This window comes from Phoxinus phoxinus, assembly GCF_949152265.1.
Source record: "Phoxinus phoxinus genome assembly, chromosome: 4".
Classification (NCBI taxonomy): domain Eukaryota; kingdom Metazoa; phylum Chordata; class Actinopteri; order Cypriniformes; family Leuciscidae; genus Phoxinus; species Phoxinus phoxinus.
In genome coordinates, this window is record NC_136879.1 from 36919544 (window position 1) to 36988604 (window position 69061).

Genomic DNA, 69061 nt, shown 5'->3' on the forward strand with positions numbered 1-69061 from the left:
GATAGATTGACAGGAGTTTATACTGCGCTTACCTTGGTCAAAGAATCAACAGGCAGGGGGGTTTCCATCACCTCTAAAGTGATTTTTGATGTGGCAATACATCAGCTGTGGAATCACAGCACTCCCCCTTGCTTAACACAGTTGTGTGCATTTTTGTAGGGTGGAATGGCTCTTAAAAGAGCATTTGAGTTATAAAGTAAACAACAACAACAAGAAATAGATGAGAGAGATGGAAGACTAGAGTAAAAGTTAGAGAATAATTAACACAGCAAAACAAAAATTATATAAAGTAAAATAGCAAAAGAGGTACACATGGAATATAAATGGGGATGACAATGCCAAGGATCTGCAAAGAGAAGGAAGTATAGAGCATTAGAATTAGCATATTTTTCTTTTCTTTTTTTATTACTCTAGTGCAGGGGTGTCCAAAGTCACTCCTGGAGGGCCCACTGTCCTGCAGAGTTTATATCCAACTGGACTCCACACACCTGCCTGGAAGTTTCTATCTCTAGTAAGACCTTGATTGGCTGGTTTAAGTGTGTTTAACTGGGGCTGGAGCTAAACTCTACAGGACAGTTGCCCTCCAGCAGCAGGATTGGACAGTGCATATACTGCTATACAGTAAGTAACAGTATGCAATATATAAAACAAGCCCTACTTTCAAGGAGTTTTGATGAATTTGTATTACTATTGAATGTAGTTTCATGTTCCATTCAATAAATGCATACTTATTAATAACAATAATATCAAAATAGTTTACATTTAATCAATTTATTCATAGAAAAAAATGTCCTACAATATAACTTTGTATATTGTTACTATTAACTCTTAAATCCTATATTTCTTCTCCTGGTTCATTTTTGCCACTGTATTTATTTTTAAGGGCCTTGTTTTAACACTAACGTTATATCTAATCCCACCCAAACCCCACACACACACACACACGCGCGCGCGCGCACACACCTACGATGCTTTTGGGAGACGCTGCCCTAGTTATTTGTGTGATATGGTGAGTAAAGTTGCACGATTTTATTTTTACACCACTTAATTTTAACATCACACTAAATGCCACTTCAGAAATAACCATTGTAAATAAAATTAGAGTAGCTTGCCTGTACTCACCATGCAGCGACGAACAACGGAAATGAAAACATGCTAGATCGACGTCATGACTTCACGCCACTAACCAATGAGAAGAGATGTTAGCGGGAAGAGACGTGCAGCCCCGCCCCAGGTGCGGCCCCGCCTTGATCGACGTCATCACCTTGCCCCTAACCAATGAGAAGCATTATGGGCGGAGCTGCACGTGCAGCCCCGCCCCAGGTGCACCCCCGCCCAAATCTGCAGGCTGCAGCCAGGTGCTTCTCAAGGGTTCGGGAGAAACGAAGCTTTTCGAAACTCTGAATCATTTGAATCAATTGCTTGTCAAAATGATTCACTGAATCGAGGCGCTTCAAACACCACACACTGGCACATCTTTTTCTTGTCAAAACTGCGCAAACGCAGCTTTTACAAACCAATTGTTTTCATTAAAGTGTTATCCTTTAAATGCATTGCACAAATAATTAAATACCATTAAATATTAAGGTTCTGTAAATATTTTAGTTTAGTGATTAATATGTAGTGATTGTAGGCAGGACTTGGCAAACTAGGTCAATTAGAAGCAATTAAATGTACTTATTTTAGTATCAAACATGCAATCTTATTATGATGTGACCATTTTTCCTATTGTAAAACAGAGGTATTATTACCGAACCGTGACTTCTGTGTGCCGTTATTCCCCTAATTTTGGTTTGGTGTAAAGATTAGTTTCATGCATGCATAATTTACTGTTAATACTACAGAAGCTGATTCGCCGGTCCTTTCTTCTGGTCTCTGGCATGCACTTGACCAGTGTGTGTTAGCAAAAGCTGATTCCACATTGAAACTGAAGACAGCCGTCTCTGTCTGAACTGGGCTGGCACAATCTCAGCCTTGAATAATCAATCTCTTAATAAACTAAAAACGGTGGTATATCTCAGTGAATCATGTGGACACCTCAGTGCAGTTTACAGAGGTGCATTGCTATGTGTGTGTATTGTGTATAATTATTTTGTATATATAAATACACACACACGCATGTATATATTTAATAAAAATGTGTTATTTATATATAAAATAGTTCTATTTATATATAATATAAATCATATAAAAATATATATGCAGTATATAAATGCAAATATTTCTCAAATATATACATGCATGTGTGTGTATTTATATAGACAAAATAATTATACTCAATACACACACATATATTATGTAAACACAAACTTTTATTTTGGATTTCGATTAATCGCGATTAATCGTTAGAGCCCTAGGAATAATCCATATCCTTTCTGATGTAATTGTTGCTCTTGGCTTCATGCACAGCTATTCACCTCTGAGAGCTGAATAAAGTTAATTTAATCAAGTAATGCTTATATCACCAATTGATTTATAGTCAGGCTTAGCTAAAAACGCTATCATTATCATATCCGAGTAAACTTCAAAAACGTGAATTTGTGAAAACGCTGACGCCATGCGCATACATTATACGTGTGGGGACGTAGTGTTTCTTTACAAAGTGACAATACTAGCACCTGGCCTGGCAGCATACAGCATTTTTAATCATTTACACCGCCGACCTGCAATTACTGAAACTCCTCGTTGATGGCTCTCACGGGTTTGTGTCCAGGAAACAATGCAAAAATTCTCAGAAAGAGTGTGAGAGAGGAATTCTTCTTACCGCTCTGCATACAGTCAGTGGCCTTACTAATGTAACTGGACTTATTTCATATAACATCCTCAAAGTTATATAAAAAAAAACGACCAACAAATATGCATGTGGATATTGCAACAACAATAATAAAAACAAAGTTTTAAAATATGCGCAATGAATGAATGTACTGAAAAAAATGATTTACTTATATTTTTGTCTTGTTGTATGCATTCTACATGAGGAAAAATGACATAGCCTGAGGTATTTAGAGTTGTTTCCTGGTGAGGGGATCATTTAAATGCAGTTTTTCATATTTTGCAAATGATCTGCCAATGGTTTAAGAAAAATATTTATTTCCATCTGCATTTTGATTATTTTTCTTACCCCACTGGCAAATAACATTAACATTTTCATCTATGTAGATAACATTTTCTTTTCTTTTTATAAAATGCACTTAATTTAGATTTTTCCCACACAGGAAACAAGCCTAAATATACTTAAATAGAAAATGCATCTTGATTTAAGAATTTTTTTATATTTGTACTTGTAATAAAACAAAAATATCATTTTTGCAGGCCTCATGACACATAATGCGTTTCATTATATTAGAACTTATTAAACTCTGGAGCTGGTTAATGTGAAGCTCTGATCTCTCACATGAAGATGAAATGAACTGCTTGTTTTATTCTTGTCAATAGTCTGTCAGAAACAGAAGTGCTGAAAAGCCTCTTCTTTCATTCCAGTAGTTCCCTAGTTTCATTACGGTGACGTAGATCTTCTGTAAATTGGCACATTATATTAAGCACAATGCACTGTGTCAACAGGCTGAGACAAACAGGATCATGACTTATGAAACAAAATCTATTACTGTCTCTTAAAGGTACAATATGTACGAATTTTGTACCAAAATATCCAAAAATCACTTGCACAGTGTTATACATTTCTTTCAATTGTGTACTTTCATTATCCCAAATGTTTCCAAGAATTTGTAAATTCAGAGAAATCCCGACTGCTCGTCCCTTGTCGCCTGTCAAGGACGTAATATCCGCGTTGTCCCTGGTTACCGCTTGTACTGCCATAGTAACCATGGCGACAGATGTAGACAACTGCGTAATGTTTAGCGGCACGCTGTTGTTGTTTCGTTCAAACATTATGGACCATTTGGGACAAAGGAGAACTAAAACGAGGATTAATATCGGCGTGGTGTTTTCGAGATGCCGAGAGTTTCGCGGCAAACTTGGACTTGACAGAGACGCCGCTCTTGCACGCACCTTATTAGACAGGTGAGCAAATGTACATAAAAAATTTACATGCTAGTCTCATATAGCCAACAAACTAACACATATAATAATATAATAACTTTTAACACACTCAAATGCTGTTTAGTATGATAGTGTAACGTTAGACCAAGTGAAAAAGCGATGCGCTACCTCACAAGTTTAATCCGTCAAATAAACTGACCAGTGCGAGTGTAATTCAGGACTTGCGGGTAGTTCGGCAGAATTAATTATCTTTATTCCTTTATATCCACCAGGACTCGTGTGTGACGCTGATATCTGTCTCTCATTAGCAATCGCGCCCGGCTTTATACCATGATCATTTTAAAAAAACATGAATGTTTAACTCATCCATTAACATTATTAGATCCATCAGCTTGACAGCAAGTCCCAGCCTCAGCTTATTATTATTCCGCGTCATCAATCTACGCTTTTGTTATTGTAAGAGGTTAGCGACCCTAGCGGTGAAAAAAATTACATATTGTAGCTTTAAAATACTATAACGGACAAACACTACTTAAAATCACACATAATCAGAGATGTTGTCAGTGCAATCATTTTATTTTTGCCATCATACAGAGACTATAGACAATGTTTATGTTGCAGAGAAATGTCTAAATCTGTATAAACAAAGTCAATAACTCAAATTGAGAGAATCGTTTCAATCCGACATTACTCTTTGTCCACATCTTTATGAGGTGGCTTACAATAAAAAAATAATTTAAATACATAAATGTAAGATTAAAGTGATTTGGTAATTCAGAAAAAATATCTCCACACATCTTGTGGCATTTTCCAGAAACTCTAGTTTATTTTAGCTAACTACACACAACTACTTTAATTTAAATCTCACATTATTTATATCTGAGTGAAACGGCTTCTCGAACAAGAACAAATGTAGGGCGGGACTTGACTGTCCATGGGGAATTGATTGGATGGTTGTGGTTTGCTATAGAGGGTATGCGTGTGACGTCACCGTCGGCCGGAGTGACTGCGGTTACACACACTGAGTGGCAGAAAGACAGAGCGGCGGCATTCGTTTTCAGCGTGAATGTCGCCAAAAACACACAAAACACATCTAAAGAGGGAAAGAGCTTTTGCAATTGACTGTACAACTAGATTTGATAAAGAAATCCGAGGTTTATTTTTTACAGACTGTCGAAAGCTACAGAAAAGAGAAGCAAGTGGATTCCTGCAATTCATAGAAACAACTGGACTCCAGAAAGCGAAATGTGGATTTGTAGTTATTATTTTGTGTCAATATGGTGAATTTAGAAGTAAAATCATACCCTATATACTATTATATTGTTATATATTGTATTGTCAACTCATCAATTAAATATTTACCATCGTATATTCTGCATAATTGGATTTAAATAAACACTGACAAAAAATGTAAAAGTTATAAGGCTGGGCGATACGTTGATATTTATAACATTGATATAAGTGATCACATGGATTTAAACCTACCTACAGATGAAACTCGAAAAATTTTAATATCGTGCAAAAGTTTGAGGCATTAATTCATGCAAAAGTGGCCCAAACCAAGTACTGAGTACATGTGCATGATTATACTTTTCAGAGGGCCGACATTTCTGTATTTAAAATGCCACTGCCCGGCAAATTTGAAAGGCTGCACTGCACGGTACTTCATAATGCAGGATCATACTTATGCTGAGCCACAGGAAAAGGAATCCTCATCGGCAAAAAAAAAAAAAAAAGGGTAATTCAGAAAACAAGGGTAAATATCGGGATAGATTTTCCCAGGTGGAAAGAGCTAATGAAGGAGAAAGACTTTGTTACGGTCTAAATTACAAGCTTTTTTTTCATTGCTTGCTTGTGTAATTCATTATATAGGCAGCATAACAGTAGAACATGTCTAGTTAAACTCGATGAAGTGCTGTTGGAAGACATGCTGTCGTAGCTTCTTGGTACATAACGGCTACCGTAGTTGCATCACGCATTTGAAAAAGCGAGGCGCTAGAGAGCACCATTCGTTTGAATGCAAAATACAATTTCACCGCTGGAGAAACAGTGTTAAAGGTACACTGTGTACCTTTAACACAAAAGAAGATATTTAGGATTATATGGGTAACCAAACAGTTGATAGGCCTCATTGACTTCCATAGTATGGAAAAAAAAAATACAATGGAAGTCAATCAAATTTTTAGTGATTTGATTTTCATTTTTGGGTGAACTATCCCTTAAAATAAAATAATTGTGTGCACAAATAAATAATTAATAATAAATACTACAATATTCCATAAATATAAGAATTGTACATTTTGATTTCCTGGTGACTAATGCTACTTACTTTATATTCATCAGTTTTGTTTTTCTGTATATTGTTTTGCACTGTATGCAAAAACACTGCAATTACTTCGGCAATACAAATGTACAGTATTATTCATGCCAATAAAGCACTACAAACTAACTAACTGGATGGATGAATTTTCCTCACTGTGAAACTTTGGAAAATGCTTTTTCATATGATTTGCTACAGAGTTTGAATGTCTAAACCTCTCTCCACACTGAGTGCAGTGGTACGGCTTCTCTCCAGTGTGAAGGCGCTCGTGGGATTTCAGGTGTGCAGACAGAGAGAAACTCTTGTCACAGTATGAACACTTGAAAGGTCTCTCTCCAGTATGAATGATCTGGTGGCGTTTCAGTTGGCCAGGCGTAATGAAGCTCTTCCCACACTCACAACACACTTGATCTCTCACACCCGTGTGTATTTTCTCATGCAGTTTACAACTTTCCTGCAGTGAAAAACTCTTGCCACAGAAAGAACACACATAAGGCCTCTCGTTCGTATGGACTTTCAGGTGGTTTTTCAGATTTGATGATGAATTAAAATCTTTACCACAATGCTCACAGTTAAATGGCATTTCTCCAGAGTGAACATTCAGATGATTTTTGAGACCGGTTGCGTCTTTAAAGCTCTTCCCACACTGAGTGCAGTGGTACGGCTTCTCTCCGGTGTGAACTCGCTCGTGGGATTTCAGGTTTCCAGCTTGAGTGAAACTCTTGTCACAATATGAGCACTTGTACGGTCTTTCTCCAGTATGAATTATTTGGTGTTGTTTCAACTGGCCAACTGTAGTGAAGCTCTTCCCACACTTCGAGCACACATGATCTCTCACTTCATTATGTATTTTCTGGTGCTGTTTGCAACTGTCCAGCCGGGAAAAACTCTTTCCACAAACGGTACACAAGTAAGGCCTCTCGTCTGAATGAATTTTTAGGTGTTTGTTGAGATGTGACAATGAGCTGAAATATTTACCACACTGATCACAGTCGAAGGGCTTTTTTCCAGAGTGAACGGAGAGATGATTCCTGAGAGATGATTTATGTCTGAAACTCTTTCCACATCGAGAGCAGGTGTGCAGGTTTTTCAAGTTACAATGTTCCTCCTCCGCTTCATTCAGTTCTCGTCTTTGCTCTTTCACTCCCATCCAATCTAAAATAAAAAAATATTAAGTTCAAGTGAACCCTGATTTAATAGCAGATATCCATCTGTGAGTATCAAGCATCAGATCTTTGATAGGTCAAAGTTCGTACTCTCATTCTCTTGTCAATGCAGTTAAATCGTATTGTATAAAAATAATATTGTATAGCATAATATAGCATATAGCATAATGATATTGTATGCATTCAGATGCATTTTCTGTAGGGATGCACCAATATAAAAAAAAATTGCCGATACCAATAATCGATAATTCTTTATATTTGAAGGCCGATACCAGATATATTGGCCGATAATACTAAATCTTTATATCATTTTTGAGAGCCTGATTAAAAAAACTAAAGTATCACCATGAAATTCATGTCCCAAGCACACAATTATAACGTTCTCATTATAATTTTATGTAGCCTATATGACAGACTTGCGCTGCACATGTTGCACTTGACAGTATTTTTTCTTTTCAAAGTGATTCCAATCATATTTCAAGCAATTCAAAACCATCATGGTGAACATTGTGCATCTGAAGCGTCTCAGCTGAAGGAAACTATCCATTATTTATCGGCTTTAATATATCGGCCAAATTTTCTTATTGGGCAAATAACATTAAAAATCAACATATATCTGTCGAAACCTATATGGTAGGCGATATATCGCGCATCCCTAATTTGCTGTATCATTTACCATTCATATACTGCTTATTTCACTGCCACAACATCTGTTTTGTTAACCTTCAAGAATGGATACCAACCTGTTTGTTCCTCGGTATCTTCATGATCGATTCTGGATGGTTCTGAATCACTCGTGTCCTCAATCTCTACTTCAACAAACGCCATCTTTAACAGTCACACCGAACTCAGCTTTAACATCTGGAGTGTCCCTTCTCTTGCAGGATGATGGGAATATTCCCAGTTTTTAACGGTGATGTGTAGGGAGGGGCACCATATCTGGCAAATTAAAAATAAATAAATGAATGAATAAAAATATAACGTATTTTGACAGTTATATTAGTAGTCACATATAAAACAGCTCTATAGGAAGGTTGCTTATGTAACCAGGGATTTTAAGCATGAAACGGCACACGTTATATTATTCAATAAATACAGAAACGAATTAGAAACATAACATAGATTTACATTTACATTACATTAATAATGTAAAGAATTTCGTCACAAAGCCAAAAGTATTCTAGTGCGCAATGACTTGTAAGTTACACTCAGAAAGCTTGACTTACAGGTGAAATGCAAATAAAAGTTTTTTTTTTTTTAGATGTCCTATTCCTTTTATAGAGATCCACTCTATACACAACATGAACAGACTGAATAGAAGCTGATCAAGATTAATGACTAACGTGTTACATCTAATTCTACATTTAATTTACAGAAACACAAACATAATTCTTACATTAGAAAAGAGTTTCTAATAACAGTAATCCATAAAATTAAATCTTCTGTATTACAGAGAAATGTACACTCACTCATAGTCTCTGAAGAACTCTCTGCCAACATATTACACTCTAATTATTAATAACCCAGAGCTCATAATGCGTTTCATACTTCAACACTTGATCCATCTCTCGAGTTTCTCTCTGCGCATGCGCATCCTCTTGTTCATTTGGATTTGTATGGCAAACTCGAAAACCCTTTAGTGCATTGCTGCCACCTACTGGAAATATTTAGTCTGCCAATGCCACCCAAATGAAGAGATTTATGTAATGTCAGTTTTGTCTATCTAAAAGCTATTGTATCACACTGAGCTTTTAAGATGCAGATTTCAGGAAAAAGTGAATTGGGTGAAAGAAAGAAAGTGAAAGAATGCACATTTCCATGTATGCCCTATATAGTACTTTTATTTTTGTAGCAATGTGTGACATGTAAACAGAAAATTCACACGTGCGTGTAAATTTTTACACATTTCTTTCATGTAAAGTATACAGTGAACAGACAATTGCCATACAATGACATCCAGGTAGGCTCCAATGCTTCCACCCACCTAAACACACTTAAATATATAATATAATCTAAATATATATATATAGAAATAACATTGTGTTGTATTATTCTGGTATTAAAGAGCACATTTGAGTTTGGCATCTCACTTGGACTTTGCAGTGATGCATGTAAACACATGGGGCAGCGGTGCTCTTTATTTGTCTCACTTGAATACAGCATTCCCAAAATTAATAAAAATTCACACAAAAAAAATGGAACAGCCTTTAGAAATTACAGAGAATGCCTCAGCTAATGCCAAATTAGGTATATTTATTAACGCTTTTAAACTTGTCTAATAGAATAATGTGAGCACTTTGACAGCTCGAAAAGCTATTTTTATATAAACGTTACTGCTGTGACTTTGCTATTGTATAGCCAGTTTGCATATCTAATAATGACTATTAGGATTGGCTAATTGTAAATGCCAGTAGGTTTTACATTACTATTACATAATGAATATGTTTGTGAAACACCAAAGGACTTTGAAAGCTGAAGGGGACACCTTGTGGCTTTAATGATGAACTGCAATAGTCTTGTTATCTTTTATCATACGGGAGAGTGAAGAGTTGACAGGAAAGTGGAGGCATGACGCTTTGAGTATATCTATACCTTTAACAGTTTAGGAGATCTTGTGAGTCTATCATTACTGATCTAAATTCTCCTCTGCTCTATGATCCTGACAGCAGAACCTATACCAACCCCAAACGCAGGGTATAAGGGTTCAGTGAAAGTGCTCTGGACTCTGTGAAGGAGAGTCATTGTGTCAGAGACGCTGTAGAAGGACAGAGTTCCTGCTCTGTGATCCAGATACACTCCTATTCTAGAAGCAGCAGGGATTGGGACTTGCTTATTATCATGTCTGAAATAAAAATTCTGTTGAGAGCGGGGCAATCTCCAGGATTTGCTATTAAACCCTAGTCTGCAGTCTTTACTTTGTCCTTTACGACTAATTCCTATGTAGGAAACTGCTACAGACCAGTCGTTCCCACTGCACTCGACCTCCCAGTAACAGCGACCGTACAAACCCTCTCGACACAAGACATGACAATACCAATCAAATCGCTCTGGGTTGATCAGGATACTGCTGCTCTTCAACTAAATTTGATGCTTTTCTGTTCTCTTCTGACAGGATGAGGTTTTTGTGTGCTGTGTTTGGATCCAGTTGCAGTTGACAGAAATCTGATGAGGATGAAGGGACAAATAGATATTCAAATAAAGTACTGCCATACTTTCCCCTCACAATGTCATATTTGAATAGTTATTTCTAAGAAAAAAAAAGATATTTTTTTTTATATTTTTCAACAGATATAGAAATAGTTAATAACTATTATTAACTATCATTCCACAATTGTGTGAGAGAACAATGTATAAAAATAAAACTCAACTTACACTGCAAAAATCCATTTGGAGTTTCAGGTTCTGGAGACTCCGAGACATGGACATTTGACACTATAGGGGTAAGAAACACAATAGAATGCTTAATTTTTATATGAAATCTAAAATTTTGTGAATGAATCACCTTTTTTTTTTTTATAAAAAATAAATAAATAGACCTTCTCGAGATATTCTTGCTCTTTGTTGTTGACAGACGTCCTCCAAAATCTCCTTAAACGCTGAGATTGAAATGTCTTTAAAAGACAGATGTGTGTGTTGAGTGAAGCTGGGAACGTCTTCAAATGAAGGTGAAACACACACAGACTGACAGCTCTGAAAGGAGAATATTATTAAATAATTAAGACTTCATTTTTGAACCAGAACAGATATTTTCCAGAACATAAAACAAGCTCTGTATAATAGCGTTGTGGTGGCAATTTTATGATATTCATTGATCTTTAGTAAAGTATAGATGATTCAAAGAGTGTCTCTCACTTGTAGTGAGAGAAGGATTCTGTTTATGTACCTGGGGAGGCAGAAGGGGGAGACACTCCAGAGAACAGACGAACAAGGACCTCTGACCTAGATGTCAGAAGGTCATTTGGAAAAAGGGGGGCTTAGTGGGCCAACTAGTGACGAATCTAAACTATTGTTATGGCTTCTTTGTCTATGGAAAACTACTGGATGGAAAACTACTGGGAGGAAGGCTCTGGGGGAAAGAAGGCCTTGAAACTAAGATAAAAGCTAGTTGAGTCTGTCCGGGGGTGTGTCACTCTTCTGCACAGGGTAACAACTGTGTATTAGACTGCTCCTATTCTTGCAAGAATAAATACTTCTCTTTTTATAATTTGACTCTGAGTGTCTCTTACGCAGTGATGTTTGTTTGATGAATTTTTGCCACAACAGCGTTTCATTTTATGGACGTTTCTCAACATTTTTGCATCATTACCTTCAGACACTGGATCTGATCATCAGTAATCAGAAGTTTGTCAATCTCTGCTTGTCTTTTTCTGAGTTCTGTCAGCTCTTGATCCAGATGTTTGAGAAGTTCCTCTGCTCGATCTATCTCAGTCTTCTCCTGAGCTCTGATCTGCTCTTTAATCTCAGAGCGTTTCCTCTCAAGAGAGCAGATGAGCTCAGTGAAGACCTTCTCAATGTCCTCCATTGTCTCTAGCGCTGAAGTCTGTCGGAGACACAAAGATTAAGATCTAAAGTGATTATGCTTTCAGTCTAATGAAATTGGCAAGATTAAAATGTTGCCAATTTAAAACATTAAAGCATCTGTTGTGTTTGTGATTTGACCAGTCGTCTGGTCTTCATTCTGATACTCACTTTAAGAAGCTTCACAGCTTCACTGAGTTCCCGCTTTCCTCTCTCTCGCTCCTGGATCAGCTTCTGACACGACACCTTTATCTCCTTTAACTCTTTCTGAAGATGATCACATAAAAGAAGGTAATTAGTTCTCAGTAATTTAAATTGGTAATTTAAATAAATAAATAACTTTGACTAAAATTATCAACTCAAGAAAAAATTACACAAGCATTCATTACCTTTTTACTTTTCCATTCTGAATCCACAGACACCACATTGTGGTTTTTATGACCGTCAACCATACACAAGTAACAAATGCACTGATGATCATCCTGACAGTAAATCTCCAGAAGTTTTCCATGACTGAGGCAGAAGTTCTCCTGAATGTGTCTGGAAGCTTCGACTAGTTTGTGCTTCATAAACGCAGGAGATTGATAGTGAAGCTGCAGGTGAGTGTGACAGAAGGAGGCCAAGCACTGCAGACAGGACTTTACAGCTCTGTTCTTCTCTGTAGTGCAAACATCACACTCCACAGCAGCCGTTTGTAGGGACGTCTTCTGCAGCGTCTCCATCATCTCAGCTATCAGAGTGTTCTTCTTCAGTAGAGGTCTCTGACTGAAGCTCTCTCTGCATTGGGGACAGCGGTACGGCGGCCCCTGCTCCTTCTGGCCCCAGCAGTCAGTAATACAGCTCATACAGTAACTGTGTCCACAGGGAATCGTCACCGGCTCCTTCAGAGGATCCAGACAGACTGGACAGCTGAACTGATCCACAAACTGACTCGCTGCAGATTCAGACATTTCTTTGCAGAGAGTCTGTCCTCAAATAGAAACTGATCTGCATGAAGTAAATTATTAAAGAAAGAGTACATAAATCCACATGTAAATCATTCATGAAAGAGCATGTATAAAAATCTACAAAAATGCTTACAGTTTTATGTATTCATATAGAAGAATAATTTTATATGCTTAACCCATAACCAAAAAAATAAACATACGACATCTAGATTAACATCAAATTAATGGAATTATGATCAAACATACAGTAATAAATTATTGAATGCTCTTTTTTTCAATGCAAGAAAGAAGATAGAAAACCTAGTTAAAGATTCAATGACGTTCTTACCTGCTTTGACAGAATAAGTTAAATATTCCACAGAGTATTCCTCAGAGAGAGAGAGAGATTTTTATTTTATTTTTTCACAACTTTATTTAATCATAAGAGCAACTTCACACATAATAGATTTTAAATTATAATCTCTCTTTTTTACTTTATAAACAAATTTTTGTTTTCACACCCACTTATTCCAATACCAATGTAAAAAAACAACATTCCATCCACAACTGCAAAAAGCTTCATTATACCCCCACCTTAGCAAAAAAAAAAATTTTTTAAACCATCTTGACTTTTTGCCCATCTCTACCTTCGAACTTTGTTTTCCTTGTAACATAAATAGCTCATTTAGCTTGTACAATCAAAAAATTCAACAATTGCCATGACATGGACCAAGAATGAAACTCTGAATGGAGAAGTTTTCACCAAAATTAGAAAACATTAATTTAAGTCCACATTAGAATTAATCTTTAATTAAAATCACAAATGCATTAACAGCAACTTTGCCGTGTATTATTTTCCATTGATGATCAGCTGTACACTTTTCAAATTGTGATTTGTAAAGGATTCTCCATATAGGTTTTACTTCATCTTCAACCCGTCCTCTCCACACTGTATCTTTTTGTTACTTAAGAGTTTTTATTTAAAACCTTTACACAACTTTTATAAAACACTCAACTTTAAATTCAAATTCTCCAGAATTTCCAATTAAACACGAACAAAAACATTTAAGCCTTATAAATCAGGACTAATTAAAACTTTTGCAAATGGATCTAAATGAATAGGAGCCACCTTGTCATTACAATATTCTTTTAACATTTGTTATTCTGCCGTCAACCTTTACAAAAATAAATCTAACATTTTTCCAACCTGTCGTAAAATTTTCCATATAACAGAGATCATGTTCAGCAATGAGTGCATGCTAAGATGCAAAACGAGGCTTTTTTATGATTCCTATCTACTTTGTCTTTCGCTGTACAATTAAAATCACCTCCTATAAACATACTCTTGTTGTTTAAAATTTGAAAGAGCATCATTACATTTTTTTTTTATTATTAAAAACAAACCCTCTCAGGACCAAGAACAGGAATAAAAACTAAAACAAACTATTAAAATTTTGCTCTGAATTTCAATAATTGCCCTTCAACAATGTTCAACCTCATATGATAAAGGTTTAAAATGTTTTTGAAAAAGGACAGCTACACCAGCATTCAAACTTTTATGACTAAAAATAGTTTCTCCATCCCATTCTATTTTTCAGTCACATTCATTTTTAACATCACTATGGGTCATAAAAGGAAAATAAAGACCAAATATTAGCAAACCAGCCACAACTCATTCGGTTTCAAATTCATAGGCAATATTCAATTCCAGCTTTTGCACAATTAAATCTGTAAATTTCTTGATCAGTAAAGCTATTTGCACCCTTCTCTTTCATCGCCATTCTAGCTGAATGAATAAATAAACAATTCTCGATCTGTGAAATAATCTGCCACCCTCACTCCTTTGGTTGTTTGTAGGAATTTTCTCAAGTGTATATAAGCACTTTAACTTTTTTTGAGACTGAATTCACAGACACTTCCACTCTCTGGGGCAGACTCATCAATATGGCTAATTTCTGATTCAATCTGAATTTCCTGACATTTCATCTCCAGTCACTTTTCATTTCCTAGCTCTCTTCCATTGGGCTTGTTTTCTTCTATTTCCGTTTTATTGCAGGTGTTAAAAAAACCTTTCATCCTCTATCCTTTCCATGAGTCACCTTATAGCGACTCATTTGGCATCAGTTACATCACATTCTTCCACAATAGGCCTACTTGTTTTTCCAAGTTCATTCACAACATCTTCCAAGCTTTCCTTCCATTATCATCATTTCCACCTCTCCTTCTGTGTTACACTTGATCCTTCATCAGCTTTGGACTGTCTCGGACCGGTTACTCATTTCTTTCTACTTTTGTCTGCACCTCATTTCTATTCTCATTCAAAGGCACTACCAAATCTCCCTTCTCAGGACAAGCACGAATTTGTCCTTCCTGCCCACAGACAAAGCACTTCATACTTTCTGAAGTTGCAAAGATCGCACAGGCTAATCATAGTTGTCCACCTTAAATTTCATGGCTAAATTTAGCTCCTCATTTTCATGTTTTAGGGCTGCATAACGATTAATCGCAATTAATCGTTTGCAGAATAAAAGTTTTTGTTTACATCATATATGTGTGTGTACTGTGTAAAATAATGATGTATTTATAAATACACACACATGCATGTATATATTTCAAAAATATTTACATTTTTATATTTAAATATAATTTATATTATATATAATTATAAATACTTAATATATGAAATAGATTTTTTTCTTAAATTATACATGCATGTTTGTATATTTGTATATACATAATTATCATACACAGTACACACACATATATGATGTAAACAAAAAGTTTTATTCTGCAAATGATTAATTGCGATTAACCGTTATGCATCCCTAATCATGTGTCTGTCTTCTAAACGAAACCACGTGTCAGTTGAGGTGACCTGGCTGCAACCTAACGCGATCTTCTTTATTTTAGACACAATTTTACCATGTCTCATTAATTCTCTTTCAATCATGTCATCGCTGATAAAATGGCGGTAAGTTACATTTGAAAGCGTAGGCCTAATCCTTTTGGCCGCCTGGATGGTGGACCAAAGGCATGGGGGAAAACACATGCTTAACGACAATCCCATTCCCTGTCACTACAACGTCATTAACTTTCTCCACACTATTTAAAAAAATTATTGCACTATTTATTCTAGCCGCAGACAAAAAAATACTAGAGTAACTTAGGCCTATATCCATTCCAACAACTAACGTTACTGCAGTCGTGCAGTCCTCAACAGAACAACAATGCTCCGCTGTTATGACTTTAATGCCATGCCTCCGCGTTAAGTTATCCAAACTTTGAGGCGTTTTCGATCAGCGCCTCTATCCAAACAAACTATTGACACAAACAAGCCGTAAAAGACATAAAAACACTCACTCACAAAACAGCGTTTTCTTCCACTCACGCACGCACGCTAACTCCGCCCACTCACTTCCAACATCCGCTCAGAGAGAGAGAGAGAGGGAGAATTTGAGTTTTAAAACCTTTTTAATTTACACCATTTTCCAAAGCATTACAGAGCTAGTACATCACACACACACACACACAAATACATAAACAATAATTACATAAAATTACAATTAAAAAGCATATTTCCTAACTCGCTCATTGTCATCTCTCAGACCTTAACTCATTTAAAAAAAGGTACATTATCAGATTGTTTGTAATATACTAATTCAATAGCAACCCTAAATTCTACCAGTGATTTAAATAGAGACAACAAATCAGCATCTTGACCAGCATTTTTACATTGATGTGTTTCCAGGATTGCTAACTTAATTGGCCAATTAAAAAAATTGGCAAGCACACACTGTTCACGACATAATCATACTTACAAACAAAAATAAAAGTGTTTTTGTAAAAGAAATGTCCAATTTTATAATTAGTTTTTCCAAAAGTACAAAAAGTGGAACCAGCCTTTAAAGGGGCTATGTGGAGTTTTCAGCGGCATCTAGCGGTGATGTTTCAGATTGCAATCAATACGTTTACGTGCTCGTGCGCATGCTTTTTTTTTTGTTTGTATTATTATGTGGAGTTTGTGTTGGAGTCTGTGTTGTGCTGGGAGCAGGTCGTTTCTTAGTATTAGCAGACTCCATGTCATAAAGTTGCAGTGTCGTCGATGTTGTTGAGTGCAAAGTCAGTAGGCAAGGCGAGAGGCTCGGGAGCGCGCATCCAGGTCTCAGTCACGTCACTGGATTTCGCGGCAAATCCGACCCGGAGCATATCACATAGAAATAGTACAACTGTCCAAAGCCGTTAGCCGAGCAAAACAAATCTTTCTTCATCCTTTATCATTACTCAAAGTATAATAACAATGGGCAATCTGCATGGACACAATTCTAGTAGTGAGCCCACAGCTGATTGTCAGTAACAGTAACCATTTAGGTAGGCTATTATGAAAACCCAGTAGAAAATATATAGCCTACATCAATAATTAATTATCGGTTGTGATTCGGGGGAGCAAGTTGATCTAAATAAAGTGGGTACTGTTTTAAATCAAAGGGTCTCTGAATATAAAAGAAACCAAATATGCAGCACTCATTTTTATTCAAGAATATTTAGCCTTTAAACAGCTCATGTTTTATTTCATATTGTTTAGTCTATTACTGGTCTGTGTGAATGTTCTCCAGCTCTATGATCCTGACGGCAGAACCTGTACCAACCCCAAACGCAGGGTATAAGGGTTCAGTGAAAGTGGTCTGGACTCTGTGAAGGAGAGTCATTGTGTCAGAGACGCTGTAGAAGGACAGAGTTCCTGCTCTGTGATCCAGATACACTCCTATTCTAGAGGAGCAGACCGCGGGGATTGAGACTTGGGCTTTATCATGAATGAAATAGACATTCTGGTGAAACCGGGACAATCTCCAGGATTCTTTGTTGAAGCCGAGTCTACTGTCATCACTGCTTTTACGATTGATTCCTTTGTAACAAACTGCTATAGCACAGTCGTTCCCACTGCACTCAACCTCCCAGTAACAGCGATCATACAAATCCTCTCGACACAAGACATTAGGAAAGCTAACAAATCGCTCTGGGTGGTCAGGATATTGCTGGACTACATTTGTGCTTAAAATATTTTTATTTCCATCTGACAGGACAAGGTGGTTCTTGGCAGTGTTTGGATCCAGGTGCAGCTGACAGAAATCTGATTAAAATAAATTAAAACAAACATTAAAATAATGTAAAATAAAGTCAAAATAAAGTTTAAATAATACACACACAAACATATATCACAAACGAGTTTTAACCCTGGACTACATTTCCCAAGAACCCACATAGCCTACATGGACTGATTGCATCCACACCTGTTCCGCATTACCCAGACTATTTAAGCCCTCTGTGTTCATTCACTCTTTGTGAAGTCTTGTTTGCCCTGGCTACAATTCTGAGCATTACAATTCCTGCGGTGTTCTGCACGTGTTTGACCCTGACCTGTTAGGATTACGTTTGTATGCCTCTTTGCTGCCTGGATTAGTCCCATTGTTGTTTGCTGCCTTGCCCCGATCTTCAGCCTGATTATGACCATGTTGACTGTCCTGCTTTTGAGCTATCTCAACCCACGACTGTTTGCTGTATTTTAATAAACCGCAAATAGATCCCATCACTCAACCTGAGTCTTTGTTACAATATTTCAAACTGTCACATTTTAGAGAGTAAAATTTAGTGGGATGGGTTTGTGTTCTAGAGACAATTGAGAAAATGCATCTCAACTCACATTGCAAATGATCACTTGGAGTGTTTGGATCTGGAGACTGTGCAACATGGACATTTGAAACTAAAAAGGCAAAAACAAATAAAATTCATTGGTTATCTTATAAATACAAATTTTAATACCATACACAAACACACGTTTGTTTCACTATATTAGTAAGGACATTGCATAGATGATGTCCATTGATTTTATATCAGGCTTATATCAGATTAATAAAAACCTTGTCGAGATAGTCTGGCTGTTTGCTGTTGATAGACGTCCTCCAAAACCTCCTTAAACGCTGAGATTGAAATGTCTTTAAAAGACAGATGAGTGTGTTGAGTAATGGGAATGTCTCCAATTGTAGGTAAAACACACACTGACTGACAGCTCTGAAATTAGACAAATGCAGCACTGCTTATTATTAAGTATAGGAGACTATTTAAAAATGTGAAACGGTAAGAATATAAACATAACGGTATACTGATTAAAGGAATTTCATTACCTTCAGACACTGGATCTGATCATCAGTAATCAGAAGTTTCTCAATCTCTGCTTGTCTTTTTCTGAGTTCTGTCAGCTCTTGATCCAGATGTTTGAGAAGTTCCTCTGCTCGATCTATCTCAGTCTTCTCCTGAGCTCTGATCTGCTCTTTAATCTCAGAGCGTTTCTTCTCAAGAGAGCAGATGAGCTCAGTGAAGACCTTCTCAATGTCCTGCATGGTCTCTAGCGCTGAACTCTGTTGAACAGGAACAACAGCCTAAATACTCCATTTATAAGACCAATTTCAATTAAATTACTCCGTTATCATAAATCTTATCCAAATCCAGACAGTGATTATGCATTCTATCTCAGTGAAATGAACTGGTAAAAAAAAAATGTTGCTTGTTTATACTTGATTAGTTTTCTGAACATAGTTAGTTATTTGCAAACATACATTATATAACTACAAATAACTGGAAAAAAAAAACTTTTGTAAGCGCAACAACTACATAAACCAGAAAATATTTGTTTGCACATTTTTAGTTGTTGTTTGTATGAGTATATTTTCGCTCTTGTTTTTCCCCTCCAAATGTCACTTAAGATTCTCCATAGATCTGTAATAATACGTCACTTTTACAAGCACGGTAAACATTACTGTCAACTTCTGATACTCACTTTAAAAGACTTCACAGCTGTACTGAGTTCCCGCTGACCTCTCTCTCGCTCCTGGATCAGCTTCTGACACGACACCTTCATCTCCTTTAACTCTTTCTGAAAATGATCACATAAAAATAAAAAAAATAGGCAAAACATGGTAAAGGTGTGTAACAAGGTTAATTGAAATTACAGCCGATAAAATGAAATATAATAACAGTAATAGTACTAAAATAGTTTATGTATGTTTTTTTATTATTGCTGATTTTACCTTTTTACTAGTCCATTCAGAATCCACAGACACCACACTGTGTCCTTTATGATTATCAGTACACAAACAACAAATGCACTGACGATCATCCTGACAGTAAATCTCCAGAAGTTTCCCATGACTGAGGCAGATGTTCTCCTGAATGTGTCTGGAAGCTTCGACTAGTTTGTGCTTCATAAACGCAGGAGATTGATAGTGAAGCTGCAGGTGAGTGTGACAGAAGGAGGCCAAGCACTGCAGACAGGACTTTACAGCTCTGTTCTTCTCTGTAGTGCAAACATCACACTCCACAGCAGCCGTTTGTAGGGACGTCTTCTGCAGCGTCTCCATCATCTCAGCTATCAGAGTGTTCTTCTTCAGTAGAGGTCTCTGACTGAAGCTCTCTCTGCATTGGGGACAGCGGTACGGCGGCCCCTGCTCCTTCTGGCCCCAGCAGTCAGTAATACAGCTCATACAGTAACTGTGTCCACAGGGAATCGTCACCGGCTCCTTCAGAGGATCCAGACAGACTGGACAGCTGAACTGATCCACAAACTGACTCGCTGCAGATTCAGACATTTCTTTGCAGTGCTCAAAGATGAACAGATTCTTAGCTTCTGTAATAAGGGCTGTCTAGCCAAGAAAATAAGTTATTTGTCTTTTTGTTGTCTTTTAGTGTTCTACAAAGTTAGAGTATAACCAAAAAAAATTGTTTGAGTGAAGCCTAATCACAATTTTATTTACAATGTTTACATTTTTTAACTGAGGGGAAATAAATCATGTTCTCTGCTGATCAACTGCAGGCTGTAAATGCTGTCAATAGAGTTTAACTTGTATTTATCCAGAATAGTCTTAGTCATGATCACCACATAAATAGTTGTATTTTTAAAAAGTCTTCGAAATCGTAAAGAATAAAAAGTATAGTTTTGAGGTATGTAAACGTATTTCAATTCAATAGTAACTCACTTATGTTTTCATTAGACAACAAAATACAAAAATAATTGTTTAGCAAAGAAGTACAAAGCAAAATTGTGTTTAATCAGGCCTGTTACAGGATTAGAAACCCTGTACACAAACACACACAAATACATATTTGCACGCGATTTCTTTTTAAAAGCAGACATAACTTGATACAGTCATAACATGATAACGTCATAATCATTGGATCTTATAAAGTCCTTACCTCGACAGAAATACAACTCAAATATGATTTGCGTTAAAGCTTATAAGCTTTTGACACAAAGAACAACGGTGTTGATCTATTATAGAGGTTGAATCACTTGTGTTGAGAAGAAATAGCCTAAGTTTCATTTCTCTTGATTTCAAATACTTCCTGGTTCTCAGCACGTATCAAAATGGGCGTGTGTTCTGTGTGAGATAATAAGAGAAAGAGAAATAAATGTTTATATTGCCCTGATCGATCGACTGGTGAACATTATTTAACTGTAATTATTAAACTTAGACATTAAAAAAAAAATAAAAAAATCTAGACTTAAACAACGACAAAAAAGCCCACAGTTGAAGACCATGAAGTTTATCTCGTAGCTGGGATAGGTCTAATGACTCTCTAAGCTCTTGGGTTAAACTTATTACAACTGACATTTGATTTCTGCTGAATATATAAAATATGTCTGTAATGTTTGATGATCTAATGTAAAATACTAAATTAAGTAAATCTATGTATTTTGTATTTTTAGATAATTAATTGAACAAAGACAGATTAAATGACACAATCTCAGTCAAACAAATTACACTACAGTTCTCTAAATTATACATAAGCCTGTATTTTAGCCGAAGGAATGTCATAATAGTAATAAACTATGAATTTAGATTAAAAGATTGATCTCTCCTGGAGTGAAAAGCTCTTGGTGATAAAAACTGATCACAGCGGACATTTTATTTCTGCTGCAATTTGTCAAACATGCCTGATATCCTTTTTGATGATTTAATGAAAAATAATAAATTAAATATTCCATGTAGTAAATATATGTGTTTTGACAAGTTGGCTAAATAATTGAATAATGACAGACACATTAAATGACAAAATCTCAAATAAATCTGAATGACACTTATACATAAACCTGTGTTTTTAGCTGAAGGAATGTCATAACAATGAATCATGGATTTGTAAGACAATTTTTTCCCTAAAACAGCAACATTCTCACTTTGAATTAAAAGATCACGGTTATTAACACAAATGCAACATTTCATTTCATTTCATTTTCTCTGTATTTTATCATGATTACAGATTACATTATTAATTAATAAGTGGAGATTGTAAAATTGTTCAAATTTTCCTTCATAACTCACAGACTCTGGAAATACACTAGTTCTTTTGATACAAGAAACAAATAAGTGCACTAATTAATAATACAAATGATATATTTTCACTAATAAGAACAAGACTATAATATTAAATTAAGCTAAATGCAAGAAGTCAGAGTGTTGCCATTTACCCCTTGGTGGGGGTGTTAACCCACTGTATCTCAAATAAAAGCCTACCTCAAAATTATCACTTTACTGTTAGTATCTATGTGACTTAAGTTTTTTTTTTTTTGTATAGTTTAAATTATTTTAGATGTCAGGCATCATATGTAGCCTATTCAAAAAGCAAAAGTCTATTTCTATTTGTGCAGAAGACTAGGCAACTATTCTAGTGGTAACTATTTTAATTATTTAAATATATATTTTACTCAAATATATTAATCAGCTGATGAGTCAAGAACAGCCTTTAACCAAACTAATAAAATTGTACAAGATGGACATATTAACAGAATAACTCAATGAGATCATGTGGAGATAATATTCATTTTTTAATAATTTTACATAAAGAAATGACATAATGATTTGCCATACTTAAATTACACTGTTAAACTCTAGTGTGATTCCCAGTTGTGGCACATGTAGATGTCACTGCCATTAGTTCAGGCCAAGTGTGCCCATAGGACCAAGACAGATTATTATGAGCTGCAGTAAAGAAATCTTGCTGAAGATGAACAATTTCAGATGCCAAAATTACAGAATACACTAAATCAAAATCACTGTAATCTGATTTTGTAACATCTGATAATAAATTGTATATGTATTTACTAAATTCAAATTATGAGTGTCTTAAATGGGTGTTGTACATTCATTGATGGTGTTTAAGTTTGTTCATCCAAACTTCAAACACAATTTTTATTCAAATATACCAGCATACATTTTTTATTTTTATGCATTTGGCAGACGCTTTTTATCCAAAGCGACTTATATTGCATTATCCTATACATTTATACATAGGTATGTGCAATCCCCTGGGATCGAACCCACAACCTTGCATTGTTAACACAATTCTCTTACCACTGAGCTACAGGAAAGCTGTTCCTGTTCCTGTACATGTTTCAGCAATTGAATCTGAAATGTTTATGGTATGTCTGAACTCTCTTCTGCTCTGATCCTGACGGATGAACCGCCTAAACCCCCAAACGCAGGGTATAAGGGTTCAGTGAAAGTGGTCTGGACTCTGTGAAGGAGAGTCATTGTGTCAGAGACGCTGTAGAAGGACAGAGATCCTGCTCTGTGATCCAGATACACTCCTATTCTAGAGGAGGAGAAAACAGGGATTGAGACTTGGGCTTTATCATGAATGAAATGAACATTCTGTTGATAGCGGGACAATCTCCAAGATTTTGTGTTAAAGCCAAGTCTACAGTCATCACTTTTTCCTTTACGTCCAATTCCTTTGTAACAAACTGATACAGCCCAATTGTCCCCACTGCACTCGACCTCCCAGTAACAGCGACCGCACAAACCCTCTCGACACAAGACATTCCAATATCCATCAAATCTCTCTGGGTGATCAGGATACTGCTGGTCTTCAACTGAATGTGTTGCTTTTCTGTTCTCTTCTGACAAGATGAGGTTTTTGTGTGCTGTGTTTGGATCCAGGTTAAGATCACAGAAATCTGAGGAGAATGGAGGCACACAAACAGAATTATAAACTTTATTATTATTATTTTCTTTATATTTCACTTGACTGATATTTATCAATTAACATGTACAGCCTATATTTGTGTTTGTGAGCAATAGCTCAACTTACATTGCCAAAAAGTGTTTGGAGTCTTTGGTTCTGGAGTCTGTGCAACATGAACATTTGACACTGAACACATGAGAAGAAAATCAACAATAAAGTACATTTTTAGGTGTAATCATACGTAGTATAAATGACACATTTTATATTGCAAGAAAAATCATCAGACCTTCTCGAGATATTCTGGCTGTTTGCTGTTGACAGCCGCCCTCCAAAATCTCCTTAAACGCTGAGATTGAAATGTCTTTAAAAGACAGATGAGTGTGTTGAGTGAAGCTGGGAACGTCTTCAAATGAAGGTAAAACACACACAGACTGACAGCTCTGAAATGAGAATAATAATTCTGACTTAATTTGTGAACGCATGACACTTTTTCCATAACTATTTATGGTGATATGTTGTGGAAGGTTCACGGACAGATATAATCAATATAAAAAAAATACTTTTATTACCTTCAGACTCTGGATCTGATCATCAGTAATCATAAGTTTGTCAATCTCTGCTTGTCTTTTTCTGAGTTCTGTCAGCTCTTGATCCAGATGTTTGAGAAGTTCCTCTGCTCGATCTATCTCAGTCTTCTCCTGGGCTCTGATCTGCTCTTTAATCTCAGAGCGTTTCTTCTCAAGAGAGCAGATGAGCTCAGTGAAGACCTTCTCAATGTCCTCCATGGTCTCTAGCGCTGAACTCTGTCGAAGACACAAATATCTGATCATGCGGATCATTGTTGTGACTCAACAAAATGCAGGTAGAAAGTAAATTAGTGGCAGTCAAGCTCCAAAATGGACACTGATAATCAATAAGAACACTGTGAATTGTATGTCACGATTCATAAAGCAGTTTTTGGAACAAATTTTTGGAACTCAAAATCAAAGTTGAAGTTAGAATGCTGGGTCATCATGTACTTTCATATAATTTTTAAAATCTACTTTTTTGTGTCAAACAAATTTTAAAACGAAATAACACATGTAGAAACATACTTTAAGAAGCTTTACAGCTTCACTGAGTTCCCGCTGAGCTCTCTCTCGCTCCTGGATCAGCTTCTGACACGACACCTTCATCTCCTTCAACTCTTTCTGAGGATGATCACATAAAAGGAGGAAGGTTTAGGTATGTCAGTCATTTAAATTTGTAATTTAGAATAAATAAATAAATGTTACTATTATCAACTCAAGAAAAAAACTACCTAAACTGTTAAACTTTGATTACCTTTTTACTAGTCCATTCTGGTTCCACAGACACCACACTGTGTCCTTTATGATTATCAGTACACAAACAGCAAATACACTGACGATCATCCTGACAGTAAATCTCCAGTAGTTTCCCATGACTGAGGCAGAAGTTCTCCTGAATGTGTCTGGAAGCTTCGACTAGTTTGTGCTTCATAAACGCAGGAGATTGATAGTGAGGCTGCAGGTGAGTGTGACAGAAGGAGGCCAAGCACTGCAGACAGGACTTTACAGCTCTGTTCTTCTCTGTAGTGCAAACATCACACTCCACAGCAGCCGTTTGTAGGGACGTCTTCTGCAGCGTCTCCATCATCTCAGCTATCAGAGTGTTCTTCTTCAGTAGAGGTCTCTGACTGAAGCTCTCTCTGCATTGGGGACAGCGGTACGGCGGCCCCTGCTCCTTCTGGCCCCAGCAGTCAGTAATACAGCTCATACAGTAACTGTGTCCACAGGGAATCGTCACCGGCTCCTTCAGAGGATCCAGACAGACTGGACAGCTGAACTGATCCACAAACTGACTCGCTGCAGATTCAGACATTTCTTTGCAGAGAGTCTGTCCTCAAATAGAAACTGATCTGCATGAAGTAAATCATTAAATTAAGTAGGCTACATAAATCCACATGTAAATCATTAGTGAAAGAGCATAAACTCTACAAAATGCTTACAGTTTTGTGAATTAATATAAAAGAATCCTAAACTCTTCATCCATAACCAGAAGAATAAACATAAATCATTCAGATTTACATAGAAATATTATCAAATCCATACAGTAATAATTGAATGCCGTTTTTCCAGTGGAAACAAGAGGACATAAAACAATTAGTTAAGGATTTTATGACGTTCTTACCTGATTTGACAGAATAAGTCAAATATTCCCTCCTTTAGCTTTAGCCAAACTGGAAGAGTGTGGATCCTTAAGCAGAGGCTCGTGTAGCAGGGAAATAGGTTTCGTTTCTCTTGAATCCACAAACTTCCTGGTTTTCAGTGTTCAGATGAGTGTGTGTGTGTGTGTGAGAGAGAGAGAGAGAGAGAGAGAGAGAGAGAGAGAGAGAGAGAGAGAGAGAGAGAGAGAGAGAGAGAAAGAGAACAAACAGATTGTTTGTGAAGCCATGACTTCTCAGTTTTGTTTAGCCTACTTTGTTTAAAATCCTACCGTATTTCTTGACACCAATAATCAGTAGTTTAATGGTTTGTAATAACACAGAAAATTTGTTTTTTTGTTTAAACTGCTTCTAAGCAATCTGTGCGTAAAATTATGTTTTATTAACAAAGTTCCGGAGGAGCACGTTCAGATGATTAACCTATTAACTCAAGAGGAGCACACTCAGTTAATCAACCAATTACCAAATAAGAGGTATACAGAATTGGTGCAAACTGCTGTCCCACAACCAAAAAACACATAAAAAAAATAAAAATTAGTATTAAAATTTTTGATGTTTTCTAAGATCATTCTGTTATCTATTGAATCCCACAATAATATTTAAAATATAATTAAGCTTAATATATATAAAAATCATCATTTATTGGGTACTTTCAATTGGGAGGTGGCTGTCCCGAACCCTAACCCCTAAATTTCAACTTGTGAAAATGATATTGAAATGTTTTGTTTTTTGTTGTTGTTTTTTTTCATTATTGTTTTTTTTAAGTATATTTTTGATTTATTTTAAAAAGTGAAGTTAAAAAATATACATTTTATTTTTAAATCATGAAACTTTATGTAAAAAAAATGTGTCCCGCATTTTCATGTCACTACCGACTGATACCTACCCCTACCCCTACATTTCTGATCAGGAAATATTATTGTGTCTCTCTCTCTCATAGCCTCTCTTTCATTGTAGATTGGTCATCATGTTGAGGGAAATGTGTTCAAAAGTCTGAAAATCTGTGTGTTACTTTAAGGAACGTCACTACCAAACACTTTTTTTCTTCTTCTGCAATTAAGCAAACTTTTTGGGGTGTTATTCCAGGCTGGTTATTCCATAACATTTAGTTTTTATGTGTGTACAATTAACCATGTGCTGATTAGCATCTTTGAACTAGGCTCAAAATTATCTTAAATTGTCACTACCGAAACATGTGGTGAAGTTTCGGGTTGTGACCGAAACTAAAAAACTAATAAAATTTAGTTTTTGTACATGTGTGTACAATTGTTCAGAACTGCGCTAGTTAACTATGTGCTGATTAACATCTTTGAGTTAGGCTCAAAAGTACCTAAAATTGTCACTCACTCACTACACTCATGACTGAAACATGTCATTGTTTTGGTATAGTGACAAAAGGGAACACATAATCATTTATTTGGGGGAAATTAACAAAATTTTAGGACAGTTATGCAAATCATTAGTATCTTAGTATGTTTTAGTATGCGAGTCAAAACTCTGCAATGTGATGTGGTCGCTACCAAAACATTACTGTCACTACCGAAACGTGGATGTTTTGTCTAAAATAAAGTATATTGAATTATCAACAAATATGTTATTATAGTGTTTGGTTCAATGTATATTCAAACTAATGAATCCTTAATTTTGAAATCAGTATGATTAACTTAATGCCTTTTACAAAGAAAGATTGGATTCAAAATACAACAAATCTTATAAATTGCACTTGAAATATTGTTAAAATTATTGATTTACCTGTGAAAACTTTTTTTTTAAATGGCAAAAAATATATTTACAAGGTAGATGTAAACAGGATATTAATAGGTCGATATAAGCCTTCTTATTCAATTATTTATCATTGTGTTTCGGTAGTAACAAATTTGGAAAGAGGAAAAATATTCCAAAACTTTCTGAAAAAACAATATGATAATTACCTGCACTATTACTAGAAATGTGTACCTTGGATATTATACAATTTGCATATGGTACATACAAAATTTGTGGAAAAAGATAAAAAATTCAAGACATTTCCAACCCTTTGAACCAATTCTGTAGAATTGGCCATATAAGGCAGACTTACCTCCCTTTGTCAACAGTTTAATAGCATCTGTCCACCACCCCTTCTCCTCACTTTTGGAGGGGGGGGGGGGGGGGGGGGGGGGGGGGTACTCTGGGTTTGGGCAAAAATTCAGAGTTCGGAGCCCTCCCCTCAAACAGCATAACACATAATCTTTACTCCACTTAATACATGTAAGTGTGAACTCGTGAAATAATAAAATCATTAATGAGTTCATGCTTGTTGTACAATGTCATTAGCATCAAAGCTTTAACATGTGATGCTTCTTGATTATAAGAACAGCAGAAAAATGCATAATTTGATTTTCTCTTTATTTGATCATAACTGCACAATACATTATTAATTATACATTAAACCAAAGAAAAACAAATATAAAGATGAATATTTTAAAGGAACATTGCTATGTTCTGACAAAAATTAAGATCATTTTACAAATTAGGCTTAAAAAGCTTTTTGCTGTTTCTCACCTATTTGTCAAAAATCAAACAAGTTTAAATATATCTAACAGGTTTCAAGCATTTTAAGGCCTTTAAGCACATGCGCAAAAAGGTATTTAATATATGTTTTATTTAGCAATCCACCACCTAGTATCATAGACGGAAAATACCATTTACAGGCAATACAGGCAATTTAATAAGGAAATATATGTTTTAAAGTTTTTTAACAGTTGTCAAGGTTGAGCCAAAAACGTAGGACTAGTCCACAAAAGTGTTTTTTGAAATAATCTCCAATATTTAACAAATAATTAGATTGACAGTGGTGGTCCTAGAGGCAAAGTTGCTCAAAATTAGGAGGTCTATCATATGGTATGAATGCCGTGGGCATGTGTGGAAAATTGCGTGATATAAAATCCTCTACGCATGAGTAAAATGCAAAGGCACCCCCCCCGGTGGCCGGTTTCTTCAGAATTTCTCATAGGCCTCTGGGTCGTGACTCGTGAGTCAAAGTGAGGTGTAAGTGAGGCCAGCAGGGGGCGCTCACCCTGTGGTCTGTGTGGGTCCTAACACCCCAGTGTAGTGACGGGGACACTATACTGCCAAAAGAGCGCCGTCCTTCGGATGAGACGTTAAACCGAGGTCCTGACTCTCTGTGGTCATTAAAAATCCCAGGATGTCCTTCGAAAAAGAGTAGGGGTGTAACCCCGGCATCCTGGCCAAATTTGCCCCTTGGCCGCTGTCCATCATGGCCTCCTAATCATCCTCCTATATAATTGGCTTCATCACTCTGTCTCCTCTCCACCAGTAAGCTGGTGTGTGGTGGGCGTTCTGGCACAATATGGCTGCCGTCGCATCATCCAAGTGGATGCTGCACATTGGTGGTGGTTGAGGAGATTCCCCCCTTCTATGTAAAGCGCTTTGAGGTCTCAGATAAAGCGCTATATAAATGTAACGAATTATTATTATTATTATTAAACAGGCTGCAGCGAGTTTCATTAATCTTGTCTGACAGCATCCCGAACTTCATTTGTTGATGGCATCTGTGTGTCAAGATATGCAAATGTCCTCGTAGACAATCACAGCACCTTAGACAAAGCCACCGCATTAAAGTTTTCATGTCAATTGGACTGACTGTTGCATAGCTATATTTTTTCTATTTTTTTCTATAATTTTATAGAAAATGCGTTTTGTTTCTCTTGATCCAAGAATTCCAACTAGAAACTTGAGCCTTAAACGAGTTAGGCGTTATACTTTTGATCTCTGTAGCACCACCATCCAGTCGATTGGGGCAAGTAATACCACTCTTACTACCGAAGTTTCAAGTCTCTACGACTTACGGTTTGGTCTGGGCGATTACTTTTAGGGGAGAATGCTGATCCTTGGAAATTTTAACAATTACAACAGGGTTTCAGAGCTACGTGCTTCAACCCCTCATCAGGCCTCATCCGGAAGTCAACTCAGTTATTCTAATTATAAAGAAACTGTAAAGAAAGAATGTCCTACTAGCAGGTAGCAACTAAACAAACAAACTATCGTCTGCATTTAATACATGTAATATAACAATATGTGTGATGTGAAACAATTATTTTATCAACACCACGCTGTAAATAGTTAAATAGTTACTGTAAGCTACTAGGTTCCACAGCCGATTATTTTCCAAACCCTGACACTTTGTAGCTCGATGATGAACTGCATCATGGATTTAGACATGGATTATTATTATGAGCTGCAGTAATATGAAAGATGAAAGCTGAAGATGAAAGCTTTCAGATATCAAGATTACAGAACAAGCAAAATCAAAATCACTGTAATCTGATTTTGTAACATCTAATATTGAATTGTGAGTGTTTTTTTTAAAAGGTGCTTTAAATGTTGTATATTCATTGATGGTGTTTAAGTTTGCTCATCCAAACTTCAAATTACATTTTAATTTAAATATACCGGCATACGTGTTTCAGAAGTTTAGCTATTTCATTTTTTGATTTCTTTTTTTCTTGTGACATTTTTGATTTATTTTGCCTGTCTGAACTCTCTTCTGCTGTATGATCCTGACAGAAGAACCTGTACTAACCCCAAACGCAGGATATAAGGGTTCAGTGAAAGTGGTCTGGACTCTGTGAAGGAGAGTCATTGTGTCAGAGACGCTGTAGAAGGACAGAGTTCCTGCTCTGTGATCCAGATACACTCCTATTCTAGAGGAGCAGACCGCGGGGATTGAGACTTGGGCTTTATCATGAATGAAATCGACATTCTGTTGATCGAGTGACAATCTCCAGGATTCTTTGTTGAAGCCGAGTCTACAGTCGTCACTTTTTCCTTTACATGCAATTCTTTTGAAACAAACTGCTACAGCCCACTCATTCCCACTGCACTCGACCTCCCAGTAACAGCGATCATACAAACCCTCTCGACACAAGACATTCCAATATCCATCAAATCGCTCTGGGTGATCAGGATACTGCTGCTCTTCAACTGAATGTGTTGCTTTTCTGTTCTCTTCTGACAAGATGAGTTTTTTGTGTGCTGTGTTTGGATCCAGGTTAAGATCACAGAAATCTGAGGAGAATGGAGGCACACAAACAGAATTATAAACGTTATTATTATTATTATTTTCTTTATATTTCACTTGACTGATATTTATCAATTAACATGTACATCCTATTTGTGTTTGTGAGCAATAGCTCAACTTACATTGCCAAAATTTGTTTGGAGTCTTTGGTTCTGGAGTCTGTGCAACATGAACATTTGACACTGAACACATGAGAAGAAAATCAACAATAAAGTCAATATTTAGGTGTAATCATACATAGTATAAATTACACATTTTTTATTCTAAGGGAAAATCATTCAGACCTTCTCGAGATATTCTGGCTGTTTGCTGTTGACAGCCGCCCTCCAAAATCTCCTTAAACGCTGAGATTGAAATGTCTTTAAAAGACAGATGAGTGTGTTGAGTGAAGCTGGGAACATCTTCAAATGTGGGTAAAACACACACTGACTGACAGCTCTGAAATGAGAATAATTCAGACTCAATTTGTGAACGCATGACACTTTTTCCACTCATTAAGAGAAACTATTTATGGCGATATGTTGTGGAAGGTTCACACAAAGATATGATAAATATAAAAACAAAATGTATTACCTTCAGAAAATTGACCTGATCATCAGTAATCAGAAGTTTGTCAATCTCTGCTTGTCTTTTTCTGAGTTCTGTCAGCTCTTGATCCAGATGTTTGAGAAGTTCCTCTGCTCGATCTATCTCAGTCTTCTCCTGAGCTCTGATCTGCTCTTTAATCTCAGAGCGTTTCTTCTCAAGAGAGCAGATGAGCTCAGTGAAGACCTTCTCAATGTCCTGCATGGTCTCTAGCGCTGAACTCTGTTGAACAGGAACAACAGCCTAAATACTGTATTTATAAGACCAATTTCAAATATAGCTGCAAGCAGCCATTACGGGGCCAAGCGCAAAAGCAGACGACGAGATATGCCTACATGGCTGAAAGTGTGAGACAAACTGCAGCAAGGAGCAATTAAAGACATTTGAAGAGGAATTTTGGCAAAATGGTTGAAAAATCACATACAATAACTAAAAATATGATTATCACTTTCGACCAGTAGGTGGCGCAGTTACGAAACTGATGTGATGTGGTCAGAGTGAAGTGACAATGACACATACAAAGTTTGGTGTCAATCTGTCAAGGCATTGCAGATATAAAGCCTGAATAGTCATTTTGGCATTGTGCCTCAACTTTGCCACTGCGGTATACGAAAACGGTTTTGTCTATCGACACGAAATCCATAACTTTTACTCGGCACGGTCTGGAGATGACACGATTCGATTTTGGTGAAAATCGGACGTTCAGTCTAGGAGGAGTTTGAAAAAGTATGTTTTAAAAGAAAATAAAGATGGCGGACAGGAAGTTTGGCTGACTATGGCAAAATTGGTATCTATGTTTTCAGCATAACCCAAGGAATCTATTGAGACCAGTGTCATTACTATAGGCAAATTTATTCAAAAGTTATTAGCATTTTTGGAAATTTCATTATAACTTTTGACCAAAAGGTGGCGCTGTCTCATACATTTTTGAGTACCTTTAGGGAGTTGTACTGATGACTCATACTGAGTTTCGTAACGATACGTTCATGCGTTCATAAAATACAGCATTTTAGCACATAATTCAAAATGGCCGACAGCCAAAATGGCCGATATGGGAAAATTGGATATCAGTCAACTCAGCACGACGCCCTGAATCTAACGAGACCACTTTTGTGATTTTTGGAAAAACCGTTCAGAAGTTATAAGCAAAAACATAAATTCTTCATATCTCTGGACCAGTAGGTGGCGCTGCGCCGAAACGCAGCATGTAGCCTCAGGTCATGCTTGTGATGACATGTACCAAATTTGGTCTGAATCCGATAAAGCGTTGTGGAGATACAGCCTTACGTCTGTTTTTGCAAGCGCTACGTAAAATTTATTTGCACGGTATTCGAGAACGGTTATTCGAATCAACTTGAATTCCATAACTTTTGGTCGTCAAGGTCTGGAGATGATCTGGTTCATTTTTCGTGAAATTCGGAGCAACGGCCTAGGAGGAGTTCGAAAAAGTAGTTTTTTCGGAAAATTCAAAATGGCGGGAAAACTATTATGACGGAAAATGACGTCATAGGGTGCAGTCGAATCGTCGTGAGCTCAGGAATCAGAGGAAAAAAGAATTTTGTTTCTAGCCCTTGTGGTTCAAAAGTTATTAGCATAAACATGAGTGAAACTTTGGACAGCTGGTGGCGCTAGAGGGAATGAGTTGGAGACTCCAAATTTGCTATGGTGATAGTTCAGGCTGTCCTCTATCACTGTGCCAATTTGTATAAGTTTCCCGCAAACGGTTCTATAGGCTGCCATAGACGCCCAGTCGGAAGAAAAAAAAGAAAAAAAAGAAGAAGAATAAGAACGGGAACAGATACAATAGGTGCCCGCACCTTCAGTGCTTGGCCCCTAATTAAATGACTCCATTATCATGAATCTTTTCCAAATCCATACAGTGATTATGCATTCTATCAGTCAAATTAACTGGTATAACTAAAATGTATCTTGTTTAAAGCGGATACGTTTTCCAATGATTTGCAAACATACGTTATATTACAAAGAACTAAAGGTTACATTCCCAAGAAAAAAAAAAACAGCAACTTTTGCATGCGCAAATCTCCATACAAAACTGCATACGAGTATGTTTTTGGTCTTGTTTTTCTGCTGCAAATGACGTTTAAGATTCTCCGTAGGATCTGTAATAATACATCACTTTTACAAGAGCTGTAAACATCACTGTCATCTTCTGATACTCACTTTAAAAGACTTCACAGCTGTACTGAGTTCCTGCTGACCTCTCTCTCGCTCCTGGATCAGCTTCTGACACGACACCTTCATCTTCTGTAACTCTTTCTGAAGATAATCACATAAAAGGAGTAGGTTATAGTATCTAAGAAATTTAAATAAATAAATTACTTTGACTAAAATTATAAACTCAAGAAAAAAAGACAACTACCTGAAATTACACAAGCATTGATTAGGGCCTACCTTTTTACTAGTCCATTCTGAATCCACAGACACAACATTGTGTTTTTTATGATTGTCAGTAACACACAAACAACAAATACACTGACGATCATCCTGACAGTAAATCTCCAGAAGTTTCCCATGACTGAGGCAGAAGTTCTCCTGAATGTGTCTTGAAGCTTCGACTAGTTTGTGCTTCATAAACACAGGAGATTGATAGTGAGGTTGCAGGTGAGTTTGACAGAAGGAGGCCAAGCACTGCAGACAGGACTTTACAGCTCTGTTCTTCACTGTAGTAGTGCAACCATCACACTCCACAGCAGCCGTTTGTAGGGACGTCTTCTGCAGCGTCTCCATCATCTCAGCTATCAGAGTGTTCTTCTTCAGTAGAGGTCTCTGACTGAAGCTCTCTCTGCATTGGGGACAGCGGTACGGCGGCCCCTGCTCCTTCTGGCCCCACCAGTCAGTAATACAGCTCATACAGTAACTGTGTCCACAGGGAATCGTCACCGGCTCCTTCAGAGGATCCAGACAGACTGGACAGCTGAACTGATCCACACACTGACTCGCTGCAGATTCAGACATTTCTTTGCAGTGTTCAAAGATGATTATCAGCTTCTGTAATAAGGGCTGTCTAGCCAAGAAAAGCAACATTATTTGTCAAATGCTTGAGTGAAAGGATGAATACTGGTCAAGATTTTACACAGTCCAGTATCTAACCAAACAAGTTGTTTGAGACAAGCTTAATCACAATGTTTTTTTGTTGTTGTTGTTTCAACAGGAAATAAATTATGCTCTCTGCTGATCAACTCCAGGCTGTAAATGCTGTTGTAATATGCTGTCAATAGAGATTAATTTAACCAAAATAGTATTTTTAGTCATGATCACCACAGATAGGTTGTAGTTTTAAACAATCACTGAAATTGTAAAGAGTATAAATGGTAAAACTGCAGGCTGTAAATTCTGTTGTAATATGCTGTAGGAGGGGGAGGGGTTGGTTGCTTTGATGGAGATGTGGCTGAAGAATTGTGAGGGCTTGGATGAGAGTCAGCGGGGGCAGTTTTGGGATTTGTTGGTTGATTTCCAACATTATTTTGCATTTGGGAAAGAAGGAGATGTGGGGCGAACACACCTGGCGCAGCATGAAATTGAGACTGGGGATGCCATGCCCCGGAGGGGGGCAGTGGAGGTTTTGCGTTAACTATAGACACCTTAATGAGGTCACCAGGAAGGACTCATACCCCATCCCTCAGGTGAATGAGTCACTGGACCTCGTAACTGGGTCGTCATGGTTCACTTCACTGGACCTGCGCACTGGTTATTGGCAGGTACCACTTGCTCCCGATGCCAGACCGAAAACTGCTTTTTGTACGAGCAAGGGGCTATGGCAGTTCAGGGTGCTCTGCTTTGGCCTCTGCAATGCACCAGCCACTTTTGCCAGTTTAATGGACAGGGTGTTATCGGGTATTCGGCAGTCAGAGTGTCTGGTGTACCTGGAGGACATACTGGACCATGGCAGATCATTTCAGACCTTGTTGGAGGGACTCAGGCATGTGCTGGTTCGCATAAGCGAGTCTGGCTTGAAGCTGCACCCGGGGAAATGTCATTTGTGTCAACTCTTTTGCTGCCCTAAAACAGGCTCTGGTCACAGCCCCTGTATTGGTTCCCCCTGACCTCGCACTGCCCTTCATTCTGAACACGGACGCCAGCAATGTGGTTATGGGGGCGGTTCTCTCTCAGGCGGGGGTTGGGGGAGAGCGAGTTGTGGATTACTACAGTAAAGCGTTCAACAAGGCCGAACGCAGATACTGTATCACCAGATGGGAACTTGTTGCGGTGCTGTTTGCAGTCCGACACTTAAAGTATTACCTGTGTGAGCTACTTTTCACTGTATGCACTGATCATTCAGCTCTCCAATGGCTAATGTCATTCAAAGAGCCAGAGCAAGGGCAGGTGCCCTGAACTGGACTCCAAGTGGGTTGGACAGTGTTCTGGAGAGAATCGGAGAAGTGGTTTATCAAGTGCAGTTGCCTCCGAGGGGTAGGCTGTTCACCAAGACAGATTTGAACCTTATAGAGTAAGTACCAGTACAGCCCAAACACCGGCCTCCTCTACAGTTGTACCTACCCCGGAGGGTGGACCAGGTCCCCAGTTGAGCACTTCCAGTCCTCTCGCAGACCCACATGCAGCCACACCAGTTCTTGAACTGCAAAGCCCACATTCATAGCCCAGTTTCAGTTACACAGGAAGGCCAAATGCGGCCTCAGCATGTCAGAAGGCCGCCGAGACGGTTCAGGGACTTTGTTTGTTCCCTTTGTTTGTTCCCAGGGGAACACTTTGTGAAGGGGGAGCATTAAGCGGTGTAGCAAGTCTAAAGACAATATCTAGATGCATGTATTTTCTTTCATGTGTTATGTGTTCTGGTTGTGTGGGGCTTTAAGGCGTGGGCTGTTCTGAGCCTGTGCAGTTATGCGGGGACAGGGTTGGAAAAAAGGGCTTTTCCAGAAGTTGGAGGTTCGCTGGACTGTGTGAGGCAAGAGCATCGGCCACACAGGTGCTCACGTTAAAAAAAGAGCATTAAAACTGTTAATTGAGTCTATTATTTTCTCCGATTGCTACAGTATTTTAAGTCATGATCATCACAGAAATAGGTTGTAGTTTTAAACAATCACTGAAATTGTAAAGAGTACTTTAGTATATGATCGAGTATTTAATTTCAATTTTGAGTTTTTATTAGACAACACAATCCAAAAATAATAGTTTATCAATGAAGTACAACGCAACATTTTGCTTCACCAGGCTTACAAATTACAGGAGTAGAAACTCTGTAGACATACAAATACATAATTGCACACAATTTCTTTTAAAAAGAGGACAACATGATAAAGTCATGATCTTTAGATTCTATGAAGTCCTTACCTTGACAGAAAAACAACTATCTTTGCTTTACAGCTTTGCCCCAAAGAACAGCGGTGTTGATCTATTACTGAGGTTGAATCACTTGTGTAGAGGCGAAATACGTTTCATTTCTTTTGAATTCAAATACTTCCTGGTTTTCAGCACGTAGCCTAAACAAAAAATGGGAGTGTGTTCTATGATTGGTATGACGACTGGTGTACATTATTGAACTGGTACTATTAAACTTACAAGTTTACCATTTTTAGCAACAAACAAACAAACAAACAAACAAAAAAATACCTGTTAAACTTCTCACAGCTGAAGGATCTAAGCATTCTCAGCAGCAACCTGTGTATGTGTTACTTTAAGAGAGCAACCATACATCTATGTGGATTTATTTTTCCTTTGTAGTTTTAAAAAATTATGATTTCATTTAATAATCATTAGTCATTTATGTAGCCTAGTTGTCATGTGATTTATCATTTAATTATTTAAATATTATTACTATTTAATTTACATAATTTAGTCATTTATTCATAATTTTATTGTTATTCATTTGTTATTTTTAATAATTTTTTATATATTTTATATAGCCTACACACACACACACAAATACATAATTGCTCACAATTTCTTTTAAAACGAGGACAACATGATAAAGTCATGATCTTTAGATTCTATGAAGTTCTTACCTTGACAGAAAAACAACTCTCTTTGCTTTACAGCTTTGCCCCAAAGAACAGCGGTGTTGATCTATTACTGAGGTTGAAGCACTTGTGTAGAGGCGAAATACGTTTCATTTCTTTTTAATTCAAATACTTCCTGGTTTTCAGCACGTAAACAAAAAATTGGCGTGTGTTCTGTGTGAGATAACCCCCTGCGCAAAGTTACCTCCAGATGACGTAGTTTCAATGGTGTGCTTGTCCGTCCTATGTCGGTATCAGGAGGTTGCAGACTGTGACGCCAGACAACGTATTTTTTCGACATCTACTGCACGTCTAATGTTGACATCCGTGGGACCTCCGTGTAAGGGTTATTTATATTCCAAATGTGGTCGTTTGTGGACGTCTTTTCAACATCAAATTTAGAAAAATTTTACGTTGTTTTTTTACAACTTCTATAACTGTAGTCCCATGTTTCAAAAGGATGGAGGACGTATTTTCTGTACCATTGTATTTACATTTATGCATTTGGCAGATGCTTTTTGCATCTGCCAAGTCCTGCTTTTTGACTTAAATTGCATTTCACATTTATATTCCTATCAGTTCTTGCTTACCCTGGGAATCGAACCCATGATCTTGTGTTGCAAGCACCGATGCTCTACTGTTTGAGCTACAGGAAAACTATATTAAACTGCGTCTCCAGTTATCACCTGATCGTTTTTTGGAAAACGATCTTAAATAATTATTAATAATCTGTATTCATATGTATTAATCATGTTGATAACAACAATGTTGATATTTCAAAAAAAAAAAAATATTATATATTAATCATGTAAATTTCCTGCACCTGTCATAGACGTCCAAATGACGTCCAAAAAATTACCCATTTCAAAGGTCAAATGTTGAATGTCAATATGACGTCCAATTTGGGTCATGGTTGGACGTCCAAATTGTGGACCTAGTTTGGACGTTGAATAGATGTCCAGAATTGGTCATGGACCGACGGACCCAATATAGACATGATCTGCACGTCTATCCGACATCCAATGTTTAGTGGGAATGAGAGAAAGAACATTTTTATTTTCCCTATATGATCGACTGGTGTACATTATTGAACTGGTACTATTAAACTTACAAGTTTACAATTTTTAGTTGTAAAACAAACAAAAAAAAAGACCTGTCAAACTTCTCACAGCTGAATGATCTAAGCATTCTCAGTAGCAACCTGTGTATGTGTTACACAGCAACCATACATGTGGTTTTATTTTTCATTTGTAGTTTTTAAAAATTATGATTTAATTTAATAATCGTTAGTCATTTATGTAGTTGTCATGTGATTTATCATTTAATTATTTAAATATTATTACTATTTAATTTACATAATTTAGTCATTTATTCATAATTTTATTGTCATTCATTTATGTTATTATTTTTTATTAATTTGTATATACATAGCCTATTGTTGGTCCTTTCAGTGGTTTTAAAGGTTTGACTTGCTGTTAAAGGATTAGTTCACTTTTAAAATGAAAATTCTGTCATCATATACTCACCCTTAAGTTGTTTCAAACCTGTATGAATTTCTTTCCTCTGCTGAACACAAAGGAAGATATTTAAGACATATCTTAGACATAAGATATTCCTACTATGGAAGTCAATGGGAACCAGAAACTTTTTATTTTCTTTTTTAACTTTTAAGATATTTTCTTCTAAATATCTTCCTTTGTGTTCAGCAGAGGAAAGAAATTCATACAGGTTTGAAACAACTTAAGGGTGAGTATATGATGACAGAATTTTCATTTTAAAAGTGAACTAATCCTTTAACAGGTTTTACTGGTTTTGGACACCAGACAAACTTCCTGGTCTTCAGTGTGCATGAGAGAGAGGCATTGTTTATGTGAAGCCGTGACTTTGCAGTTTTGTTGCTCTACTCTCTATACATTGCTTAAAATCATACCGTATCTCTCGACATCAATAATCAGTTGAATAGTTTGTAATAAAATACAGAAAATGTGTTTCTTTGTTTTAACTGCTTCTAACACACTTCCAGCAATCTGTGCGTAAAATCATTAAATAATTGATGATTTCATGTTTGTTGTACAATGTCATTGGCATCAAACTTTTCAGAAATCATTTCTGATGATGCTTCTTTGTTATAAGAACAGCAGGTTCACAGACAATCTCTGTGTCACAGAAGGAAATCATGGGGGGAGGCATACGGTTCAGTGGTCTACATGCGGATCCCATTGCCCCCTGCAAGCAACTGTCCATACCCCGCCTGGAGTTTTGCTCCGCACACAGCTCCTGACTGCAGAGATTACGATTCCTATTCGCTTCACTACGCTCTGGTCAGACTCCATCACCGTGCTCACGTGGTTGACATCCAGCTCATGTCGTTACAAGGCGCTACGTCAGGTCCACAGACCACCCAGCGGATGACATGACTCGAGGTAAGCCTCTTTGTGACCTCTCCATAGGGAGCAGGTGCAGCCATGAACCAGCATTCTTTAAGCTGCCATGAGATAGTTGCTCGAACATCCATCCTTATTGCTTGAAGAGCCAAGCTGTGAATTGAGACTGTCAGCCTTCTCCAGGTTAGTGACCACAACTAAACCCCACTTAAACCACAGCACTACGACACGTTGTCTGAGTGCCGGACGTAAGCAGACTACTCGTATTCTCCCCTGAGCTTGACGCTGCTACTGGACTGATTTGAGTAGGAGGCCATCAATGCCACTGTGAGGTACTAGAAGCGGATGCTGTACACCAAGTTGTCCTCGATCCTCGAGATCCGTCCACAGAGCTAGTAATCGTTGCTTACGATGCGAGGCTGCCTCATCCCGGTACAGAGTGTATATTTGCAGAGATCAGAAGGACGTACTGGAAACTGAGATGCTGTGTAGCTGTCCAGTGCCAGTGTGCAGAGTGTAGAAAATGGAGAGGCCGCCCAGAAGTCACCCTCACCTGCCCCTTACCAGACAGAGATACTTCCGTCCAGCCTTCTACTCGACCGGCATGGACTGTTTCGGCCCCTTTCCTAGGTAAAATCGGCTGCCGTAAGGATAAACTTTATTTCGTCCCCAAAGGGAAATTTACTACAGTGCTACAGTATTACTCTGACCATACAATAACAACTAAGCAAACAACACAGTTAAAACATAAAAAAACATACATTAAAATACAACAGTGTATAAACATAAAATACAAAATATGTAAAGTGCTTAACACAGTAAAGCAGTTTTATCGAGGCAGGATCAAATGAAAGCTTCAGTCTATATTTTCCCATCAAAACTGTCATCAGTTACAGTAACAACAAGCCTTGGCTTAACAAGGATGTAAGGCGTTTATGTAGGGAAAAACACGCTGCATTCAGATGTGGGAATAAAGCACTATACAGACTCCTCAAATACCAACTCAAAAAGGCTATTAAAACAGCTAAAAGCACTCACAAGTGAAACTTGAAAATAAGCTCCAAGTCCATGACATTAAGGGTGTCTGGCACGGTCTACAGAAAATCACTAACTATAAGATCAAGCACCACGTCTCAGACTGTGACCCCTCTCTCCCTGAGAAGCTAAATTATTTTTACTGTAGATTTGAGCCCCGTGAAACTCAGATTAATTCTCCGAGCTTTCCTCTAACGGGCCTGGTTGATTCCCCCCCCCCCCCCCCCCCCCCCCTTTTACAATCTCAGAGCATGATGTTAGGAGGCTGCTGCACCATCAAAACATCAGAAAAGCTGCGGGGCCTGATGGTATAACACCAGCTATGCTGAAGAACTGCGCAGCCCAGCTCACTCCATTAATCACTTACACCTTTAACTGGTCTCTCACCTCCTCAACTGTACCTATCTGTTTTAAATCAGCTATGGTTATTCCAGTGCCTAAGAAGAATAACATCACCTGCCTAAATGACTACAGGCCAATTGCGCTCACATCGACTGTTATGAAGGTATTTGAGCGCTTGGTCTGCAGATATCTAGCGCATATCACACTGGATTGTCATCAGTTTGCCTATAGGGCAAATAGGGGTGTAGATGATGCAGTGTCATTGAGCGTTCATTTTATTCTCCAACATCTCGAGTCAAAAAACACATATGCTCACGTCCTGTTCCTTGATTTTTGTTCAGCCTTCAACACCATTATCCCTACCAGGCTGTATAACTCTCTTTTAGCGATGGGTGTCAATGCTGTACTCTGTAAATGGACTTTGAACTTCTTATCCTGCAGGAAACAATTTGTTAAAATTAATAATCATGTGTCACCAACGAGGATTCTTAATACCGGCGCCCCACAAGGGTGTGTCCTGTCCCCGCTTTTATTCTCACTTTACACTAATAACTGCACATCCAATCAAACATCAGTCAAACTGTTAAAATTCGCAGACGATACCACCATATTAGGCCTTATCTCTGATGGTGATGAGACTGGCTATCGAGCAGAGGTTGAGCGGCTGGTGAAGTGGTGCGAGACCAATAACTTAATCCTCAATACAACTAAAACAAAATAAATGATTGTAGATTTTAGAAGGAAGACTGTTCAACACCTCTCCCTCTCCATCAATGACCAGGTTGTCGAGAGGGTCTCGCCCTTCCGTTTCTTGGGCACCACCATTCACCAGTCGCTCTCATGGGACCTGAACATCAGTTTCATCGTTAAAAAAAGCCCATCAGAGACTTTATTTCCTCCGTCAGTTACGGAAATTCGGGGTCAGCCAAAAATGCATGACTCACTTCTACCGAGCCGCCATAGAAGGCGTGCTAACATTCTCTATCCTGTCCTGGTATGGTAATGCAACCAGTCAAGGCAAGCAACAGCTTGAGAAAGTAGTGAGCGGAGCATCTAAGATCATTGGCTGTAGTATGCCCTCTATTTCTTCACATTTCAACACTAGAATCATTAAGAAGGCAAGAAACATCACCACTGACTCCTCCCACCCAGCAAATTATTTATTTAACATTCTGCCATCAGGCAAGAGGTATAGAAGCATTACCAGCAGAACATCACGTTTCATAGACAGTACCTATCCTCAGGCCATACGTCACCTAAACATGGTCTGAGGCTAGGATACTGAATGCTTTTTTATCAGTTTACTTCCAGAATGTTTTTTTGAGGTTCTGTTTATTCAAGCACCCTTCATCTGGTCATTCTGCTAATTCATCTTATGTGCAATATGAGGCTTTTATGTCCGTGTATTTGTTGTTGTCGTGAAGTATGTGTGGAATGCGCTGTAATGTCAGTGTACTATGTCAATTAAGCTGTATGTGAGCATACCAAGAAAAATTCCTATCAACTCTGTTGAAATGGCTAATAATAAACTTGAAACTTGAACTTACAGATTGGCATTCTCAGTCTCTGTCCCAATGGCAACAGCAGGTATTCGCTAAAAAGAGAATGTTCGGAGTCAATACTAATACTCATTGCTCTTCTCATCACTGCCTCTTCGTATTAAGTATGTGTGGGTTCATGTTGTTTTATTATTTTATGATTTTCATGGCTGTTTTGTGGATATGGGCCAAATTATTTTTCAATATACGGGTTTCTGTGCAACGTCATCACGTAGATGCGCGCGCATCTAAGAGGCAGAAAGCAACAGTCTTTACGGCTATATCTAGCATAAGCAGAGATAACGCGGAGCTGTAGTGCTGTAAACTAACCTAAATGCATAGGGTCAGGTTTTTATGATTCGCAAACTTAGTTGGACAATTTCATACTAGTCAACTAACTAACTTTTTACATAATGTTATATTAATATGCAAATGAAACACAAGCAAACAGATTCAACTCTGAAATTGCAGTTTATTATTGAGTCAACAAGAATTTACAAACAATGCGAAATCTACGTTAATTACAATGTTATTTTACAGAACTCGGCATAACATATAGCGGTCTTGCCTCGTGGATGCGCGCGCATCCGGTATTGTTTGTATACAAGAAACCTGTGTATTGAACAGACACATTTCCAAACAGACTGTGATTCCATAGCGGATAAGACTTTCAAGTGTGGCACAGTAAAAAACAAGCAAGATGTTGCTACCCGCCCCATACAGTCTCAGTCTTCTTAAAAAATAAAGCCGCTGTTGTAGATGTGTGTCTGACTGTCATTGTGTGTCTTCCAACAAAAAACAATAAAACCCATACTTCACTGTGTCTTTAATGATCACATACTTGTATTCAGATCAGTGTTGTGGGTAACGCGTTATAAAGTAACGCGTTAGAGTACTCTAATTACCTTTTTCGTGAAATGTGTAACTTAACGCGTTAGTTTTGTGCGTTAAGTAATCAGTAACTTCGTTATTTTTTTTAAAAAGTAATCCGTTATTTTAAGGAAAGGAAAATCCCGAATAAAAAAATTTCCCCAGGATCAAGACAGTGTTTCTGCGCTTCAATACCCCACCACCCTCCAGCGAACCCGTGGAGAGGCTTTTCAGCCTCGGGAGTCTCGTTTACATGCGCTTCACGAGGCACGCGCGCGGTCTCTTGCTCTCTCTCCCGCTCTTCCATGCACGCGCTGCGCGGTTTGGAGCACAGTCTCTGTCTCGCGGGCGCGCTCGCTCTAGATTCCGGGAGATTTTAACTAATTCGCGGGCATCAGTGAGCCGCTATCAATATGCGGGAGACTCCCGGAACTTCCGATAGACTTGGGATGTCTGCATTTCTATACTGAAATAATATCGCCATTATAATTATTGATTTTTTTAATGAAATAGCCCATCCGCGCATCTCTACTACCCGGGCTGGGAAGGTGTGAATTTTGATTAATATGTTCTGTGATAATAAATAAATAAAACGCTATGTGGAATAGCCTATGACTGTCTTTCCTGTTATTGTTATCCTGCAGTGTTAATTTAGTCGGATGACTGACGTTATTCATTGCCAGGAGTCACGACTTCTAGGTGCATTTAAAGGGGGCCGTGTCTGTCAATCAAGCTGCAGCATGTGTGAGGCGCTGCAAACGGCTTTTAATTTTTGGTAACGCAAGAGTACTCTAACGCGTTACTTTTATGAATAGATAACGCAGTAACATAACTGATTACTTTTAATTGATGGTAACGTTGTAACCTAATTAACTACTTTCCAAAGTAACTATACCCAACACTGATTCAGATACACTTCTGGGGTCAAGGACAATTTCTTGTGTCTTTTTTACATTTAACACAAGACAGTTCTTGTCACACCACTGAATGAAAGTATCTACTTCACTGTGGTAGGTCCTGTGGTAGGGATGTAAATTTTAGGTCCCTGCACCCCTACAGTGTCATCGGGCTCCTCCCTTCCTCTGACCTTCCCATTGCCCTCAATCGCCCCATCGTCACCCTGTTCAGCCGGATCCTCTTCACCGCCCCAGTCCCGTGAACCAGCGGCCCGCCGCCAAGCTTCCAAGGCTGCAGTGTCGTCCTGGTCCGTCACCCACTCTGTTTCGCCAGCTCCCCTCACCATGGTTCCGCCTTCGCCGATCTGTCCCAGGTTTCCGTCCGCCCCTGCAGTCAGGACTCCACCCTGGATCCTCCTTCCATCAGCGCCACCAAAGGTACCAGTGCCCGCCTACCCCAGGCATGTGTCCGTCAGCAGATCCACACCCTCCACTGAAGCCTCCGCCTCATTTCAACATCCTGGACTCTGTCGTTATCACCGCGGGAGGCCGCGCCTTTTCGAGGGAGGCGTAATGTCACGATTACGTTCAGTCATGTCTGCACCTGTGCTCGTTAGTCTAGTTTAGTTCACCTGATTCACCTTGTGTATTTATGCTCCCTGTTCTGTTCTACCCTTGGTCAGTCATTGTTGAATGTCATGCTTGTCAGACACCAGTAAACCCTTTGTCAACTATATTCGGTGTTACGCATGTTCCTTCCCACGTTCTCAATATGCCTGTAAGAAAATACACGTTCATCATGAAAGTTGAGATGGATGTTGAATTTAAAGAACAAAAAGTTATAAAGAAACAGTATTATTGAATGTTAATGGCACTGGTTTGGTAAAACAGGTCAGGTTTATTGCTAGAGTTGAAAACCTCTCTCTTGAGCCGCGTTTCCACCGAAATTACCCGGAACAATTTGTCCCAGGAACTTTTTTCCCAGGAACTTTTTTTTGCCCCAGTTGCTTTCTGCGTTTACACCGCGGTCTAAAGTAGGCTACCGGGAAGATTATAAACTGCGCGCGACTGCTCCTCCCAGTCTGCACGGATAGTAATCAGTTTTGAGCGCCACATTTATAATAAGTATGGAGGAGATTCAAACTGTGCTGCAGTTGTGTTTGTGATGTATTGCGGACATTGACCGTGAGATGGCTGGGACGAACGCGCAGAAAATTTCCTGTTACACAAATACGCTTATAAAGCCTGAACCTCGTCGTCGGTCCAGTTGGTTTTTTTTTATTTTTTTTTATTAAATTCCATATTTGCAGACAGACAACTCTTACTGCATGAAGCCACGAACCGCAATAGATTTTTAAAAATGCCGGTTAAAATAGAATGCTGCGTGGAGTCCTCCATTCAAAATGCGGCGTGAACACGACCAATCAGCATGTTCAGCACACAAGTCCCAACCCCGAAAGTTCCTGAACTTTTAAAAAGTACTACCTCGCGAGCAGGGACTTTCGGAGGGGGAAATATTTACCCGGAACTTCATTGAGACCCTGGTTCCTGCGGTGTAAACACACCGAGTACCACCCCAAAGTTCCTAGTTCCTGGGGAAAGTTCCCGCGGTGGAAACGCGGCTTTGGATTTGAGATGGCGAGCCACCAAATATTTAATGTTGTTTTCTGAACCTGGGAAAAGGACACTTTTAATGTATCACAAGGACCTTTTGTTGCGCTATAGACATCAACTTTCTTCAATTGGGATGACATTCTCTTTCGCTTGGACACTTCTTAGAACTGGAAGGATTGAACTGATTTTGCACCCACCCACTGGACTTTTTAAAGGACTTTCTGGACGATATTCAAAAGACAATTAAGACAAAGAGTACTTACAAGAGTATTGTTTATTGAATGTCATTGAATGTGAGTCGGATATATACATTTTGGATTTCTTTTTGAACATTGTGATAAGAAGTTCCAGTTTGGTTGAATTGTGGTTATATGACATTGTATCTTGTTTTAGGTATTATTTGGTTTGTCTAAAATTATATAGGAAGTTCTAACCCTAAAATCAAAATATAATAAGAACCCCTAACCTTTAAAATAAAAAGACAGTGACACTTAAAAGCTGTCCAAAATACAACAAAATCAAATAAAAGTCTTTCAGTCTTGCTAGGCCTCATGGCCTCAGCATCATCGGTACTTCTGCTGCACATCCGCCCACTGCAGTACTGGCTGAAACCTCAGGTCCCATCTCATGCATGACTATCAAGTCGCCTTTGTGTCAAGGTTAATCAGGTCTGCATCAGAGCTCTGACCCCTTGGAAGGACCCCAGTCTATATCTAGCTGGAGTAAGTATGGGGTTTGTCTCGAGGAGGAAGGTAGTCACCATAGATCCATCCAACAAGGGTTGTGAAGCTCTGCGAGGGCAGACCGACTTCTGGCCACGTAAAAGCGGCTGCATATCAACTGACTGGAAATGATGCAGGTCTTTCTGGCCCTCAAAACCTTTCTACTAGACCTAGCAGGGCACCAGTTCTTAGTTCGGTCAGACAATACGGCGATGGTATTGGTCCTACATAAACCACAAAGGTGGAATTAGGTCGAGACCTCTGTACAGACTAGCCTGACGCCTCCTCTTATGGGCACAACGCCACCTGAGCTCACTGAGAGCAGTGCACATGCCAGGCAGAATGATCCAGGGAGCAGACATGCTGTCCCGGGACAATGTGTTCCCAGGGGAATGGTCACATTCCCAGATGGTTCAAACAATTTGGAGCATCTTCGGCAAGGCAGAGATCGACCTCTTCACCTCCGAAGGCAGCTCTCACTGCCCAATATTTTTTACAAAAAGCAAGGATGCGCTGGCCCATGAATGACTTTCCCCCTATCAAGCTGCTTCCTCAGATCAGGGAAGACAAGCACGCTGTCCTTCTGGTGGCCCCTCTCAGGCGGAATTAACCTTAATTCTCCTAGTTGATCCAGCTCCTTGCAGCAGCCTCGTGGCCAATACCCCAATACCCCAGGCGAACAGGACAATTTGGCATCCCCAACCCGAGATGTGGGCCCTCCATGTATGGCCCCTCAACAGGAACTTGAAGACCTCCCAGTGGGAGTCCTGAATATTATCTTGGAAGCTAGAGCCCCGTCAACCAGACGCCTGTACTCCCTTAATGATCTGTGTTCTCCGACTGGTGTTCAGATCGGAACCAGAACCCATTTTCTTGTGGAGTACAGCAGGTACTTTCTTTCCTACAAGAGCTAATGGACACGGCTCACACCCCCTCCACGCTCAAAGTCTATGTGGCGGCCATAGCAGAGCATCATGTCCCTGTGGCTGGCCAGTCTCTGGGTAAAAGCAACCTGGTAGTTCGCTTCTTAAAAGGGCTTACTGCTTACTGCATTGGGCATGGTCCAATGGTGTGTCTATTGGTGACATCTGTGCGATGGACAGCTGGTCCTCACTGTCCACATTTGCCAGGTTTTACAACTTGGAAATCCCTGCCTTGCAGACACAAATCCTATCTGTCTAGTTCACGTTGACCTCTAGGTAGCTCAACCAGCTATTACCTCTCTGGAGGGTTTGACCTTAGTCTGAGCCCCTTTTTTGGTCGGGCATAATTCTGCCCCTCTCAGCCCTGCCGCCTAGAGGCCCCTACCACAGGTTCCTCAGGCTAGGGCAATGGAACAAGTCGTTCGGCTTTGCATAGCACGGCGTGATTGGATTGGTTCCCCATCAGCGTCTAGCAAGACGCAATACGAGTGAACGTTTCGAAAGGGAATGACTCGGTTACTTATGTAACCTCGGTTCTCGGTGATAACGGAAATTAGTATTGCATAGACGACCATGCCATGGTGCTCCTCAACTTGTGATTCGTCGCTTCAGTCGAATTAAACCTGATTCCTATGGCGAAATGTGCTACTTTTATAGGCAGAAGCCACTTGGCAGGTTCTGTGCTCTCCTCTGGAGGGACACGCCACTTCGCCATAGGTTCATGCAGTTCCCACTGCACAGCCAATAAGCACATGCAGATCACTCCACTGTTATAGCTGTGCAGTAGCACTGCGTTATTAAATAAAAGGCTTCAATAATCAGAGAAAATTTTGTTTTCCCCATCAACGTCTAGCAAGACGCAATATTCATTCCCGTTATCTCAGGGCAAAATCAAGCATTTCACATCCTGAAGTCAATCCAGTCATCCAAATTGTGAAGAATTACGGCCCAAAGTACTGAAGGAATTGATTTTTCACAGGTGTTTTATCATATTTTGAATTACACGTTGCTGTAATTATGAAAGTACATTACTTTAATCTACCAATCTAGAAAATACACTTGGATTTAAGTAAACTGTTTTACGTATATGTTTTAAGTATATATATAGCTACTATTGAATTTAAAGGAATGTTTGGTGTAAATGCATTATAAAAGTATTTTTAATGCAGTAATCATGCCTTGTAGTGCACCTTATAATGCATTGTATGATCTCATGAGTAAATGTAACTACAGTTATAATACATTATAATATACTTATCTATTTATTGAACACACATTTAGAAAGTATAATGCATTAAAACACACAACAAACAACCGATTTAAGAATCTGCAAATATTATAATGCATTAAACGTACATTATGAATACCTTTATAATGCATTGTACATAAAGGCTTTAAGTGTTACGTTTAAAAAAAATCAAATGAATGAATGAATGAATTAAGCATTTATATAGCGCTTAATAAATGTATATTGTGTATATTTTAATGTATTATTTTATGAAAATTATTTTTTTAAATTCTGCTCTTTTATGATCCTGACAAACGAACCTTTACCAGAATAAAATGCAGGGTAGAGGGGTTCAGTGAAAGTGGTCTGGACTCTGTGAAGGAGAGTCATTTTGTCAGAGACGCTGTAGAAGGACAGAGTTCCTGCTCTGTGATCCAGATACACTCCTATTCTAGAGGAGCAGACAGCGGGGATTGAGACTTGGGCTTTATCATGAATGAAATGGACATTCTGTTGATAGCGGGACAATCTCCATGATATTTTGTTGGAGCCAAGTTTGCAGTAATCACTGTTTCCTTTACGTCCAATTCCTTTGTAACAAACTGCTACAGCCCAAATGTCCCCACTGCACTCGACCTCCCAGTAACAGCGATCATACAAACCCTCTCTAGACAAGATATAAATATACCAATCAAATCGCTCTGGGTGATCAGGATACTGCTGGTCTTTATATGTATGTGATATTTTCCTGTTGTCCTCAGACAGTTTGAGGTTTTTGTGTGTCGTGTTTAGATCCAAGTGAAGTTCACAGAAATCTGAGGATGAATGGACAAAAAAAAACAAATATTTAACAAAGTAAACTTTGGTTCCAAAATGGTCACATATCATTTCAAGTAACATATCATATCCACTGTTACTTATTAATTAATTAATGTGTGCCTTAAGGAAACAACAGTTGAACTTACACTGCAAAAAATAATTTGGGGTCTTGGCAACATGGACATTTGACACTGAAGAGAAAATAAATAAAAAATAACTTGTGATTCATTTGTTAGTTTAATCCTACTGAGTATGAATGGCAATAATATATATCAAAATATTCAGACCTTCTTGTGATATTTTGGATGTTTGGTGTTGATAGACGTCCTCCAAAACCTCTCTGAATGCTGAGATTGAAATGTCTTTAAAATACAGATGAGTGTGTTGAGTGATGGGAACGTCTTCAAATGTGGGTAAAAAACACAAAGAATGACAGCTCTGAAATAAGACAAATACAGCACTGCTTGTTATTGTCACGTTCTGAGTAGCTGCAATGAAGAGCAAAACGATAGAGAAATACTAGAACAATATTTAATAATACTCTGGAGTACACAGGAACAGAACCAAAAACACAAATGATAACCAAAAAAAAAACAAAAAAATAAACTGAACAGAAAGTATGGCTACGTTTACAGGTGGACGACTATTTTCATAAACGGACATTTCACGCCTCATTTTAAAAAATAACATCGTGCACACCTGTCAGTTTTCAGAAAAGTGTTAGTTTACACGAACCCGTGTGTATGCCGTCAAGATCATGCCAAACCTGTAGGTGGCAGTGTAACGAGAAGCTCAAGCCCACGTTAGCCAATCAGAATCCCGAAAATAGTCTCATACTGTGACGTCGGCTGCCTAAAACTGTTTTTTTTTTTTCAAAGTTTTCCAAAATCTCCACTCTGGCCGGAGTTTTTAGAAAGAATCGTTTTCAGAGGCAAATTCTCCGTTTGCGTGTAAACGAAGGGCACAAACAAAGGGAAATGTCTTTTTCAAAATAACCATGTACGTGTAAATGGGGCCTATATATGCAGGGAAAAATCAGAAACTAAATAAGATAGCTGATGATAATCACAGAAACTGGGACATAATCAGAAACCAAGGAAACCAATGATAAACAGAGCAGGGAAAACAGGAACTAAAGAAAACAAAACAGAATATTAAAATAAGAGTCCATATAGCCATAACAGTACTCCCCCCTCCCGGAAGCCGCGTCCTTGCACCTTAAGAGATAGTTCGGTCCACAGTGGAGCTGACGGTGGGAGGAACCAGGGTGGAGCTTTGGCTTATTGCCCAGTTAGAACCCGGAGACCGACTGACGGAGGCGGAACCAGGGTGCGTGGAGAAACCGGCATAGCAGAGAGGCTGACGGACCAGGGCAACATCCATGGCCTAGAAGCCCAAGGTGGAGCTGCTGGCTCGCGGGACCAAGGCGGACAGGGGGAGACCAGGGTGACGATAGAGGTGGTGCGGATAACGGGAAAGCTGTACGGAAGGAAAAGCCCTGTGGAACCAAAGGGGTGGAGGGTCGAGGTGCAGCAGGAAGCCGGGAAGTCTGTGGCGGAGGAAGTGCGACGACTGACTGAGGCTAAGCCTAAGGGACGAAGGAGCCAGGAGGAGTCCAAGGGGTGACGGACCATGGTGGAGTCGGCGGTGCGCAGAACCGACGGGCTGACAGGCCGAGGTGGATATATGGGCCTGGAGGCTTGAGGTGAAGCCGGTGAATCCGTATCCTCGTAATGAGCTGGTGATCAGGTAGCTTGAGGCGAATCGGACGAGCTGCACGGAGTTATTGGCGGGGGCAGAGTCGAAGAACAGGACGACACCAGGTATGGGATATGATATACTAGGAAGCTTGCATCGACTCCGGAAAAACTCTAATAGCAGGCTCTGGCTCTGGCTCCTTTTCTGCCTCACTGATGGTAAAAAGGGGAATAGCCTTGCCGGAGCACCCACCACCATATATTTCACCAGCGACTTCTGCTCACAGGTGATGAGACGACGCAATGCTGGTAAGTCCATTCTATAGCTTCGTTTATTCTGTCCCTTTCTGAGTGGCTCCAATGAAGCGCATGATGATAAGAGGAATACTAGAACAATCTTTAATAACAAATTCTCGATTACACAGGAACACAACCACAAACATAAATGATAACCGACAAATAAATGGAGCCTAGCGCAAGTTCTGCCAGGAAGACTCAATCGTTCATGTGACTTATTACCTTCTCATCTATCCAATCATATCCTAATAGCCCAGTATAAAAGGGTGGTACTTACACATGTCTGAGTTCGCAGATACTGTCGCTCCCCCCATCCCCCCCCGTCCCCGTATGCAGATTCCGTACTCTCAGAATGCGAGTTACGGACGGGGCCTACGCCAAAGAACTTGATTGTTTGCTGAGCTCTTAAATAAATGTTCATCGTCACAGTATTAATTCTCCCGAGTCTTTCTGGTAGAACTAAACTGAACAGAGAGTATATATGTAGGGGATAATCAGGAACTAAATAAGTAACACAGTCTCACCCCAAAACGTCACATACTGACGGGTCTTGACCATACGTCAACATACGACGAAAAGGGTACCCCTATAACGTCCATGTGTGACGATTCGGGTATGGTTGGGTTTAGGTATGCGTTAGGGTACCGCTAGGAGGCGCTGCTGGTGCGCTTATGTCTGCGTCTCATATTGACGTTATAGGGGAACCCTTTTCGTCGTATGTTGACGTATGGTCAAGACCCGTCAGTAAATGACGTTTTGGGGTGAGACCGGGTTGAAATAAGATACATCTGATGATAATCACAGAAACAGGGACATAATCAGAAAGCAAGGAATCTGAAACTAAACAAAGCAGGGAAACAGGAAACAAATAAAAAGCAGAACAGAATAACAAAATAAGAGTCCATTACTGTAAAAGAGACCATTTAAAAATGTGAAATTTTCCCCCGTTCACTTCACACCGCCAGCGACATGCAGCAACAAAGCAACACAATCCCATTAATTTCAATGGGGCGCTGGCGACTTCCGACAACACGAGCAACAGTGACCGTTGTCGACAGAATGTGGGCGTGTCAAGCGATGCGAGACATGCGACAAAAGTTCAGAAAATTTAACTTTATGCAAATGAGAAGCGATTTTTGCGAGAGCGACAACCAATTGGAAAGAAGAGTTTCAGTGGTGCTCACGTCACCGTCTCGAGTGCAGACAAGACAGAAGAGTTTGAGGGTGATTTCACTGTTTTATATGATTTGACTGTAACCACATACATGGATATTATAAAATGATGCATGGAAAAGAAACTGTCGACAGTCTCAGTGAGTTTAATTCATACATTTATAGTTCGAGTGTTGCAATTTTATGATGCAAGTTTAGCACTGCAGTTCATTTTACAGTTTCCCCTGCATTGTGTTGACTATTAGGGACAAGAAAATGTATTATCTGTCAAATTCTAATGACTTTTTAGTAATTTATGACAGTATGAGTGTGTTTAATTTGTTGATTGATCGATTGTTAATCAAGTAAATGATATAACCCACTGAACACTGATGTGGTAATATAAAAACACTCTCCCAACAGCATACTGTTTATTTTGAGCCTAAATCCTAGTCAAATTTAAATTATATAGTTGTAGTATATCACTTGTGATAGTATTTTGTATATATATGGTCAGACGTGGATCGACAGCACTACGAACGCCCACAAGCAACTTCACAGTGAGACGAGCGACATACAGCGATAAAGTCGCTGGCGGTGTGAACGGGGCTTAAGTATAGAAACATGGTGGTATAAAGGACTTTCATTACCTTCAGACTCTGGATCTGATCATCAGTAATCAGAAGTTTCTCAATCTCTGCTTGTCTTTTTCTGAGTTCTGTCAGCTCTTGATCCAGATGTTTGAGAAGTTTCTCTGCTCGATCTATCTCAGTCTTCTCCTGAGCTCTGATCTGCTCTTTAATCTCGTGTCACAGGCCGGGGGGAAGGCGAACTAGTACAGTGACGGACAGCCAACACCCCCAAACTACCACACCACCACTGAGGAGCTATCCCGCGGGACAGAAGAGGCCAGACGACAATAATTACAATTTTAACTTTTATTTATTAAAAGGATGTCTCTTAAAATACGGTAGTCTCTTCCTGTGTCTCTCCAACACACATCGGCTCCGCCTTCCCTATCCACGGGACTAGATGGCAACAAGAGGTGAGCTCAATTCAGCGGCTCTGATGAGCTTCAGCACAGAAGAGGATGTCAACGGCAGAGATGAACTCAATTCAGCAGCTCTGATGTGCTCCAGCACAGATGGAGGCAGACGAGGATGTCAACGGCAGAGATGAACTCAATTCAGCAGCTCTGATGTGCTCCAGCACAGATGGAGGCAGACGAGGATGTCAACGGCAGAGATGAACTCAATTCAGCAGCTCTGAGGTGTTTCAACACAGATGAGGATGTCAGCATTAACTCTGTCTTTCGTACTCACAGGATTAAAGGGCAGCAAGAGATGAACTCAATTCAGCAGCTCTGATGTGCTCCAGCACAGACGGAGGCAGACGAGGATATCAACGGCAGAGATGAACTCAATTCAGCAGCTCTGATGTGCTCCAGCACAGACGGAGGCAGACGAGGATATCAACGGCAGAGATGAACTCAATTCAGCAGCTCTGATGTGCTCCAGCACAGATGGAGGCAGACGAGGATGTCAACGGCAGAGATGAACTCAATTCAGCAGCTCTGAGGTGTTTCAACACAGATGAAGATGTCAGCATTAACTCTGTCTTTCGTACTCACAGGATTAAAGGGCAGCAAGGGAGGAACTCAATTCAGCAGCTCTGGTGTGCTCCAGCACAGATGGAGGCAGACGAGGATGTCAACGGCAGAGATGAACTCAATTCAGCAGCTCTGATGTGCTCCAGCACAGATGGAGGCAGACGAGGATGTCAACGGCAGAGATGAACTCAATTCAGCAGCTCTGATGTGCTCCAGCACAGATGGAGGCAGACGAGGATGTCAACGGCAGAGATGAACTCAATTCAGCAGCTCTGATGTGCTCCAGCACAGATGGAGGCAGACGAGGATGTCAACGGCAGAGATGAACTCAATTCAGCAGCTCTGAGGTGTTTCAACACAGATGAGGATGTCAGCATTAACTCTGTCTTTCGTACTCACAGGATTAAAGGGCAGCAAGGGAGGAACTCAATTCAGCAGCTCTGATGTGCTCCAGCACAGATGGAGGCAGACGAGGATGTCAACGGCAGAGATGAACTCAATCCAGCAGCTCTGATGTGCTCCAGCACAGATGGAGGCAGACGAGGATGTCAACGGCAGAGATGAACTCAATTCAGCAGCTCTGGGGTGTTTCAACACAGATGAGGATGTCAGCATTAACTCTGTCTTTCGTACTCACAGGATTAAAGGGCAGCAAGGGAGGAACTCAATTCAGCAGCTCTGATGTGCTCCAGCACAGATGGAGGCAGACGAGGATGTCAACGGCAGAGATGAACTCAATTCAGCAGCTCTGATGTGCTCCAGCACAGATGGAGGCAGACGAGGATGTCAACGGCAGAGATGAACTCAATTCAGCAGCTCTGATGTGCTCCAGCACAGATGGAGGCAGACGAGGATGTCAACGGCAGAGATGAACTCAATTCAGCAGCTCTGAGGTGTTTCAACACAGATGAAGATGTCAGCATTAACTCTGTCTTTCGTACTCACAGGATTAAAGGGCAGCAAGGGATGAACTCAATTCAGCAGCTCTGATGTGCTCCAGCACAGACGGAGGCAGACGAGGATATCAACGGCAGAGATGAACTCAATTCAGCAGCTCTGATGTGCTCCAGCACAGATGGAGGCAGACGAGGATGTCAACGACAGAGATGAACTCAATTCAGCAGCTCTGAGGTGTTTCAACACAGATAAAGATGTCAGCATTAACTCTGTCTTTCGTACTCACAGGATTAAAGGGCAGCAAGGGATGAACTCAATTCAGCAGCTCTGATGTGCTCCAGCACAGATGGAGGCAGACGAGGACGGCAGCAGTATCTCTATATTCCGTATTCACAAGACTGGATTTCATGAGCCAGCGCGGCTACAGCAATGTTTATCCACTCGGCCGCCCGAACGATCTGCGGGGGTCCCACACTCGTGTGTACACTGCAAAACACTCAACTCCACACGTGAAAATATCAGCTTAACACTGCAAAACACTCCAACCTTTGTAATGAATAAGGCAGTGTTCGGGCTCAAATGGACATCTTAATAGCGAGACTCTTCGTACGCTGGCAGTATTATAAAGATATACTCGTTCCTCATAGCTACAATGTTTGTGCCAAAGAAAGTTAGCCACTTAGCTGGTAGTATCCTGTTCCCTCCGTCCTCTGTCCTCAGTCCTTCTCTTGCCTCACGTAAACCCGCTGTCTCTTCCTCCTTCCCTCGCTGCTTCCCTCTCTCTCCAATGTCCGCGTCTTTTATGCTTCTCGCACCCTGATCAACGCATGGAATTTTTCCCTCACAGGTGCCGGTGATTTCGCGCAATCATTTGTCGCTGCACTTCCGCCCCGTTCGTGAGACCGGAACCGTCCTGGTGTTGCAACGGAAGTGTTCCTCCATAGCAACAATTCCCGTGCAAAGGTTCCGGCCCTTGGTCACCCCGTGACATCCTCCCCCACCAATGAGTTCTAGTCCCTAGAACTCCTGACCGGAGGTCCACTCGCCGTATCTCGCAGGTGGTTGCCCCCTGTTGTCTCGCTGCGAGCGTCGGGGTGGGGATGCTGGAGGCTCCCCTGTTGCCACAGATTCCCGTCTCTCTGGAACGACGGCCCAACCCACCACCGGTGGTTCCAAGGTCCTAAGGGCTGTTGGAATCTCCCCCGTAGGCCTCGAATAATTAGGGCAAGGCCGAAGCAGATTCCGGTGCAATACCCGTTCCGGGCCCGACCTCCCTTCAGGGCGAATAGTATACACAGGTAAGTCAGGGTCTCTCTGTCGTTCCACCACGTAAGGCATAACCTCCCACCGATCGCTCAACTTGCCCTTTCCTTGACGCCGATTATCCCGAACCAATACACGCTCTCCGGGCAGCAAAGGGGCTTCCCGGGCTGTTCGGTCGTACAATCGTTTGTTTTTCTCTGCAGCTCCCTTTATTCGGTCCGTGACTCTCCCATAGGCGAACTGGAGCTGTTGGTGGTGCCGATTTACCCATTCAGTGGTGCTCGGGGCCCCTGCCGCCGAAGCAGTCCCCCAAAGTAGGTCGACGGGTAAACGCATGTGTCTCCCAAACATCAGAAAAGACGGCGCAAAGCCTGTGGTACTATGTATGCTGTTGTTGTATGCTTGCAGCAAAGAGGGGAGGCAATCCGCCCACGAACTCTGCTGGTCCGAGTCAAGAGTTCCCAATAGGGTTAACAAGGTCTGATTAAACCGCTCACACCCCCCATTCCCTTGGGGGTGGTATGGGGTAGTGTGGGTCTTACGGCAGCCGTAGAGTTGGCACAGTTCTGCGATAACCCTCGACTCAAAGTTTGGACCTTGGTCGGAGTGGAGGATCTCTGGACATCCAAAAGGCTGGAACACGGTCCTCCAAAGGGCCGTGGCGGTGGTAGTTGCCGTCTGGTCGAGAGTGGGAACGGCCCAAGAATACTTGGTAAACAAGTCTGTTGCCACTAAGATGTTCTGAAAGCGGTCTGCAGGTCGACCCAATGTCAGGAAGTCCACTCCCACGATATGTAGAGGGGCCCGTGGCCGTATCGGGACTAATGGAGCTCTCACCTCCTTCCGGGTCTTAAAAAGCAAACAACGGGGGCAATCCTGAATAAAGGCTCCGACCATCGCCTCCATCCTGGGCCAAAAGAAGTGCCTCCTCAACAAGGACAATGTCCTTTCTTGGCCTTGATGTCCCATCTGGGTATGGTAAGCGTGCAACAATGGCTGGACCTGATCTTCAGGAACCACCACCTGGTATACCTGCTCTCGGGTTGCCGGGTCCTGAACAGAACGGCAAATCACCCCTTCTTTTAAGCAGAGCCTCTCCCACTGTCCACAGAGTAGCCTCACCGTCTGTGCCTGTCTTTCTCCGGCTTGTGGCAGAGAGCCTTCTTCCAAGCAGGAACGAATCACCACAAGATCTCTATTTCTCCCCTGTTGCTCCCTCCACCGCCTTGGGTCCCATCCCCAACTATCGGGGGCGTCGATGGTACTTGATCCTGGGGCTTCTACTACCCCCACCAGGAGTTCCTCAACCTCCGTGGGAGTCACCCCCGGACCCCCCGCGTCAATCACCGGGAGCCTGGAGAGTACGTCCGCATTTGTATGTTCCCGACCCGGTCGGTACTGTATCTGATAGTCGTAATTCGCCAACTGTGCCACCCAACGCTGTTCGACGGCCCCCAGTTTAGCCGTTCGTAAGTGGACCAGGGGGTTGTTATCCGTCACTACTAGCACCTTGGCCCCCCACAGATAATCTTTGAACTTTTCGCTCATCGCCCACTTCATTGCCAGGAGTTCAATCTTAAAAGAGCTGTAGTTCGAATCATTCCGCTCCGCTGGATGGAGACTTCGACTTGCGTATGCGATCACTCTTTCCACTCCCTGCTGGCGCTGTGCTAGTACTGCTCCCAGCCCCAAGTTGCTTGCATCGGTATAAAGGACAAACGGCTGAGAGAAGTCAGCATAGGCGAGAATCGGGGCCTGTAACAACTCTTGCTGAAGATTCCGGAAAGCTACCTCACATGCAGAGCTCCAAGTCACCACGGGAGACCCTCGGCCCCGGGGGCGTGCAGTGCCCACAAGTAATTGGTTTAGGGGCTTGGCGATTTTTGAGAAGTCTTTAATAAAGCGTCGGTAGTACCCCACAAAGCCGAGGAAGGATCGCACCTGTCGAACAGTTTTAGGGGGCTCCCACCCTTGCACGGCCGACACCTTTTCCGGATCTGGGGAGACTCCTGCAGCGCTGACGCAATGGCCCAGGAATTTAACTTCCCTGCGGAACAGTTGGCACTTTTCCGGCCGTAACTTCAGCCCGTACTTTTCCATAGCTTGGAACACTTGTTCAAGATGGAGTAAATGAGCTGCAAAGTCCGGGGAGAAGACAATAACGTCATCCAAGTACACCAGCGTGGAGTCGACCAGTTGTCCTCCCAGGCAACGCTGCATGAGCCGCTGGAAGGTTGCAGGGGCGTTGCAGAGTCCGAACGGCATCCTATCCCATTCAAAAAGGCCGAAGGGAGTGGTGAAAGCGGTCTTCTCTCGGTCTCTCTCTTCCACCTGGACCTGCCAGTATCCACTGGCTAAGTCCAGCGTGGAGTACCAGGCGGCCTGGGTTAGACTCGTGAGAGAGTCCTCAATTCGTGGTAATGGGAAGGCGTCTTTCTTAGTCACACTGTTCAGTTTCCGATAGTCCACGCAGAATCTCCAAGCTCCACTCTTCTTCTGCACTAAGACAATAGGGGCCGCCCAGGGACTACTGCTCTCACGGACAATGCCTCCCTCCAGCATCCCCCTCAACAGGGCACGAACCTCCGAGTAAAGCGTCGGTGGTACTGGACGATACCGCTCACGACTTGGGGCTGCGTCCCCCGTGGGGATCTGGTGTCTCACAATGCTAGTACAGCCATAATCCTCTTCGTGGGTGGAAAACACATGCCGCCACTTGCTCAAAAAGTCCTGGAGCTGACGCCGCTGGTCCTCCTCTAATCCTTCTCCCCATAGGGACTCCCTCGCCAGATGGTCCGGCATTATGCCCTCAACCGGGTCTGTTCGCTGATCCTCTTGCACAATAGCCACTTCAACCACCGCAGCATCCACTCGGCTGAAACACACATCTCTGCTTTCTCGCACTTGTTGAGGTTCCACTGATGTCACCCGGACCAGTTGCTGATGGCGATGGAGGCTAACCGGATATGGGCTGGTATTCCGCACTCTTACAGCCACCCGCCCTCGGCGGACTACAGCAAGCCCCCGGGCAACCTCAACAGCCCGACAATCCCCGTGCGGCTCCACAAGGACCCAGTCGTCCGGTCTATCCGACCGGGCCGGCAACCGGGTCCAAACCATGGCCTCACTCCTCGCCGGAACAGACAGGGCATACCTGCAAGCCACCCGACCGACATCTTCCCGGTCCCACTGTGCTCTGGCAGTATGGATCCGATGGCAGTCTGTGATTATGCGCTCCCACTCTCGCCCCTCTGTGGAAGGGGGTCTTAGGGTGGGCCGACTCCGAAACAGCTCTTCCCAACATTCTGAAATAACATTCATACCCAAAAGGGCTCGGTGGGCCCCCAGGCACTGGTCTCGGACGATGACAATGCCCTTTTGCTGGACACCGACCCCCTGGATGTGGAAGTCTGCTACTACGTAGCCGATGTAAGGGATATCGAGCCCGTTCGCCCCCCGAAGAGTGAGCCAGGGTGCTTCAGTCCCCTGGCCTCGGCATCCATCAAAGAGTTCCTTGGACAGGCTTTCCGAGAACAAGGTGACTTGGGAACCAGTATCGACCAAGCATTGGAGCCTCTTACCGTTGACTTGGATTTCAACTGTAGGACAACGCCCGACCAGTTGGTTTCTGGGAGCAGGCAAGGAGGGGGGGTCAATCGAAGGGGTCCCGACCACTTGACCCGCAGTGGCCGGTAAACCTAAAAACCCCCTTGCGAACCTCGCCGTGGGCCACACTGACGACTCATGTGTCCCGACTCTCCGCAATGGTTACAGATTGGCCGTCCCTGATCGTCCCACTGGAACCTGGCCTGACCTGGCCGCCCAGGGCGGCGCCCCATCTCCCGACTCCCATCAGAATAGGACCGCTCTCGGGGCGGAGGAATTCCACCAGACCGGCCCCGGCGGAGTTCATCCAAAAGGGTTTTTGATAGCTCAGCCATCTGCTCCTTAACATCTTTCATGAGCTCCGCACGTAGCTCCTGCTTCCAGTCGACTGGAACTAAAGCCGCAGGGGTACAGGCTCCACTAGCGGCCATGCAAGTGGGCGGGTCGGTGGTCTCAGTATGGTCGACCTCCTGGGCCAAGGCCTCGCGTCGGAGAGCCTCGAAGGACAGTGTGGGGTCCTGGCGGAGTTGTAAACGTAGGTTCTGGCGGATTGGTCCATCGCGGAGCCCCAAGATAAATTGATCCCGCAACAGGGTATCTTCGTCCCCCAGACCATGATCGCGTCGTCCTTTCAGACAAGTATACTGCTCTCGGAGTCGTAAAGAGTAAGCACGGAGATTCTGCCGGGGACCTTGCCGGAAGTTGAAAAACTGGGCCCGGAGAGCAGCCACCGGGGTGGCATCACCGTACAACTCAGTAAGGAAGTCGAAGACAGCCTTTACATTGGCTCGTGCAGTCCTGGGAGCGGCTTGGACCTCCCTCTTGGCCTCCCCCTCAAGGGACCCCAGAACAAATTGCAACTTCTGCGGTTCACTCAGCCCTTGTAAACTGGCCAAGTATTCAGTCTGGGTCTTCCACTCATTCAGACTCAGCTCTGACTCGGGCCCTCCGAATCTTTGCGCCCAAGGTGCTCCCATAAAGACCGGCATAACTTGAGGTCTAGCCGCTGGTGCCTCTTCGTCTGCCATCTCCCAGAATACGGGTGCTCAACTCAAGGTGGGAACCCTGCCGACTACGCCAAGTGTCACAGGCCGGGGGGAAGGCGAACTAGTACAGTGACGGACAGCCAACACCCCCAAACTACCACACCACCACTGAGGAGCTATCCCGCGGGACAGAAGAGGCCAGACGACAATAATTACAATTTTAACTTTTATTTATTAAAAGGATGTCTCTTAAAATACGGTAGTCTCTTCCTGTGTCTCTCCAACACACATCGGCTCCGCCTTCCCTATCCACGGGACTAGATGGCAACAAGAGGTGAGCTCAATTCAGCGGCTCTGATGAGCTTCAGCACAGAAGAGGATGTCAACGGCAGAGATGAACTCAATTCAGCAGCTCTGATGTGCTCCAGCACAGATGGAGGCAGACGAGGATGTCAACGGCAGAGATGAACTCAATTCAGCAGCTCTGATGTGCTCCAGCACAGATGGAGGCAGACGAGGATGTCAACGGCAGAGATGAACTCAATTCAGCAGCTCTGAGGTGTTTCAACACAGATGAGGATGTCAGCATTAACTCTGTCTTTCGTACTCACAGGATTAAAGGGCAGCAAGAGATGAACTCAATTCAGCAGCTCTGATGTGCTCCAGCACAGACGGAGGCAGACGAGGATATCAACGGCAGAGATGAACTCAATTCAGCAGCTCTGATGTGCTCCAGCACAGACGGAGGCAGACGAGGATATCAACGGCAGAGATGAACTCAATTCAGCAGCTCTGATGTGCTCCAGCACAGATGGAGGCAGACGAGGATGTCAACGGCAGAGATGAACTCAATTCAGCAGCTCTGAGGTGTTTCAACACAGATGAAGATGTCAGCATTAACTCTGTCTTTCGTACTCACAGGATTAAAGGGCAGCAAGGGAGGAACTCAATTCAGCAGCTCTGGTGTGCTCCAGCACAGATGGAGGCAGACGAGGATGTCAACGGCAGAGATGAACTCAATTCAGCAGCTCTGATGTGCTCCAGCACAGATGGAGGCAGACGAGGATGTCAACGGCAGAGATGAACTCAATTCAGCAGCTCTGATGTGCTCCAGCACAGATGGAGGCAGACGAGGATGTCAACGGCAGAGATGAACTCAATTCAGCAGCTCTGATGTGCTCCAGCACAGATGGAGGCAGACGAGGATGTCAACGGCAGAGATGAACTCAATTCAGCAGCTCTGAGGTGTTTCAACACAGATGAGGATGTCAGCATTAACTCTGTCTTTCGTACTCACAGGATTAAAGGGCAGCAAGGGAGGAACTCAATTCAGCAGCTCTGATGTGCTCCAGCACAGATGGAGGCAGACGAGGATGTCAACGGCAGAGATGAACTCAATCCAGCAGCTCTGATGTGCTCCAGCACAGATGGAGGCAGACGAGGATGTCAACGGCAGAGATGAACTCAATTCAGCAGCTCTGGGGTGTTTCAACACAGATGAGGATGTCAGCATTAACTCTGTCTTTCGTACTCACAGGATTAAAGGGCAGCAAGGGAGGAACTCAATTCAGCAGCTCTGATGTGCTCCAGCACAGATGGAGGCAGACGAGGATGTCAACGGCAGAGATGAACTCAATTCAGCAGCTCTGATGTGCTCCAGCACAGATGGAGGCAGACGAGGATGTCAACGGCAGAGATGAACTCAATTCAGCAGCTCTGATGTGCTCCAGCACAGATGGAGGCAGACGAGGATGTCAACGGCAGAGATGAACTCAATTCAGCAGCTCTGAGGTGTTTCAACACAGATGAAGATGTCAGCATTAACTCTGTCTTTCGTACTCACAGGATTAAAGGGCAGCAAGGGATGAACTCAATTCAGCAGCTCTGATGTGCTCCAGCACAGACGGAGGCAGACGAGGATATCAACGGCAGAGATGAACTCAATTCAGCAGCTCTGATGTGCTCCAGCACAGATGGAGGCAGACGAGGATGTCAACGACAGAGATGAACTCAATTCAGCAGCTCTGAGGTGTTTCAACACAGATAAAGATGTCAGCATTAACTCTGTCTTTCGTACTCACAGGATTAAAGGGCAGCAAGGGATGAACTCAATTCAGCAGCTCTGATGTGCTCCAGCACAGATGGAGGCAGACGAGGACGGCAGCAGTATCTCTATATTCCGTATTCACAAGACTGGATTTCATGAGCCAGCGCGGCTACAGCAATGTTTATCCACTCGGCCGCCCGAACGATCTGCGGGGGTCCCACACTCGTGTGTACACTGCAAAACACTCAACTCCACACGTGAAAATATCAGCTTAACACTGCAAAACACTCCAACCTTTGTAATGAATAAGGCAGTGTTCGGGCTCAAATGGACATCTTAATAGCGAGACTCTTCGTACGCTGGCAGTATTATAAAGATATACTCGTTCCTCATAGCTACAATGTTTGTGCCAAAGAAAGTTAGCCACTTAGCTGGTAGTATCCTGTTCCCTCCGTCCTCTGTCCTCAGTCCTTCTCTTGCCTCACGTAAACCCGCTGTCTCTTCCTCCTTCCCTCGCTGCTTCCCTCTCTCTCCAATGTCCGCGTCTTTTATGCTTCTCGCACCCTGATCAACGCATGGAATTTTTCCCTCACAGGTGCCGGTGATTTCGCGCAATCATTTGTCGCTGCACTTCCGCCCCGTTCGTGAGACCGGAACCGTCCTGGTGTTGCAACGGAAGTGTTCCTCCATAGCAACAATTCCCGTGCAAAGGTTCCGGCCCTTGGTCACCCCGTGACAGTTTCCTCTCAAGAGAGCAGATGAGCTCAGTGAAGACCTTCTCAATGTCCTGCATGGTCTCTAGCGCTGAACTCTGTCAGAGACAAAAATATCTGATCAAGCAGATTGTTGTCACTCAAAACAATGCAGGTAGAAAGTAAATAAGTGACAGTCAAGCTCCAAAATGGACAGAAGTCTCTGTGAATTGTATGTCACGATTCTTAAATCAGTTTTTTATACATTTTTGGAACCATTGGTCATCGACTATTTTTTTAGAATTTGAAAGATCTACTTTTTTGTGTCAAACAAACTTTAAAGCTAAAGAACACATAAAGAAACATACTTTAAGAAGCTTCACAGCTTCACTGAGTTCCTGCTGACCTCTCTCTCGCTCCTGGATCAGCTTCTGACACGACACATTTATCTCCTTTAACTCTTTCTGAAGATGTTCGCATAAAAATAAAAATAATAAAACAATAGGCAAAAACAGACACAACATCTTTTCAGTCCAGTAAAGGGGTGTAACAAAGTGAATCTAAATTACAGCCAATAAAAATATGCAATGTATTAATAATAATAATATTAAAATAGTTTATACATGTTTTTTATTATTGTTGATATTACCTTTTTACTAGTCCATTCAGAATCCACAGACACCATATTGTGTCCTTTATGATTCTCAGTACAAAAACAACAAATACACTGACGATCATCCTGACAGTAAATCTCCAGTAGTTTCCCATGACTGAGACAGATGTTCTCCTGAATGTGTCTGGAAGCTTCGACTAGTTTGTGCTTCATAAACGCAGGAGATTGATAGTGAAGCTGCAGGTGAGTGTGACAGAAGGAGGCCAAGCACTGCAGACAGGACTTTACAGCTCTGTTCTTCTCTGTAGTGCAAACATCACACTCCACAGCAGCCGTTTGTAGGGACGTCTTCTGCAGCGTCTCCATCATCTCAGCTATCAGAGTGTTCTTCTTCAGTAGAGGTCTCTGACTGAAGCTCTCTCTGCATTGGGGACAGCGGTACGGCGGCCCCTGCTCCTTCTGGCCCCAGCAGTCAGTAATACAGCTCATACAGTAACTGTGTCCACAGGGAATCGTCACCGGCTCCTTCAGAGGATCCAGACAGACTGGACAGCTGAACTGATCCACAAACTGACTCGCTGCAGATTCAGACATTTCTTTGCAGAGAGTCTGTCCTCAAATACAAACTGATCTGCCAGAAGTAAATCATTAAATTAAGTACATAAATCCACATGTAAATCATTAACAAAAGAGCACGTCTAAACTCTACAAAATGCGCAGTTTTGAGTATTAATATAAAAGAATCCTAAACTCTTCATCCGTAACGAAGAATAACCATAAGACATCCAGATTAACATGGAAAATTATCAAACTCATACAGTAATAATTGAATGCCCTTTTTTTCAATGCAAGAAGACATAAAACAATTAGTTAAGGATTTATGACGTTCTTACCTGATTTGACAGAATAACAAGTCAAATATTCCCTCCTTTATAGCTTTAACCAAACTGGAAGAGTGTGGATCCTGAAGCAGAGGCTCGTGTAGCAGGGAAATAGGTTTCGCTTCTCTCGAATCCACAAACTTCCTGGTTTTCAGTGCGCAGATGTGTGTGTGTGTGTGTGTGTGTGTGTGTGTGTGTGTGTGTGTGTGTGTGTGCGTGTGTGTGTGTGTGTGTGCGTGTGTGTGAGAGAGAGAGAATAAACAGATTGTTTATGTGAAGCAGTAACTTTGCAGTTTTACTGCTCGACTCTGTACTTAAAATCATACCGCATTTCTTGACACCAATAATCAGTAGTTGGATGGTTTGTAATAACATACAGAAAATGTGTTTCTTTGTTTTAACTTCTATAACACACTTCCAGCAATATGTGCATAAAATAACGTTTTATTAGAAAAGGTATATATGGGCCATTCTACAGAATTGGTGTGAACTGCTGTCTCAAAAATATACTCTGGGGATACTCTGGGTTCGGGCCAAAATTCAGAGCTTGGAGCCCTCCCCTCAAACAGCACACCAAATACACATAACCTTTACTCCACTTAATTCTTTCTTTCTTTCTTTATTTTTCACACGTTATCATTTTGAAGACACATACTAAGTACAATATAGAACGGTTATTGTGTGAAAAAAGGGGGAAACCCCAAAGAAGCTATTTAAAGCTTTTAGAAGGGGGCCCAATTACATGTAGCGTAAGTGTAAACTATGAATTGATCAAATCATTAATGAGTTCATGCTTGTTGTTCAATGTCATTGGCATCAAAGCTTTAACATGTGATGCTTCTTGATTACTGTATAAGAACAGCAGGTTTTCTTTCTGCTGCTGTGGAGAAAAACAACAATCACTATAGATCATGAATTCTGGAGACAAAATATTTCAACAAACAAATTTCCATCAAATTATCTCTATAATGTAAAGAAAAATGCATAATTTGATTTTCTCTTTATTTTATCATAACTGCACAATACATTATTAATTATACAGTAAACCAAAGAAAAACAAACAGAAAGATTAATCTTTTAAAGAAACATTGCTACGTTCTGACAAAAATTAAGATCATTTTACAAATTAATCTTAAAAAAGCTTTTTGCAGTTTCGCAGCTTTTTGTCAACACCAAATATCAAACATAAATATAGCTGCGAGTTTAAATATATTTAACAGTTTATATATCAAAGCCCCCGCATGACAGTTTTCATATCAGTTGGACTGACTGTTGCGTATATACATACATATATATATATTTTTATTATATATATTATTTTTTATATATATATTATATATATATATTTTTTTTTTTTATAGCGCCTCTGAGTGGCCACAAACCGAGCCCATAGCACATCGCTGTACCGAGTTGGGTAAAAATGATCTCATACCATTCCAAGAGGGATAGCCTTGGCCACTTTGAAAGTTTTGGCGTCCCGTTGTGGACGTGGATCAAAATATCCACCTTTTTTCCTATAATTATTGACACTCAGACAATCTAGAGAATCTTTCTGCACTGGTTTGCGATCGGGCAGAAAAAAAAATCTACGACCAGTTCGCAAAAGTAGATTTTTTAGACAAATCCAAAATACCCGCAGATTTTCAGTGCTATGTGCTTCAACCCCTCCTCATCAGGATTCATCCTGAAGTCAACATTTGCGTTTAATCATTTGGCAGACGCTTTTATCCAAAGTGATGATTTGCATTTCAAGGTACACATTTTACATTCTTATCAGTTCTTGCTTTCCCTGGGAATCGAACCTATGAACTGCGTCGCAAGAGCCAACACTCTAGTGTTTGAGCTACAGGAAACCATTCTGTCAATTCAGTTATCCTAATTGTAAAGAAAGAAGGTCCTACTAGCAGGCAGCAACTCAACAAACAAAATATTGTCTGTATTTAATACATGTAATATAACATAGTATGTGTGATGTAAAACAACTACGGTATTTTATCAACACCACGCTGTAAATAGTTTACTAGGTTCCACAGACTATTATTTTCCAAACCCTGACACTTTGTAGCTCGAGGATGAACTGCATCATGGATTTAGACATGGATTATTATGAGCTGCAGTAAAGAAACCTTTCTGAAGATGAAAGCTTTCAGATATCAAGATTAGAGTATACACTAAATCCAAATCACTGTAATCTGATTTTGTAACATCTGATAATGAACTGTATATTTATTTACTATATCCAACTTGAGAATGTCTTAAATGGGTGTTGTATATTCATTGATGGTGTTAAAGTTTGTTCATCCAAACTTCAAATTACATTTTAATTTAAATATACTGGCCTACATGTTTCAGAAGTTTAGCTATTGAATCTGAAACTCAATGAATCACATTTTTTGGGGTCTTTCAACTCTCCTCTGCTCTATGATCCTGACAGATGAACCGTCTAAAACCCCAAACGCAGGGTATAAGGGTTCAGTGAAAGTGGTCTGGACTCTGTGAAGGAGAGTCATTGTGTCAGAGACGCTGTAGAAGGACAGAGTTCCTGCTCTGTGATCCAGATACACTCCTATTCTAGAGGAGCAGACCGCGGGGATTGAGACTTGCTTATTATCATGTATGAAATGGACATTCTGTCGATAGTGGGACAATCTCCAGGATTTTGTGTTGAAGCCAAGTCTACAGTCATCACTGTTGCCTTTACGACCAATTCCTGTGTAACAAACTGATACAATCCAAACGTTCCCACTGCACTCGACCTCCCAATAACAGCGACCGCACAAACCCTCTCGACACAAGACATTCCAATATCCATCAAATCGCTCTGGGTGATCAGGATACTGCTGCTCTTCAACTGAATGTGTTGCTTTTCTGTTCTCTTCTGACAAGATGAGGTTTTTGTGTGCTGTGTTTGGATCCAGGTTAAGATCACAGAAATCTGAGGAGAATAGATGCACACAAACAGAATTATACTTTTTATTATTATTATTATTATTATTTTCTTTTTATTTCACTCGACTGATATTTATCAATTAACATGTACATCCTATTTGTGTTTGTGAGCAATAGCTCAACTTACATTGCCAAAATGTATTTGGAGTCTTTGGTTCTGGAGTCTGTGCAACATGAACATTTGACACTGAAAAC

General features: G+C 40.7%; 6 protein-coding genes, 1 long non-coding RNA gene and 1 pseudogene across 14 annotated transcripts in view; all 8 read right to left on the reverse strand.

The window, feature by feature from the left end:
* LOC306996998 overlaps positions 1–114 on the reverse strand; it is a 1425-nt gene extending 1311 nt beyond the window's left edge. Inside the window, exon 1 of the long non-coding RNA XR_013797230.1 lies at positions 33–114. This is a non-coding gene — a long non-coding RNA (uncharacterized lncRNA). The remainder of the gene's footprint in view (positions 1–32) is intronic.
* A 4712-nt stretch (positions 115–4826) lies between these two features.
* LOC306996976 (uncharacterized protein) lies at positions 4827–9089 on the reverse strand. 2 transcript variants are annotated; one of them, XM_079609964.1, is made up of 3 exons: positions 9034–9089; positions 8229–8424; positions 4827–7474 (listed from the first exon to the last, which is right to left on the reverse strand). In XM_079609964.1, the coding sequence occupies exons 2-3, from the start codon at positions 8311–8313 to the stop codon at positions 6438–6440; spliced, it is 1122 nt and encodes a 373-aa protein (XP_079466090.1). In that variant the 5' UTR covers positions 8314–8424; positions 9034–9089; the 3' UTR covers positions 4827–6437. The 2 variants fall into 2 exon arrangements, with proteins under 2 accessions (XP_079466090.1, XP_079466089.1); XM_079609963.1 differs by having other exon boundaries at positions 8955–9089.
* A 980-nt stretch (positions 9090–10069) lies between these two features.
* LOC306996967 (E3 ubiquitin/ISG15 ligase TRIM25-like) lies at positions 10070–16357 on the reverse strand (annotated as a pseudogene). The gene is made up of 7 exons (XR_013800683.1): positions 16294–16357; positions 12393–12990; positions 12175–12270; positions 11792–12025; positions 11022–11175; positions 10858–10917; positions 10070–10647 (listed from the first exon to the last, which is right to left on the reverse strand). The product of XR_013800683.1 is annotated as an E3 ubiquitin/ISG15 ligase TRIM25-like (transcript).
* A 27-nt stretch (positions 16358–16384) lies between these two features.
* Positions 16385–21342, reverse strand: LOC306996966 (E3 ubiquitin/ISG15 ligase TRIM25-like). 2 transcript variants are annotated; one of them, XM_079609942.1, is made up of 7 exons: positions 21174–21342; positions 20012–20623; positions 19762–19857; positions 19109–19342; positions 18845–18995; positions 18628–18687; positions 16385–18057 (listed from the first exon to the last, which is right to left on the reverse strand). In XM_079609942.1, exons 2-7 carry the CDS (start codon positions 20567–20569, stop codon positions 17516–17518), a joined length of 1641 nt encoding a protein of 546 aa, XP_079466068.1. In that variant the 5' UTR covers positions 20570–20623; positions 21174–21342; the 3' UTR covers positions 16385–17515. The 2 variants fall into 2 exon arrangements, with proteins under 2 accessions (XP_079466068.1, XP_079466069.1); XM_079609943.1 differs by having other exon boundaries at positions 20012–20619; positions 21174–21329.
* Positions 21343–22785: 1443 nt separating this feature from the next.
* Positions 22786–26264, reverse strand: LOC306996964 (E3 ubiquitin/ISG15 ligase TRIM25-like). 2 transcript variants are annotated; one of them, XM_079609939.1, is made up of 7 exons: positions 26133–26264; positions 25266–25825; positions 25037–25132; positions 24512–24745; positions 24229–24382; positions 24069–24128; positions 22786–23934 (listed from the first exon to the last, which is right to left on the reverse strand). In XM_079609939.1, exons 2-7 carry the CDS (start codon positions 25821–25823, stop codon positions 23393–23395), a joined length of 1644 nt encoding a protein of 547 aa, XP_079466065.1. In that variant the 5' UTR covers positions 25824–25825; positions 26133–26264; the 3' UTR covers positions 22786–23392. The 2 variants fall into 2 exon arrangements, with proteins under 2 accessions (XP_079466065.1, XP_079466064.1); XM_079609938.1 differs by having other exon boundaries at positions 25266–25860; positions 26133–26263.
* Positions 26265–28465: 2201 nt separating this feature from the next.
* LOC306996958 (E3 ubiquitin/ISG15 ligase TRIM25-like) lies at positions 28466–38062 on the reverse strand. Of its 3 annotated transcripts, none has more exons than XM_079609926.1 (8): positions 37813–38062; positions 37142–37290; positions 34244–34856; positions 34013–34108; positions 31820–32053; positions 31531–31684; positions 31369–31428; positions 28466–31233 (listed from the first exon to the last, which is right to left on the reverse strand). In XM_079609926.1, the coding sequence occupies exons 3-8, from the start codon at positions 34805–34807 to the stop codon at positions 30644–30646; spliced, it is 1698 nt and encodes a 565-aa protein (XP_079466052.1). In that variant the 5' UTR covers positions 34808–34856; positions 37142–37290; positions 37813–38062; the 3' UTR covers positions 28466–30643. The 3 variants fall into 3 exon arrangements, with proteins under 3 accessions (XP_079466052.1, XP_079466053.1, XP_079466054.1); XM_079609927.1 differs by having other exon boundaries at positions 34244–34852; positions 37813–37967; XM_079609928.1 differs by lacking the exon at positions 37142–37290 and having other exon boundaries at positions 37813–37967.
* An 8088-nt stretch (positions 38063–46150) lies between these two features.
* On the reverse strand, positions 46151–66071 carry LOC306996995 (E3 ubiquitin/ISG15 ligase TRIM25-like). The gene is made up of 8 exons (XM_079609983.1): positions 65930–66071; positions 65073–65667; positions 64792–64887; positions 64461–64542; positions 53974–54131; positions 50465–50615; positions 50324–50368; positions 46151–50173 (listed from the first exon to the last, which is right to left on the reverse strand). Exons 2-8 carry the CDS (start codon positions 65628–65630, stop codon positions 49635–49637), a joined length of 1629 nt encoding a protein of 542 aa, XP_079466109.1. The 5' UTR covers positions 65631–65667; positions 65930–66071; the 3' UTR covers positions 46151–49634.
* Positions 66072–67143: 1072 nt separating this feature from the next.
* LOC306996961 (E3 ubiquitin/ISG15 ligase TRIM25-like) overlaps positions 67144–69061 on the reverse strand; it is a 4375-nt gene continuing 2457 nt past the window's right edge. Inside the window, exons 6-7 of one of the 2 annotated variants that reach the window (XM_079609934.1) lie at positions 68994–69053; positions 67144–68852 (exon numbers count right to left, since the gene is read on the reverse strand). In XM_079609934.1, coding sequence (XP_079466060.1) covers positions 68302–68852; positions 68994–69053 — 611 coding nt within the window. In that variant the 3' untranslated portion in view covers positions 67144–68301. The remainder of the gene's footprint in view (positions 68853–68993; positions 69054–69061) is intronic. The other variant, XM_079609933.1, reaches the window with a different exon arrangement.

Excerpts from the sequence above, each read along its gene's own strand:
- LOC306996964 (XM_079609939.1), bottom strand. The coding sequence starts at position 25,823 with ATGTCTGAATCTGCAGCGAGTCAGTTTGTGGATCAGTTCAGCTGTCCA. Across the intron at positions 24,383-24,511 it reads ATCAGATCCAGAGTCTGAAG|AGCTGTCAGTCTGTGTGTGT; the intron begins GTAATAAAAGTA and ends TTCTCATTTCAG. Across the intron at positions 24,129-24,228 it reads AGCCAGAATATCTCGAGAAG|TGTCAAATGTTCATGTTGCA; the intron begins GTCTGATGATTT and ends TCATGTGTTCAG.
- LOC306996958 (XM_079609926.1), bottom strand. The coding sequence starts at position 34,807 with ATGTCTGAATCTGCAGCGAGTCAGTGTGTGGATCAGTTCAGCTGTCCA. Across the intron at positions 34,109-34,243 it reads CAGAATGGACTAGTAAAAAG|AAAGAGTTACAGAAGATGAA; the intron begins GTAGGCCCTAAT and ends GATTATCTTCAG. Across the intron at positions 31,234-31,368 it reads TCCAAACAAATTTTGGCAAT|ATTTCTGTGATCTTAACCTG; the intron begins GTAAGTTGAGCT and ends CATTCTCCTCAG.
- LOC306996966 (XM_079609942.1), bottom strand. The coding sequence starts at position 20,569 with ATGTCTGAATCTGCAGCGAGTCAGTTTGTGGATCAGTTCAGCTGTCCA. Across the intron at positions 19,343-19,761 it reads CAGCTGTGAAGTCTTTTAAA|AGTTCAGCGCTAGAGACCAT; the intron begins GTGAGTATCAGA and ends CCTGTTCAACAG. Across the intron at positions 18,058-18,627 it reads TCCAAGTGATCATTTGCAAT|ATTTCTGTCAGCTGCACCTG; the intron begins GTGAGTTGAGAT and ends TATTTTAATCAG.
- LOC306996976 (XM_079609964.1), bottom strand. The coding sequence starts at position 8,313 with ATGGCGTTTGTTGAAGTAGAGATTGAGGACACGAGTGATTCAGAACCA. Across the intron at positions 7,475-8,228 it reads AGATACCGAGGAACAAACAG|ATTGGATGGGAGTGAAAGAG; the intron begins GTTGGTATCCAT and ends TTTTTATTTTAG.
- LOC306996995 (XM_079609983.1), bottom strand. The coding sequence starts at position 65,630 with ATGTCTGAATCTGCAGCGAGTCAGTTTGTGGATCAGTTCAGCTGTCCA. Across the intron at positions 50,616-53,973 it reads ATCAGATCCAGAGTCTGAAG|AGCTGTCATTCTTTGTGTTT; the intron begins GTAATGAAAGTC and ends GTCTTATTTCAG. Across the intron at positions 50,369-50,464 it reads ATCCAAAATATCACAAGAAG|TGTCAAATGTCCATGTTGCC; the intron begins GTCTGAATATTT and ends TTTTCTCTTCAG.